Below are 72,089 nucleotides of genomic sequence, written 5' to 3' on the forward strand. Positions count from 1 at the left end.
TTGCAATTATATAAAAGTATGTTACACAAATAAGATTTTAAAAATTACCATTAAATTTATGTGAAAAAACTGCCAAAGTAACTATTATCTTTGAACTCTTTCACTGTATCCATCAGTGTCAAGTTTAGCTACAAAATAACTAACTCATTTTCAATATGGAAATCTATTTCTAATTATGATATTTTGCAACTTTCAAAACATACGTTACTATCATCTTGTAAGTTTATTATAGAACAAAATTAAATCACGTAAGAGTTGCCTGAATAAACAAATTTGGAAGCTGTAATTCAGCTGCTGCAGAGTGTAGGCAACAAATGTAGAATTGTATGCACACATTCCAAATGATGCCCTATTCGTCAGAAAACATGCACATTTCTAAATGCTTTTCTAAAAAATCTATGAATTTGCATAAAATTAGAAAGCATTGATTCGAAACTCATTATTTCACAATTGATATTTTTACAGGAAAATTATATTGAGCTGTTCATTTGCAACAAACCAACTAAACATTAGCATATTCCAGTCTTCATCAATGTGTTAATGGGTCAGCTTATAAATATCCAATTACTTTAGGCATGATGGCATTGAACTGGCGTGGACAAAGTCACAAGTCACACGACACCAGGTTATTGTCCAACAGGTTTATTTGAAATCACAAGTTTTTGAGCACAGCCCCTTCATCAGATGAAGCGAAACAGAAGAGCACACTGACACAGAATTTATAGGCAGAGAGATCAAAAAATCGTACAACTGGTGTGAGTGGAGTGAAGAATAATAAGTCTCTGCAGGTGACCAAGAGTGTTCGATGGTGTGGGTAAAGTGTCAACAGCTGAATAACAAGAGGTTACCTATAATCCGATTACATGAGAAAGAGAGATAATTACAAAAAAAATTTAAATAATGTGGTGCTGGAGACAAACTAGATGATTGGAATAACATGATAGGTATAAGAATCACATGCCGAAGGTCTAACCAAAGTATCAAGTAATCCAAACTGTACAAACTACTTAAGGTAGAGAGATCATAACAATTTTTCAAGGTGATGGTGTCAAAACTGGAGAGTAAGGAAGGTTTTAAGATACAGAACAGTGTGGTGGGGTCACCTGTAGCACGACATGATCTCAAGATCACAGTTGAGACTGTCTTCATGGGTACAGAAATTAGCTATCAGTTTCTGCTCGGTAATTCTGCATTGTTGTGTATCTTGAAGTCCGCCTTGGACAATGCTTACCCAAAGTTCGGAGGCTGAACGTTCTTGACCGCTGGAGTGTTCCCTGACTGGGAGAGAACATTCCTGTCTGGCAATCGTTGTGCAGTGTCCATTCATCCATTGTCGTACTCATGAAGATGGCCTCAAACATGATCTTGGGTTCATGTCGTACTGCATGTGAACAAAGTAGTCTTTTGTTGATTATGGCGGGGGGTCATGATCACAGTTACCTAATATAGGCAATCAACAATTTGTAAGCAATTTTAAGATAATTTATTGAGTTTGCTAAGAAGCACTTTAGATATGATACATTTTTAATGAGACACCCGTGACAATTGGGGATGGTAAACCACTACCAGAGTATAAACAGGTTGTTGGTTTATTAAGGCTGTGAAGGCAGCATCCTGCTGTCTTGCCAACATGGTAGTAAACTCTTCCCTGGGTCATCCTCCTCCTGTTGTGTTCGATCTGAGGAAGACAGGTCCCTGAAGATAACTGCTGCCCGTGAGGACTGGTGATGAGAACCACCCAGTGCCCGTGAACACCTGTTGATAGATCCTACTTCTAGGGGCAAGTTGCTTACACTGTCATTAAATTGTCTGAATCCTTTTGGCCAATGACCATGGGGCAGATACTGATGACTTTTGTATTCTTCTGCATCTCCAATTAAAAGTTAGTTTTCTTTCCTTCTAAGAACAAAAACTTATTTCTCTAGACACTATATTCATAATAGGGTAGTGTGGCACCTGTTAAATCTTTTGTTTATACTTGCATCAGGCTGGTTAATACTGTAACACGGTTAAATGAAATCTCATGCTACACAGATAATATTAAATATGGAATAATAAAAGTACTCAGTTCTAAAGGGGGCCCCAATTTCCAACAATATTAGGAAATTAAAGTCTATTATATATGAAGTAAGAATAGGATCTTTTTCTGTTATGTGCTACTCATAATTAAATAATCACCATAGAGTCATAGACTCATACAGCACAGAAACAGACCCTTCAGTCCAATTCATCCATGCTGACCAGGTTTCCCAAACTAAGCTCGACCCATTGACCTACATTTAGTCCATATCATCTAAACCTTTCCTATCCATGTACTTGTCCAAATGTCTTAAATATTGTAAATGTACCTGCATCTACCACTCCTCTAGCAGTTCATTCCACATATGAACCACCTTCTGTGTGAAAAAGTTGCCCCACAGATTCCTTTTAAAGATTTCTCCTCTCACCTTAAAATTATGGCATCTAATTTTGAACTCCCCTACCTTAGGGAAAAGACACCTTACCTATGCCCCTCATAATTTTATATACCTCTCTAAGGTCACCCCTCAAACCCCTACACTCCAGTGAAGAAAGTCCCAGCCTATGAAGCCTCTCCTGATAACTCAAACCCTCCAGTCCCAGTAACATCTTTGTCTTTTCTGCACTCTCTACAATTTAATAATACCCTTCCTGCAGCAGGGCAACCAGCACTGCTCACAGTACTCCAAAAGTGGCCTAATAGATGTCCTGTACAACCGCAACATGACATCTCAACTCCTATACTCAATGGTCTGAGCAATAAAGGCAAGCATGCCAAATGCCTTCTTTACCACTCTGTCCACATTTGACACAATTTCAAGGAACTATGCAACTGAACCCTTAGGTCTTTCTGTTTGAAAACACTCCCCAGGGCCCCACCATTAACCGTGTAAGTCCTGTCCTGGTTTGCCTTACCAAAATGCATTTATTTAAATTAAACTCCATCTGCCATTCCTTGGCCCATTGGTCTAATTGATCAAGAACCCTTTGTACTGTTAGATAACCTTCTTCACTGTCTACTACACCACCAATTCAGCAAACTTACTAATCATGTTTTCTATATTTTCGTCCAAAGTCATTTCTTTTAATGACAAACAAAAGTGGGCCCAGCACCAATCCCTATGGAACACCACTATCACTCACGGGCCTCCAGTACAAATATCAACCCTCCGCCACCACCTTCTGTCTCATATTGTCAAGCCAGTTTAATACTCGTAGTTGGCTGAGATGTGTGGAGCACCCACTGGATGTGGGATTGTTAGTAGGAGAAAGCTGGAAAGAGAAACCCTGCATGGAATTTAGTGGCAGGGATCTAGTGTGAGTCCCACATCATCTTTCTACAGGAAGCCTGAAGCTGTTCCAAGGTAATTAGGTAGTAAACTGTACAGCATTGGGCTTCGATTGAATTAATTCTGCAGGAGGGTGAAAATCCTGACCCAGAGCTACTGACGAAACAAAGGCCCGTAGTTCTGCAGAATTGTCAGTAACACAGGGAGATATTGGGGTATTACTTTTGGGCCTACCCAGAATATCAGCAAAGGATCCCGTTGGGGTTCAGATATAGATCTTCCAGAGACTTGTAAGTAGGATGGGATGGCGTTCCTAGGCCAGCTATGAGATGGCAAAGGTGTTAACTACAAAGCCATCCGTGGGACTCTACTTCCCAATGTCAGGTCTCTCGATTGGGTTCAAAGTGTTTTAGAATGACAGATACTGCTCCACCCCTAGAAGCCTGCAATGAAACCCAGTATAGTTTTGTGGGTAACGCCTCCAGATGATGAGTCCTCTGCTCCCAGTGGCAATTCAATGAGTCCTTTAAATAGCCCTTAAGTGGTACAAGTTGGGTTCCAAGCAGCAGGGTCTGGTTGGTTTAGATGACTGGATGACAGATATGTGATCTGCGTTAAAAGCTACATCATAGATTTCAATTCTTGGTCCAGCCAAAGTAGTCTCAAGACCTCTCTCCACCCCCAGCCAATAATAAAAACATCACAGCACTTAGCCATGATTTGGGAATAGTTACTAAGGGCCTGACTTGTTCAAAGAAGTATTCCTGTTCTTTTAGATTTTTGCTACCAGGACAAGATTTTGTTCAGTGTCTGATTTGAATTTAATTGGAAAACATTGCCTGTACTATAAGTCAAATTGAGATTTTCTATTACTGCTGGCAGTACGGTTGGGAGCCTGTATTTAATATCCATACAGAACATGCACTAGCAGTAATTTCCCATTATTCCCATCAGTGGTAATTTGTAATAACATGATCTCATACAGCGCAATCCAAACATAAATTCCTAAGAGTCCTGAGCAGTTCTATTGAGATATCCTTAGCCAGGCTAACCTGATATTCCTATATCTGATTACAAAGTTCCGGTATTTTGTGACCAGCTGCATCACATATATCTAGCTGCGTCTGACAGATTCATTCACTGGCTTGTCGCTACTGTGCTCGGTGGTGCCCAGTTTGGGTTCTGCCAGGGCCACTTAATTCCTGGCCCAATTACAGCCTTGGTTCAAACATGGACAAAAGAGCTGAATTCCAGAGGTGAGATGAGAATGACAGCCCTTGACATCAAGACCACATTTCAACCAAGTGTGACATCAAGGAGCCCTAGCAAAACTGGAATCAATGGGTATCAGGGCGCAAACTCTCTACTCGGTGGAGTCATAGCTGGCACATAGGAAGATGGTTGTAATTGTTGAAGGTCAGTCATGTCAGCTCCGGAACAGCTCTGTAGGAGTTGCTCAGAGTAGTGACCTACGCCCAACAATCTTCACCTGTTTCATCAATGACCTTCCCTCCATCACAAGGTCAGAGTGGGGATGTTAGCCGATGATTGCACAATGTTCAGCGCCATGTATGATTCCTCAAATACTGAAGCAGTCCATGTTCAAATGCAACAAAATTTGGGCAATATTCAGGCTTGAGCTGACAAGTGGCAAGTTACATTTGTGCCACAACTAACTGCCAAGCAATGACAATCCCCAATAATAGAAATGATGTTGCCATCACTGAATCCCCATTATCAACATCCTGGGGGTTACTATTGACCAGAAACTCAACTAGATTCACCACATAAACACAATAGCTGCACAAACAGTTCAAAGGCTAGGAATACAGCAGCAAGTGACTCACTTCCTGACTCCCCACAGCCCCTACAAGGCACAAATCAGGAGTGTGATGGAATGCTCCCCACTTGCCTGGATGAGTACAGATCCACCAACACTCGAGAAGCTTGACACCATCCAGGACAAAGCAGCCCATTTGATTGGGCAGCACACACACATCCACTCCTCCATCACCAATGCTCAGTAGCAGCAGTGTGTACTATCTACAAGATGCACTGCAGACTTTCACCAAAGCTCCTTAGCACATTCTAAATCCATGACCACTTCCATCTAGAAGGACAAAGGCAGCAGATACATGGGAAACCAACAACTGCAAGTTCCCATCCAACCATGCACCACCCTGCCTTGGAAATATATCACCATTCCTTCACTGTCACTAGCTCAAAATGCTGGAATTGCCTCTCTAACGGCATTGTATGTCTATCTACATACAGTTCAAGAAAATAGCTCTCCACCACCTTTCAGGGGCAGCTAGAGATGGACAATAAATGCTGGCCAGCCAACAATGCTCACATCTCACAGGTGAATAAGAGAATTCTGAATATTCTGTATTCTCCAGGACCAACTTCCTATTAATGCTGGTTTTCTTTGTTGCTTCTATTTAATACATAACATTAAGAGTAACATTTTAAAATGCTGATCTTTATTTTCAAATCTCTCTCAGGTCTCTCTTTTGTGCATTCCTAATTTTAATTGGTTCACTATTGTGATTGTACATTCAGTTGCTCAAGTCCTAAGCTCTAGAATTCCCACCCTAAATCCATTTTTTTTAAGAATCTTTAGTTTTGGTAATTTATCCTAATATCTCCTTAGGTCGTTCAGTGTCTTATTTTGTAGCAAAATTTTGTGACATACCTCGGGATGCTTAATTCCATAAAAGGTGCTATAATGGTGGAAGTTACTGTTGTAGCACCTGTGCTACTCATAAAAAGGAGTTCCATAGTTTTCGTAGGACTGAAATTGGACCCCTTTAAGTCCCGAACGGTGTATTTTTCTATAAGTTAAAAAATTAATACCACTTTATTCATTGTGCTAATGCTACCAGTTTTAAAGTACTTAGCCAAAATAATCGATACTCTTCCTTTTGTGCAGTTAAAAAAAATCATAGGCCTGATATTTTCTGTGCAAGTAAACCTCGATCCACTATTCATCTCAAACAACTTTCTGCACACGTCCAGTATTCGAGGAGGTATGCAACTACAAACGCAACGTTGTGTAAAGGTCCAGGGAGTCTCCAGCAGGTGCAAGAAAGGTGTCCGAGATGTTACGAAAAGTGAGGCAGAAAACAATCCTTCTTTCTTCTTCAGAGATAACAAGGTGTAGAGCTGGATGAACAGAGCAGGTCAAGCAGCATCAGAGGAGCAGGAAAGCTGACGTTTCGGATCTGGACCCTTCTTCAGGACCCTGCTCCTCTGATGCTGCTTGACCTGCTGTGTTCATCCAGCTCTACACCTTGTTATCTCAGATTCTCCAGCATCGGCAGTTCCTACTATCTCTGAATCTTTTTTCTTCTTCGGTCTCCCAGTAGTATATTAATTGCTTTTGTAAATTGTGCATGATCTATTTTGTATTTTGTTTATTTTGTGCTGTGTAAATAAGAAAGGTGCATTGGTGGCTGAAAATCCTGGATTGTGAAGACACTCCGGATATTATCCTGATGGATTTAAATTGAAAAGTTTGCTTTGATGCAAGTCGTTTTGATTCAAGTAGTGGTTTCCAGGATGGTATCAATGGGGTTTTCCTGGAGTTGGGTAATGTCAGTATTCGTTATAAATATGAACAGACTGTGTTCAAAACATGAGAGAGTTTTCGATATATATGAAATTGTATTCCAGTTTAACGATCAACATCTTCAGGAAAGGACATCTGTTTTGCATAAATATCACTATCGGGTTCTGGCCACTGTTGACAGATGAGGACTGGAAAACACACTAATACAAACTAATGCACATTTATTAACTACTTACACTATTTACAGAGGTTTGGTTCTGCTGGGCTCCATTACAGTCTTTTCTCAGGTAGGTCTAAGTTCCACTGACGGTGCATGCTAGCTATGAACACAACAGCTTTCAATCCCTTATGCTATAGGGTATGTGGCTGGAGTTTAGGAGCAAAACAAATTGCTGAAATTAAAAGTTTATTTATTTTTCTTATACACTTAGATAGTGACATCCAATACCTACAAACTCCTGCAAAAGCAAAATACTTCCGTTGTAGAAACATGAAATAGCTAAAAAGCTGGGAATGGTAGAGTGGCAGCAACTGTGGCGAGAAACGCTGTAGGCTGACGGCTGTCCATCAGAGGATATATGAAAAGTCCATCCACCTTAAACTTTAACTTTGTTTCTCTCTCCCTTTAAAACAAAACCTTTGTCCTGTTTCTATTCAACAGATTAATTTATTTTCGTGGAGCTGCAAATTCACTGCAGGAATTTCAACAGGAATTTCATTTTTATCTCCCATTGTACGTGTTAAAAACAAAACTTCTAAAATACTGGTTTACAGAAAATCATTTTACACTTAAATCCTTCTCAATTTTATTTAGAAACTATGAAGGTATTTTACTTTTGACATGCTTGTCCCGTGTATTGACTGATCTTGCAGCCCAATCCTTTGCCTCTGCAAATACGACCACAAGTTCCTTGCTGCTCATTATTCTACATGAAACAATTTGATCGCAGGAATAAATGCACAAATAATGACTCCCTGCTCAATCCGCATTTTATTATGTAGTGTGACTTGTATCTAAGCTGCAGCGAACGCTTGTACAGGGGGCTGTAGCTCTGTCAGCGTCAAAGGACAATTTCACTCGCGCCCGTCGCCAGCTCCCGGAGGTTGCGGCGCATGTCCGATCCCGCGCGGGTGGGGATGGGGCCACCCACCGACCGTCTCATAGTGAACAAATGAGGACGAATGAAAAATTGAACCAGGTCGACCCTCCCTCTCCCGCGAACTTGCTGCAAACCCGATCTGCGCCCCCCGTCAGTGTCGTAAAATATTGTCAAACGGTATTCAGTGACGGATTGTACCTTTATTAAAGCTGCTTCCGCAAGTTTGGGCAGAGCCTCGTTAGCGCAGTAGGTAGCGCGTCAGTCTCATAATCTGAAGGTCGTGAGTTCGATCCTCACACGGGGCACAATTCATTATTGTTTTAAAATATTGGTTTACAGATCTCTACGAAACTTTTAGTAATTTTATAATGAAGGTTTTAACGGGCTCTTCATTTTTGACCAGCAGTGAAGACGATCTCTGTTACACAATATTATAAAGATACCATCTCCTGTATTAGTGCTTCTAATATAGAGCCTATAATGTAGAGCCTAATTAATGACATTGACTGCCCGTGTTCCACTTCCTGTACTTCTGCATTCACAAAGTCATGTTTATCCCAAAACCAGAATACCATTCTGCTTGTCTTCACCCACCAAAGCCTCTGTATTTACATAATCATTCTCTGTGATTTCTGCCACTTCCAGCATTCTGCCACCACTGCAGGAGAATGGAGGAGATACTAAACAAGTATTTTGCATCGAGAGTTAGTAAGAACTGCCGATGCTGGAATCTGAGATAACGAAGTGTGGAGCTGGATGAAGAAAGCAGGCCAAACAGCATCAGAGGAATAGGAAAGCTGACGTTTCCGGTCTGGACCCTTCTTCAGAAAAGTATTTTGCATCAGTGTTTACCGTGGAGAAGGATACGGAAGATAGATAAAGTGGTGATATAAAAAGCAACATCTTGAAAAATTTCGATATTACAGAGGAAGAGGTGCTGGATGTCTTAAAGCACATAATGGTGGATAAATGCCCTAGACCTGATCAGGTGTACCCTAGAACTCTGTGGGAATCTAGGGAAGTGATTACTGGGCCCATTGCTGAGATATTTGTATCATTCATAGCCACGTGTGAGGTGCCATAAGTCTGGAGATTGGCTAACAGGTGCCACTATTTAAGAAAGGTGGTAAGGAAGCCAGGGAACTGTAGCCCGGTGAGCCTAACATTGGTGGTGGGCAAGTTGTTGGAGGGAATCCTGAGGGACAGGATTTACATGTATTTGGAAAGACAAGGACTGATAAGGGATAGGCAACATGGCTTTGTGCATGAGAATCGTGTCTTACTAACTTGATTGAGTTTTTTGAAGAAGTAAAGAAGAGGATTGATGAGGGTAGAGTGGTGGATGTGATCTATATGGACTTCAGTAATGTATTCTACAAGGTTCCTCATGGTGGACTGGTTAGCAAGGTTAGATCACATGGAATACAGGGAGAGATAGCCATTTAGATACAGAACTGGCTCAAAGATAGAACATAGGTGGTGGTGGAGGAAAGTTGTTTTTCAGACTGGAGGCCTGTGACCAGCGGTGTGCCACATGGATCGATGCTGGGTCCACTGCTTTTCACCATTTATACAAATGATTTGGATGTGAACATAGGAGGTATGGTTGGTAAGTTTGCAGATGACACCAAAATTTGAGGTGTGGTGGACAGCAAAGAAGGTTACATCAGAGTGCAATGGGGCCTTGACCAGATGGGCCAATGGGCAAAGGAGTGGCAGGTAGAGTTTAATTTAGATAAATGTGAGGTGCTGCATTTTGGGAAGGCAAATCAGGGCAGGATTTATGTACTTAATAGTATGGCCCTGGGGAGCGTTGCTGAACAAAGAGACCTTGGAGTGCAGGTTTATAGTTCCTTGAAAGTGGAGTTGCAGGTAGATAGGATAGTGAAGAAGGCATTTGGTATGCTTGCTTTTATTGGTCAGTGCATTGAGGAATTGGGAGGTTATGTTGTGGCTGTACAGGACATTGGTTAGGCCACTTTTGGAATACTGTGTGCAGTTCCGGTCTCCCTGCTATAGGAAGGATGTTGTGAAACGTGAAAGGGCTCACAAAAGCTTTACAAGGGTGTTGCCAAAGTTGGAGACTATGAGCTATAGGGAGAGTCTTAATAGGCTAGGGCTATTTTTCCTGGAGCAGCAGAGGCTGAGGGGGAACCTTACAGAGGTTTATAAGATCATGAGGGGCACTGATAGGTTGAATAGCCAAGGTCTTTTACCAAAGGTGGGGAAGCCCAAAACTAGAGGGCATAGGTTTAAGGTGAGAGGGGAAAGATTTAAAAGGGACCTAAGTGGCAACTTTTTCACGCAGAGGGTGGTGCATGTATGGAATGAGCTTCCAGAGGAAGTGGTGGAGGCTGGTATAATTACAACATTTAAAAGGCATCTGGATGGTTATATGAATAGGAAGGATTTAGAGGATATAGGCCAAATGCAGACAAATTGGACTAGATTAATTTAGGATATCTGGTTGGCATGGACGAGTGGACCGAAGGGTCCTTTTCCAATCTGTACAGCTCTATGACTGTAAATACATCTTTGCCTCACCATACTCTTCAGTAATCTAATAAATATTGCATCCTCCATCACACCCTGTCTACTGATCAACCACACCAAATCTAAATTTTTTCTGAAGAAGAGTCCCAACCCAAAATGTCAGCTTTCCTGCTCCTCTGATGCTGCCTGGCCTGCTGTGTTCCTCCAGCTCCACACTGTGCCATCTGAATCACAATGTCTGTTAGAGAAGGAAATCCACCATCCTTACCTGGTCTGGCATCCTGTAATTCTAGACCAGAGCAATGCCTTCTAAGTGTATCAAAATTGCTACCAACTCTAAAGTGAAGAATGAAACCAGATCGTCCTCTCAGCATTGACCTAGGCGCTGGAAATGACACCACATCTTCAGTCCTGTTGATCTTACAAAGTCCTCCTGACTAAAACCTGAGGGCTTGTGTCAAAATTGGAAGAGCTGTCTCACAGACAAGTCAATCAACAGCCCGACATAGTCGTACTCACAGAATCTTACAGACAATTCTCCTGATACTACTACCACCATTCCTGGGGATGTTCTGTCCCACATTAGCACAGACTCACCAGAGGTGACAGCATGGGTATGCTTTTGGGATGGAATTACGCTGGATGTTCTCATCATTAACTTTCGATCTCATGAAATCTCCTGGCATCGGGGCAAACATGGACAAGGAAACCTCACGCTGGTTACCACGTACCACCTCCACATTTAGATACCCTCCATCATGTTGTGTGGTACTACCACTGTGATTGATGAGGCATACTTCAGTTAGATCTAGAAATTCAAAACTGGGCAAATATAAAGTGCTGTGGGCTATTAGCAAAAACAAAAGTGTATTCAAGCACAATCTGTAACCTCATAGCTTGCATATTCCCCAATCTACAATTATCATCAAGCTGGGACATCAGTCAATGAAGTGTGCAGGAGACCATGCCAGGAGCAGCACCAGGCATACTTATAAATGAGGTATCAAGCTGATGAAATTACAACCTATGTATATTTGCATGGCAAACAGCAGAAGCAACATGTGATAGACAGGATTAAGTAATCCCGTAACCAATGGACGAGATCTTATCTCAGCCAAGAAATTTTTGAACGTGAAATGTTAACTCTGTTCTCTCTCCACAGATGCTGCCAGGCCTGTTCAGTATCTCCAGCATTTTCTGTTTTTATTTAAGAGCAGAAGCAGACATTATTGTTAGGCAGAGCTGTTGTTAAATGTGCAGCTAAAGGTAGCTGAAATATATAGCATGTGTGTAGTGAGAGCTCAGGGACATCATGCATTTGAGTTAAGATCAGGGTTAGAAGAGTTATAAAAACTATGTTTAGTAATGACTTACGGAATTCAGGGTAGCTGTGAGGTCTCTAATAGCTCAATACAGCTGAGTAAGGGAGGTTAAAAAGCCCAGTAGTAGTATATGCTGGATACAACTGAGCAAGGTTGCTCGTCAGGGGAAAAAAAGATACCTGGGGGCAGTTTTAATTTGGTGAAGCTAACTGTTATTGAAATACCAGAGTTATGCTTGTGAATGAACAATGCAGTCCAGAGGACTATATACTTAGGAAAGGTTGGTGACTGACCAGAATGGGAGTAGTTGTTAAGGCATTCTATGACCAAAAAGCTCTCTTGAGACATTTTCAAGACCATATTACCAATGTGCCATCAGTGTCTGAGGCAATTGCTGAGAAATCCATGGGATCCATCTAAATGTTCACTATGGGATGTTCAGTCACAGAATATTCCACATATTTGCCACGTGTTAATTCTGGGTATTAGAATATAAGTCATACATTTATTGTAGATTTTATTATTGTTTCAAAATTGTATTATGAAGCTTACTGTTGTTTGTTCAAAAACATGGAACTTTGTCACTTTATTTTCTAAGTAAGTTCCCTAGATTTCACACTTTGTCAACTTTAAAAATAACTGTTCCTGATCTCTAAACAGACCACAACATCAATTTGGTGGTTCTGTCTGGGATCATAACAGAAGTAGAAAGATTCCTGTTGTTGATGCTATGAAGGAAGTGGATTACCCCGTGATTACTGCCACTTGCCACACATTTGTGGGAAAGTGATCTCACAGTCTGTACATCGGTACAATGTTAATTGATGATGCTTCTTTACAGTGCCATAGCCGTGATACCCAGAATGTTCGTAAATCCAGACCACTCAACCAGCAGCTCCGCTGCACACGCAGCACCCCCTCCAGTGACCTGACTCTCCCAGTTGCAGTGTGTCAGTTTCTCTTCCTTAGTTTACCTACATTAGGGAAGTCCAAGCATGTGAAGGATATCACTCAGCCAGTGGTTGGCAGCTGATGTACCAGAGATGGGAAATGTTACAAGGATCACATAACATTTGAGGTTGCAATTAGGGCATAAAAGCAGAAATTTCTTGACATGCATGGAGTGGTCAACAGCAAACTGCCAAATCCATGAGGCTAACTATAGAGCGGCACAGATCGTCCTGTGACTTAGGGCAGTTTGCAGCTCGTGGGTTCCTTAACAAAATTGCTGAGTTATTTACATTACTAATAACAATGTGCATGTTAAACACTCAGTTTTTGTGCCTACAACTTCTGTCTTTGTATCTCTTTAGATGGATTATCTTCAGATCTGTAAGGTACCTTGGGACATTTCACTACACACAAGTTGCAATGTAAAAACATTTATCTAAAACATTGTTTTATCATAGGACATTGAACAACTCTAACAAAGCTTAATACTATTCAGACCAAAGTAACATTACACTTACATTGTAGAAAGACAACTGGTGGTGATTTAACCTGAATCTCCAAATGCTTCAGCAAGGGCCGAGGCCTTCATGGTAAACTCAGCCAGTACAGGAATTCAACCTGTGCTGCTGGCATCATTCTACAGCTGTCCAGTTCACTGAGCTAAGCAGACATTTTCCATTTGCCCATCTACCACGTTAAATGTTCACAGCCTTCACACTGGCACAGAATACCTATAGTGGCTTCAACTGCTATCAAGTCAAGTCACCATAGTCTTTGCAGACCACAGGCTGCTCTCTCATTAGAGAGAGACGAAGAGTGGTGATTTAACTTGAGGGACACCATACCTCAGGCAAGGGAAGAGGTTTAGAAGGAGAGTCCTTCGTGGTAACCTCAGCCTGTGTGGGGATTGAACCCACACTGCTGGCATCACACTGCTTCACAAATTAACCGTCCACACATCTGACCAAAATCAACCCATGGTCCATCTATTAGACACAATAACTTCCCAAGGTTTTCTCAACAGCTCCCAAACTATCTAGGATCCAGAAAACAAGGTCAGCAGATGGATGGGAATACCACCAGCAGCAAGTTCCCCTCCATCTATGCACCATCCTTACTTGGAAATATATTGTCATTTCTCCTTTGTGGCTGGGTCAATCTTGGAACTCCATTCCAAACCCTGAGCCAAAAATCAGACCATTCTGACACAACTGTCAGGAAATTCAACGTTTCATAAACATATTTATTATAAGTTGGGGAAATATTTACTTCATCCTTGTAAGAAACTCATATAAACTTTGTAATTTGTAAGATTCTAAATTGATATTTGGTTCATACTTGGGATATAGAGATGTTTATCACAAAAGTGAGGGATAAAACCAACCCACAGCACTGTGCTTTTCTGCCAAATTGTCTAATTAAACTGTACAAAACCATTGTGTCTTAAATCAAACAGCAAGAACTTTGTGGAAGGAATGCAGTGTTTAAAAAGGGAATTAGGAATGAACAATAAATGCTGGCCTCACCAATGATGCCCATATCTCAGTACAATTAAAAAGGCAGAGAAATAAACCGGAACTGGTGGTATGTTTTGACGCCAGTGCCCTGCTATCAGCTGTCACTGAGACAGGTGCCACAAGAGCAGATTCTGGAGGGAACGGACAGTTGTAAACGCAGCACTCCCAGCTCCACTCTTCGGTAAGAAAGGACTGTCAGCGATTACTCAGAAACCTAGAGGAGACAACAAGTCTCCAAATACTGTAAGGTTTTACAAGAGATAGATTGGCTTGAAAGGTGAATAGTCCAACTGGAAAGTCGGAGAATGACTTCGTGTACTGATCCGTGCTTAGCATTGACGATCCTTTTATTGTCCTTCGGAGGTAGGTCTTCCACTCTGCCAAATAATTTTATTCAATTGAAAATTACGCTGTGTTCTCGTTGTTTGATATAAGATGTTGTGGATTTGTACAGTTTAATTAGACAATTTGGCAGAAAAGTGCCATGGTGTGGGCTGGTTTTATTTCTCATATTTAGTGTTAAGCCTCTCTACATCCTAAATATAAACAGAATATCAATTTACTATCTTACAAATTACAAAGTTTATATGAGGTTCTTACTATGATGCAATAAGTATTTCTCCGACTTTTGGTAAATCCGTTTATGAAAGGTTGAATTTCCCGACTGATGTGTCAGAATGTCTGATTTTTGGCCCAGGGTTTGGAATGACGAATGTTTATCTAAGGTCACTTTCTGGAGTGCGGCTGTCGTTCAGGAGTGTTGATGGATCAGTGTTACACCGCGGAAATAGCAGTTCAGTGATGGCACCAGCAATAATCGTGGAATGTGCCAGAGCTGCCTGCTACTCGGGTTTAGAACCTTTTCTTAAAGGAATGGGCTCAATTAGTCAACTCTTCGATTCACTGAAGTAGCCACATATTACCCAAACGTAGAAGAGCCAGCGTGAATTAATACAGGTTGTATAGAAGGTTTATGTATTCCTGTTTATTTAATTACGTTCAAGTCACTTTGTTCCTTATCCTTATTTGTAAACATGGCAGTTAGGATCGATGGTTTAACTTGGGAACTTCTTTGGATTTTGTACTTCAAACTTGGTAAGACCGCTGACAAAAAAGTTAGAATGTTTATTTTCAGCGTGTAATTGTAGTCGCAAATACCTTGGTGGATACGCTGCAGCTGTTTGAGGTTTTTCAAATATCTGACATGTGGGGTAATCTGTCGGTGTAATTCATCCTGCATGTGATGCTAAAAATATTCCAGCAAATGAAAATATACTACTTCTCGAAAAAAAGTTACAGAAAAAGGGTACTACAAAAGGATGTTACAATCATTTCCAGATTTGTTTTGAAAGCATGTGCGATGTTAACACTAAGCTGCAATAATTGCAAATTATTAGTTACCTTTTCAATCTGCTTTCTGCATTTACTTAAAATATAAACATTGTTTTCTATAAGGAAGCACGTTGTTATTAACCTGTATCGAGCAACTTGACAGTTCAGAATTAAATGTAATCAATAGCAGGTTGTTAGTGTTAGAACGCTTTCCGGTGAACGATAAAATCATTTATGCTTGTTTAAAAGACATCTTGTAAATATATTTAAAAGCCACTGTTTGAATAACATAATATTGAAATTATATCACGTTTCTAGACCCCAGTGAGAAATCTCACAGAAACGACATAACTGACTCCACAATTTCCAGATGATCATCGGCTAACGCTGCAGGGGAAAGTGGGGAACATTAGTTAAAGATGTTCAATTTGAATCTCAACTAATAATTGATCTAAATGACTGCAGTCACATATAATCGCCCTGCTAAAAATACTGAACTGTAGAATCTGAGCGGAAATCCATAATCTTCCGACTGCAGATTAGGCACTGAGGTCAATTGAAACTGAAACCCAAGTGCTACTTTGACACGAGAGCGATTGGGAAATATCAAAGCAGGATGCTCACCTACTGCTATACAGTTTAAGAGGACATCAACAAACATAATTGACCAAAAACTAGCGTCTCACTTAATTTGTTTTAAAAAATGGAATGCCGAATGAATAAGATACAGTAACCGGAGAAAATATGGAGAAAGAAAATGGTGCCAGAATAGCGATGTTAAATTTGCAACTTTTATTGGACTTTTTTTTGCTTGAAATGGTGCGGTTTCGAATAGGATTATAGATGTTCCATGATGGTAGAAACTTTACAAAACCTATTTTTATCTCATGTTTTCTCAGGACAGGTGCTGGGTTCTGAATATGAAACGCAGTTGGTGGCTAAGTTATTTCAAAACTATAACAAGGTGATTCGTCCAGTGGAGAGCCACGATCAATTAGTTAACGTCACAGTGGGCTTGCAGCTCATTCAGCTCATCAATGTGGTATGAACCAAACACATTTCTCTGTTTAAGGAAAAATGAGTCTCCATATTTACCAGATTCCCCTTGATCACATTCCACACAAACAATCCTCTTACTTAAGCAGTACTTAATTATTTTACCAGTTTTAAGTAGGTGAAAGGCACAACAAGATAGGAAGCAAAGACAGCAGAATGGATCTGAAACTAAGTTGCAATGATGTCATACACTTTTACAATGACATTGGGTTTCAGAGCTAAAGTTTACAAGCTATGGGATTTGTCTTCAACTGTCAGTGGCTGAAACTATGAAGGACTGAAAGACCTTGAAATTCCATTGGAGGCTCTTGATCTTTTGGCATAACTTAATTGGGTGACCTGTGGAACCACCAGAGATACAGAGTGTAACATTTGTACAACAATATATGTAAATTCTGAGGAAAATCTAGTGATATTTGACTCCAATATCTCTCTTTGAGACTTTTGTATTGGCAGTGCAGTATCAATGTATCAATTGTAATTCTATCATTCTGATGATGCAGTGGGCACCCCTGCTATTACATTGCTAATACGAATTGGACAAACTCTTCTTTAGTAGCGAAAATCGTGCCAGGAACATACCTAACATCATTAAGGATTTAAACTCCATGGAAATATGTCAAAGTTAGGGCACAGTTGGAGGGACAGGAATGGGTTCACCATTGTTACTAGTCCAAGAGGTAAAATTTAGTCCCATCAGCCCTGTATCACCTGAGACCCTGCCTTAGTTGTTACCTATTACTTAATTTACTCAATTTTATTGGAGAAGTATGAACCTAAAACCTGTTAGAGGCAGGGCATGAATGGAAGCATTGGGATAGGATGGGAGCTCACCTGTTGTGAAGAGCAGACTAAGGAACCAGAATGAGAGGTATCTTTCCCATTCTGTGGGACATCATGAGATCAGGGCAGAATATGGTGCCACCTTAGTAGCTGCACATCTCCGCAGTTACAGGTACTTGGAAGTCGCAAACAGCTACAAGCCTCTTCGTCCTTCTCTGTCTCCTTAATCCCAAGGGGTGATGGTCACTTGTTCTTAATTTTAATTCTTAGTTTCCTGTGGATCAGGTACTGCAAATTGGAGTGAATCTGCAAATGGTAAGCAAGAAGAAGATAATTACAAGCAAGAAAGGAGCAGGAGAGATATTGCTTCCTTCTACAGACAGTAAGAGTGATGATGAAGGAAAGGCTGACCACTCATAAATTCTCTGAATCTACATCCCACTTCATGCTGTTTTGCTAAAATTCATTTCAGCACATCCCTTGTGTCACTTGTTTCCTTAATGTCACTCTCCAGTTCAGTCAGGTAAAATGAATTAATGCATGGGAGGATCTGGCACTGGATAGCATGCACAACATGATAGAGCTGGACAGCTGGGCACTGAGGATTTGCCATTTTCTCAGCAGAAGTTGAGATAGAGAGCTGTCTGCTATTTCAGAATTGTAGAATTCAGAACATGATTGTACCCACCTGAAATAAATGATATTTGATCTGCTTTTTTGATTTTCTATAATTAACAGTCTCAAATTCATTGATTCAAATAGTTTCCACATCCTGAATTTGACACCAAATAAAATAATTTTCACATCAATATGAGACTTACCCAGCATTCTTCCACTTACTGGGAGAAATATCAAACAAAGGTGGGCCCACTGCTGTGAAATCCTACTCCAGCTCTGATGATTCAACTTAAACAGCAGGGCAATTCCAATGAGACTCACATTTCCAATAAAATACACAACAGATGGACATTCCAGTCTCAAGGAAGTGCTTCACTAGGTTAACTGGTGCTCTATAGTATCCTTGAGCTCCTGTGTGCCATATGGTTATGCTATGCTGTGATGTCCACAGGTAAGTCATCTATGAACAATGAAGATGGATCCCAGTTGCTTGGTAGGTAGGAGTTCCTGGAGGATATCATCAGGATGGCCACTACTGCAAAACTCTAATGGAGCTGTGAAATGCTCCATTTATACTTTTAATGAAGAAAACTTTTCCCTGATGTTGCTATAAGTGAAGAACATAAACCACAACTTCACTCCTGTTAGGTACCACACATCTTTGCAAACTGATCTCAGAACCTGTATGTAGATGTGATGAAATAGGATGGTATGGTCAAGTGCTACAGAATTGTAACTATAACATTAGGTGCTATGGAAGGAAGTTTATAGTTTAATAAATATTGTGAAAATGTGAACATTTCATGCTTGTAATAAATGTTATTGTATTTACAACATTGTGTGCAGAAGTAATATGTTTCAATTCACTTTTTAATTTTAATGGCTACAGAATGGTACATATGTCTAAAATTGACTTTATCAGCTCTATCCCTAGCCTTGACTGAAGTTCTACTATTGTTCCACTAGGATGAAGTAAATCAAATTGTGGAAACAAATGTGCGCCTGAGACAGGTAACAAAAATTGTTTTTATTTGCACAGATCTGTGATTTAATATTATTAGAACCTTGAATGTTTAACTAGTTTTGTATTCTCTCTAAAATGCAATTTTTTTTTAAAAAAAAGCTGTGTTTAAAAGCTGTAGTGTTCTTTTAAAGTAACATTTATAAAATGCTTCTTCTTTAGCAATGGGTTGATGTGAAGCTTCGATGGAAACCAGATGATTATGGTGGTGTTAAAAAGATCAGATTGCCTGCTTCTGACATTTGGCTCCCAGACATTGTCCTGTACAACAAGTAAGCAAGCAAGTAATAATTTAAAATTTATAGACTTATGTTAGAGACATGGCACCTTCAAAGTTTTGGTTATCTTGATAACCCATTACTAGCCTTTCTTTGACAGTGTGACCAATTTTGATTTCATCTCCTTGGGGACTAGGACCCACCCAATTTGAGGATTCATTGCGATTCCCTTTCACAAAGTTTGAGGGAAAGAAGGTCACACAATGCAGTGAGGGACAGGAAACTGTGGACAAAATAAGAGTGAAAAGAACATAGGACTGTAATGGACAAAGGACAGTGAGGGACAGGAGATTGTAAGGGACATAGAATGAGAAGGACTCAAGCCCATGAGGGAAATGTAACAGTGATATAGGTGGGCTGAGATGGAGGGGGCTGCTAAGTTGAGATAGAGGCATGAGAGGGAAAGGTAAATAGAAGAGATGGGAGGGTATGAGGGATGGATCTGAAAGGCTGAATTTAACCCTTTATTCCCTCTTAGACTAGACAAGACTCAGGTTCCTTTGTTTAAATGTTTATTCATGCATGCACAGGAGATGAACATATCCAAAATTGACAAACTGTTCAAATCTTTATTTAATAAAAGTCTTGTACCATTTTTACAGATAACAAGTTTCTAATTGACTATTCATACAGATAATAATTTCCAGTCAAAAGCTTACACATTTACTCACCCTGTCTCTACCCAATTGTGTTTGCATAGTTCAATGTTGAAATTTAGTACACATTGTATTATCCAATTATATTCAAACTAATACACGTGATCATATTATTCAGTCATATTATTATATGTTTACATCTCTAACTGTTAGTATGTACCTGTGGTTACAGAGAACTTACACTGCTTATTTCCACCCCCCACACCCATCAGGGAATTGTGAGGGATAGTTGAGTGTGAGACAGACAAGAGGGTGTGAGGAGGCACAGGAGGGTGTGAGGGATAAGGGTTTGAGAGGGTCAGGAGGATGTGAGGCACATGGGGATGACAGGGACAGGTGATCAGGACAGTGATGCGTGGGATAAAGTATACAGAAATGAATGACCATTGTAATAATTGAACTCTAATTCAAGCTAAAAGCTATCAGTATTTAAAAGAATTAATGTGGTCCTTAAGAGTTTAAGCTCTTTTTAAATATTTTCCAGTTGAGAAGCTAGAGTTTCCTGACTTTCACCAGTCTTTGGAGCACATCGTAGGAGCACATTTTGCTTCTGTGGTCAGGAACTTGCTGTCAGAACCGTGCTCCTGGGAGACCAAATCATCAGAACTTGTGAATTTTGCAAACACTGACTACTAATTAGATGGCAGGCAAGATAGGCCAAATAATTAGTGGTCACACATGTCAGATGTAGCTGGGACTGTTAGGGTGTGGGCCCTATCTAAATTCACTAAGTTTGGAAACAGGGCATCAGGAGGAGCAGAGGCCTAGCAGCTGGATCCCTCATGTCTCAGTTGCTGACCTTGATGTGCAACTAGAAGTTCTGAGGGAGAGCAGAGAAGTCTTCTTTCCAGACAGGGACAGGAGCAGGTCATCCAGCCAAACCAAACAGATGGGCCTGGAGAAGGCCTTTGCCAGTCAGCTGGAGTGCAGTGCAGTGCGGCAAGAGGTTTAATGATGTTCTTCTCTCTGACTGGGTGAGTGTAACTTGAGACTGTCACGATAAGTGAGGGTGCACAAGACTCCTGAAAATGGGAGGACCTCAACAAGGCTCACAGCCCCAGCACTGTTGAATGCCTGGCAGCATTGACACATGCAGCTTGTTAGAAATGAACTACTGACATTGGTCAAAGAGGCCAAGTATGCTTTATGGTAGGGCCCTGGGTAGTGTTGTCGAACAGGGACCTAAGGGTTCAGGTACAGAGTTCCCTGAAAGTTGCATAACAGGTAGACAGGGTGGTTAAGAAGGTATTTAGCACATTTGCCTTCATTACTCAGACCACTGAATATAGGAGTGGGGACATCATGTTGAGGTTGTACAGGACATTGGTGAGGCCACTTCTGTGTACAGTTCCAGATTGCCCTGCTGTAGAAAGGATATTATTTAATTGGAGAGGGCTCAGAAAAGATTTGCCAGGATGTTGACGGGACAAAAGGGTTTGAATTATAAGGAGAGGCTGGATAGGCTGGGACTTTTATTCACTGGATACTACAGGACTTGATGTTAGTTGTTATGCCTTCAAGCTCCTAACCTGTTCTATCCACCAACCTGTTCTATATGACAACAACATAGTGGATTGTGTTTAAGTATGAACCTTTTCAGTTCCTTACACCTTTAAATAACAGTGTACAGCACCATAGCTCAGATTTGAATGCATGGACGTGGGAGAGTTGTTAACATCATGGAGAGCCATATGGGGCAGTATTTTGAGTGGATAAAGGAGCAGCAATGTGTGTAAAATGCATGCAATGCCCTGTAACATGGATGGATCTGTTGTGCTGGTAGAGTTAATATGCATGGAGTGGATGCCCCAATTGGTGCCCCTCTGTAGCATTCTGGCGAGTACCTTCAATGCATTGAGGCAGTCGTGGAGAAAGATGAGGGAGCTTCCACTAATAGGATGCCATCATTGTCAAAAGCCTCTTTGGTCCTTCTGACTAAAGGGTCATTAAAGCCACAGGGCACTTATTGCCAGTGCAGCAACCTCTGCAGGCGCCCCTACTGGTGCCACCATGATATAGATGTCTGCTACCCACCAGATCCATCTCAGTTGCAAACAGGTACAAACTACCAAACTGACTCCATCTTGTACAAGACAAAGAAGCACCAAGTAGAGGTGGCTGAGACCTGAGACCACGTCAAGCTGAGCACTGAGTGGGACTCTGGGGTTTACTTCAGTTGTAAATAGCCACTTTGTTACTTTCTGACCACTCTATAAATACTGACACATGACTCAGATGAATGAATTTCCATCCTTTATTGTGAAATTCATGAAGAAGTTTGAAGTGGTGAAACAAAGTTCTTTAAAAGGAGGTCAGTGGAACCATTGTATACATCTGCACCACGGTAGTCAGAGTGAATCTTCTTCAGCCTGTATCAATGGAAATGTTCTTTTAGGCTGTTCAAATTGAGTTCTGAATCACATAGCCCTTCTGGGTCAGAAGGGATCGGCTAAAGTTGCCTGGTGAGGTGTTGCCTAATATTGACAGTATCCTGACAAGATCTTTCAGTCCTGCACTTTCCTGCAGGACCTTTCTGCTCTGCAGCTTAATTTTGCTCCTTTATCTTCTCATCAACTTCCTCCTTGTCTTCCTTCAATGAGCTGTATTATTCCATGGCCAAGGCATCTTGAAGGACCACACCTCCTGAGACAGCCATGTAGTGGAGAGTGCATTAGGCCACTACAATATGTGAGACCCTTTGCAGCAGACCACTAATAATTGATTCAGGCACTGGGGCACAACTTCAGAAGCCTAATAGCTTGCTTGATGGTTGTACTTCTGAGCAGGTGGTTTGTGACATTTCTGTGACTTTGTCATTTAAAAGGAGTTATTAGCTACTTCATCAAGGGGTATTCCCTGTCTTCTAGAACCCATCCAGAGGGTTTGGAGGAGAGTAGAATGAAGAGCTGCAACATCTGGGACTGGCTCAGGAGAAAGCTGCTACGGCAGCTGGTCGAATGTTGAGTACTAACATGCAGGAAGTTCTCGTTGTGGTCACAGATTCCTGCATCTTGAGGAAGTGGAAGTCCTTACTGTTGTTGAATCTTATTGGCTACTGACTCACTGGCATGATGACTGTATGGGTACAGTTAATGATGCTGTGTACCCGAAGGACCCAGCAATGGAAACAAACCCCACTCTACTTTATGTCTGTGTGGCTTCATAAGTTTGAAATTGTGTACATCATCAAGTTTCACAAATTGGGCATCAGTAACGTATGAGATTCTGTGATGTGCTGTCACTTGAGAGATGCCAACAAGATCATTGAAAAACACCGGAGATGAAGAAGTTTAAGCCACAATGATTTTCATCATTGCAGGGTCCAGCAAGCAGTTCTGAGAGGTATGAACTCTTCTGCGATGAGGACAAAAATCTGTGATATCAGCCTGGATAGGTGCAGTTTCCCGTGTAAGATTGTCAACACATCATATGCTACAAACATGCCGCCAATTAACTCATTTGCTCTCATATCGCTGCTGCTGAGGATCAAATCATAGAATTTTACGGTAGAGAAGGAGACCATTTGACCCTTGTGTCTATGCCAGTTCCTAAAAGAGCTACCCAGCTAGTCCTACACTTCAGCCCTCATTGTAGCCCTCTTAATTCTTCATTTTCAAATATATTATCCAGTTTTCTTTTGAAACATCCTATGGAATCGACCTCCACCACTCTCCCAGGCAGCACATTCCAAATCCTAACAAGACCCAGGGGAGTGTTGCTGAACAAAAAGACCTAGGGGTGCAGGTGGGCATAAGTTCCTTGAAAGTGGAGTCACAGTTAGACAGGGTGATGAAGAAGGCATTTGGCATACTCACCTTCATTGGTCAGAAAATTGAGTATAAGAGTTGGGACATCATGTTGTGGCTGTACAGAGCATTGATGAGGCCAGTTTTAGAATACTGCTTACAATTCTGATTGCCCTTCTATAGGAAAGATGTTCTTAAACTTGAGAGGGTGCAGAAGAGATTTTCAAGATATTGCCAGGACTGGAGGGTTTGGGTCATAGGGAGAGGGTGAAAAGACTGGGGCTATTTTCCCTGGAGCATCTGAGGCTGAGGGTTGACCTTATAGAGGTTTACAAAATCATGAGGGGCATTGATAGGGTGAATAGTCAAGGTCTTTTTCCTAGGGTGGGGAGCCCAAAACTAGAAGGCATAGGTTTAAGGTGAGAGGGGAAAGATTTAAAAAGGACCTAAGTGGTTTTTCACGCAGAGGGTGGTGCACATATGAAATAAGCTGCCAGAGGAAGTGGTGGAGACTTGTACAATTACAACATTTAAAAGCCATCTGGATGGATACATAAATAGGAAAGGTTTAGAGGGAAAAAGGGCCAAATGCTGGAAAATGGGAGCAGGTCAGCATGGTTGGACTGAAGAGTCTGTTTTCATGCTGTATGGTTGTATGACTCTATGACTCTGAGTAAAGGGGTTTCTCCTGATCTCACTCCTAAGCTCTCTTGTGGTCAATCTTGAAACTATGGCCCCTAGTTATTGACTTACCAACTAGTGGAGACAGAATATCCTTCTTTACTCTGTTAAAATTGTTCATAATTTTGAACACCTCAGTAAGATCACCTCTTAATCTTCTGTGCTCCAAGAAGAATAAGCTGAATCTCTCTCATCTTTCCTTGTATCAGGAATCCTTCTTTCTTCGTATCATTCTAGTAAATCTCCTTTGAAGTTTCTCCAGGGCTTTAACATTCCTCCTTAAATAAGGTGCCAAACACAATACTCCAAGTGTGGTTTGACCAATGGTTTGTAGAGGTATAGCATCAATTCCATGCTTTTACACCTTATGCCTCTATTAATAAACCCAGGGATCCTATAAATCTACTTAGCAACTGTTTCAATTTGCCTGGCAACCTTCAAAGAATCATGCACATGAACTCCGATGTCCCTCTGTTCCTATACTCCCCTCAAAGTTATGCAATTGAGCCTGTATTGTCTCTTCATGTTTCTTCTACCAAAATACATAAGCTCACATTTCTCTGCATTGAATTTCATCTGCCAGGCGTCTGCCCATTTGACCAAAGTCCCACTGAAGTTGCTCATCATCATCTTCACAATTCACTAGTCTCCTAGCTTTGTATCATCTGCACATTTAGAGATATAGAGATCCCAACAATGAACCCTGGGGAGCATCACTTTCAACTCATCTCCAATCTGAGAAATTCACATCTTTTAGCCAACTTCTAATCCATGCTGCCAAAGACCCATTAATCCCAAACATTTGTAATTTGCTAACTAACCTGCCATGTGGCACCAGATCGAATGCTTTTGAAAGTCCAAATATGCAACATCCACAGCACTACCCTCATCCACTGCCTGTGTCACCTTGTCAAAGAACTCAATTAAATTTGTCAGACATGACCTGCCCTTATTAAAGTCATGTTAATTGTTAGGTATTAACTTATTTTTCTCGAAGTAATTATTTATCTTATCCCGTATTATGGCCTCCATCAGTTTAGCCACTATTGATGTCAAGCTGACGGGTCTGTAGTTTCCTGGGTTATCCTTTGTCCCTTTCTTAAACAACAGGATGTTGATGCAGATCGAGGACCGTAATTCCAACATCAGTTGTTGCTATTGCTTTGCTCAACTGAACTCATCATAGTTGCTTGTGCTCAGCTCTCCCTCTAATGGCCCCATAATCCCTGGAGGGTTGCAACCCCCTCCATTGCCTGGCACATATAGACCATTCTGATACATTGACACACCCAACAGGACCTGCATATCACTGGCAGAAATGTTCCTTTCAGACATGGTTCCTCATATGGGCCAAATTTGTTGCCACTTTTTAGTACTTGAACAAAAAGTATCCCGAGCAAAATCACCAGCAGCAGGAACTTTGATGTGCAATCAGCAGGCCAGCTGTTCATATTAATTTTTACACCTGCCTGCTTCTGTACTTGCCCCATTGGGACCTAAATCTCCAATCCACCTTAATAACCTATCTTAGAGATTCTTGCAAAGTCAGAATTAGCTCACGTGGTAATTTATGTTCTTTGTGTTTGTTGTTGAATCATAGTAGGATTGTTTTGGAATTTAGCTAAGAATGAAATCATCTTTCAACACATCTAAGACTCTCTAAAGAAGCTGTTAACATGGATTGTAATGTTAATCTAAATGTTGCTTTTTACTAAAAACATGACACTTCTCAGTAATAATTGTATTTTGTTTTTCCACAGTGCAGATGGTGAATTTGCCATTGTTCATATGACGAAGGTGCTTTTGGAATATACAGGAAAAATAATCTGGAATCCTCCAGCAATTTTTAAAAGTTATTGTGAAATCATTGTAACACATTTCCCATTTGACCAGCAAAATTGCAGCATTAAACTGGGAATCTGGACATATGATGGAACGAGAGTTGCCATATTTCCGGTATGTTTAAATCTTCACCTAAAATGTTTTCTTTTACAGTTATATTTTGAAAAAGCAAAACATCTTCTTTACACACTGAACTTAATTTCTCATGGAGATTTTGAATTACAATCTTTTAAATGTACTGAATCATCCCGAGGTTCAAATTGGTTTGTCCAAGCAACCATCCTTTAGGCATTAACCTGTATAATCAATACATTCCACCATCCACCCTATATTATAAAGATGCCCAGCAGAAGTTGTTGGATAATTGTCTAGGCACAGTGAATATAGAGTATGTATAGAATACAGAAAACTTGCCTAGTTTTCTGTATTCTATACATACTCTACACTCACTGTGCCTAGACAATCTGACAAGGAAAAATGAATTCCCCTAATAGAAAATGCTAGATTTTTCCATCCATGGACAAAAAACTTGCCTAGTTTTCTGTCTATGTATGGAAAAATCTAGCACTTTCTGTTAGGGGAATTCATTATTCCACGTGAGATTTTCCCGTTATAACTCTACCCAAATAATCTAGTAGCTTTGGGCACAAGAATAGGAAAGCCTGCCATATATTACCATAATATATATTTAACACAGTCATAGCTTCCACAACAAGAAGAGCATGAAGAAAGAGTTTAGATTTAAGTACTCTACACAGTGGATGGTGAATGGATGTAAAAATTGCCAAGAGAGACATGAGTGCTGATCATACTGGGAAATTCAGGAGAGGACTGCAGAAATATCTGGAAGAAATTTGATAGAGTGTGGGGGTATCATGAATTCTTTTAATCCCTACACACTAGATTAGATATATAAACAGCACTGACTATATCCGTCTTTCGATTCATATTATCTATGTACTTAATCAACCATGAGAGAGACAGTACGGGAAAACCACCAAACACTTTTTTATTTTAAAGTATACTTTAAATATTTTAGACACAACTTCTGAATCATAAATTTGGATTTAAAAATATAACATTTATAATTCATCAGGGCAAATGTTTTTCTTCTACGGTTTTGGGGCACTCTCAAATCCCAGGCACAAAGGGAAGGAAAATCTTTTATTCATTCTTAAGATGAGGGAATCGCTGACTAGGCCAGCATTTATTCTTTCCCCAGACGGCAATTTAGAGTCAACTGCATTATTGTTGTTCTGGAGTCACATGTATCCAGACTAGGTAAGGATGGCAGATTTCCCTCCCTACAGGATATTAGTGAACTAGATGGGTTTTTGCAATAATTGACAATGGCTACATGGTAAACATTAGGCTAGCTTTTTATATTCCAGATATTTATTGAATTTAAATTTCACCATCTGCCATGGTGTGATTCGAACATGTGCCCCCAGAAAATTATCCCAGGCCTCTGAAACAAATGTCGAAAATGCTGGAGAAACTCAGCAGGTCTGGCAGCATCGGTGTAGAGAGACACAGTTAACATTTTGAGACCTGTGTGACTTACTGGAGAGTTGTTTGTGGGTGTGCATTTGGAGGTGGGAGCAGGAGCTGCAGTAGATAACTGGCTCTCCTGCTGAACTTTGTGCTTCAGTGCAAGAAGTTTGTTCATTTTAAAGAGTGTCCAAAAGAAATGTTTGGTATTTCTAGCACTCAGCCCCACTCCAGGAAGCCAACAAATACGTATAGGCCCAAAAATTGTATTCCCTTTCTTCATGGCTACATCCACACCCATTCATCTGGATTCAACCAGAAGGCTTCAAGGATACTGGTTAATAGATAATTACTGGTGTTACAAGCCGGTAAGACAGATGTATTCTCACTCTGCTTGCAGTTAAAAGAAAATTGGGTTTAGTTTCGGGGGTTGGAATAAACCCGAGTACAAAAGTTGATTCTTCTCCAGATCTGTAATGGTTTCAATGAAAATAATTGATTGGGAAAATTTCACAACTTCAATTATGTTGTGCAACTTCAAGTAGTGGAAAATATTGACTGTAATATAGTGCTGTGATTGAGATGTTTGTCAATTGATATTGTCATAATGCTGATTTAATGTCAGGCAAAGAACAGTTTCAAACTAAGCTTCTCTTTTATAGTTTCTCTCTGCCCAGTAGATGAATATCCATTTATACAGGCTGGTTGCAAATATATGAACCAAGGGATGAATATTTAACTGGTTTCTGGTATGGAGTGTGATCTGGAGAAATCTGAATCTGTGAAAACCAGAGGTTAAATTTTTGCCTTCTGTCACAAGAATTTACAAAGCCCATGCAGGACCCCTAGTGGTAACAAACTGAATTGTACTATAACATTAGAAACTTTGAATTTCATTTCTGCCATTCCTCCCAGCACCACCAACACTCTTGCCCTCATTTATTTGTGAGAAATAATTAAGGAAAAAAATGTGTCTTGTTTTGACAACACCAGTAGGTCAATGATATTTTCCCATGATTCAAAGGTGAAGCCTTCATGGAAGGACGATTATATAAACTCCAAGAATATTATAAATAATGCAAAAGATTGGATTCAGGTCAGAATTAGCAATAAAGCATTTGGGTAAAATTAACTGTCATTTGATACTTGCATGCTGTACTCTGCTTAATGCAAATTGAAACTTCAATAAAATTATGTCATCCATAGTAAAGAGCTTGAGTAATAGACCAGATCAGAGAAAGAAATTTACCTCAAATAACAACTTTATGCAATTTCCATGCAAGTTTGAAGTAAGAAACTTGTATGTTTATAGATCTTTTGAGCACTTTGAAACATGAAAATTAGCAAGTATTTAACAACAATTATAGACTTCAACTTGTTTGATGTAGCACAAGCATGTGAAAATGACTGGCAGGTCATCTGACACTAAAGCCTTTCCCATGGAGTAGTCAGAGATGGTAAGAACTGCCGAAACTGGTAATGGTGTTTTTAGCCTCAAGATCAGACAACCTCCCTAACCAGTAACAATATTGTCTCTCAGGAGAGCAGCTAAAAGCCCCCCAAGGTCAAATGAAAGAAAAATATAGAAATTTCTATGGTATTTTATCAGAGGCTTTTTGGTGATCCAAGTATACAATACCTGTTGAGATCCCCACATCGACCCACCTATTAATTTGCCAGAATAAGTGTTTAATATGAAGCACCTCCCGTTCCAGAAGTTCAATGTATCTGAATACTCCTTTTTATCCAGAAGGATATCACTTAGGATTCCATCGAGCACTTTATCTACAAATGATGTCAGACTAATGGACCTTCAATTCCTTGAGTCTGACTTAATCACCATTTTTGTAAATCAGAACTGCATAAACAAGGGAAAAATTATTTGTTAAAAGTATGGACAAAGAACTTTAAAAGTCTAATTTCTTACATATAAATTCAATTCTTGGTTTAGTGTAATAGATAATTACAATGCTATGGTTCTCATTCAGGAAAGTGATCGACCAGATTTGAGTGATTTCATGGAGAGTGGAGAGTGGGTAATGAAAGATTATCGTGGATGGAAACACTGGGTGTATTATACCTGCTGTCCAACTACTCCTTACCTGGATATCACCTATCACTTTATCATGCAGCGCCTACCACTTTATTTTGTTGTGAATGTCATCATTCCTTGTCTGCTCTTTTCCTTTTTAACTGGATTAGTATTTTACTTGCCAACTGATTCAGGTATGAAAAGAATTTAAATTTGTTTTGCAATTTGTCATTGCGGGAAGAAATTCATTCAGTTCTGTGAGAAATTTAAAATATGGAAGTAAACTAAAATCAGAGATTGTTCTGCCTATACCATTTTGTAGAATTGTAATGTCTACATACTTGCATTCTTTCTCCATGCCTTCTCTAACTTTTTCTCCTCAGCCAGGTTGGTTTCTCTAGTTTTCAAATCATTTTTTGAGATTTGTTCACGGGATGTGAGCGTCGCTGGCTAGGCTATTATTTATCATTTAATTTCCTTGAAGAGGGTGATGGTAAGCTGCCCTCTTAAGCCACTGCAGTCCCATGGGGTCTGTCTCTTAAACTCTTCCATCAATAGTTATGAAGCTTTAGATTTACTTTAGTAGTCCCCACATACACACACATATATATGTGATACTTCACTTCATATTCATTCAAAAATCCTAATTCAATACTTACGGCCTCCTGTATATTCACTCATATTCTTTTGTTTAACTATTACATTAGTCAATATCCTTCATTTATTGTACAATTATTTGCTTTATTGGTCTCATGGTACTTTGCATTCACCTCATATGTATTCCATCTTCATCTATTTTGCATTCACTCAGACATGTTCTCTATCTGTCCAGCTTATACTCATTCACACTCAATGCATTTTGTAATAATTTCTAAGACTCATTTATCACACACATTCTTTTGTACTTTGCTGTGACAGAATGCAACCTTACTATCACATTAACAATCAACAGTTAACAACTTACTATGTCGGTCACAGTGGTGGTGATTGGAGTGGGGACTCCTGTCTGCAATAGGCCCAGAGCAGGTCACTGAGATGGTTGCAGCAGCAGAGCTGGGGTCTCCCAGGGCATCGCTGTCATCATTGCTGTATCCAGAGCAGGGACTCCTTTACGAAACCTTGCGGAACCCTTGGAGCTAAGCTTTAGACCCAACTTGAACAGAAGATGAACTTTATTTAAGTCATTTCTTTTTATACTTTTTGTAACTCAAAATGGTGCCAGATTGTGACAGCGAAACACTTTTCACTGTATCTTCCTAGATATATGTGGCAATAGAATCATTCATTCATAAAATAATTTATTCATTCATGTTTTCCAATTATTAAATACTTAATACTGAAAACCAGAATAATACAAATGCTAAAAATCTAAAAACTGAAAAAATCTAAAAACTAAAAACCTTTTATCACAATTTTCTGTTTATGTTCAATAATTGCTGGCAGATTGCAGCTTAATATTTAAGACATTAGTTCAATCTGTCCACTGTCAGAGACAATAGCAGGATAGCTTACATGAAAATACCCTTTAGTCGTCAACGCTGTTATTACGAAATGTTTATGTGCCCGCTGAAACTTTGCATAATCATTGGTTTGAAGTACTCAGGTAATGCTTCTTGTGAGTGAAACAGATTTTAACATCCAGCAGAAATAAAACTCAATCAAAGAGGCTACTTCTGAACAGGGATGGGGGGGAAGCAGGAATAAACTTCTGCCTTTTAGAAATACGAATAAATATTATGCTACTCATTCAGAGATGATATTTTCCGTTTTTAGACCAGGGCTTAATTTTCATGCTCCTTCATTTCCAAGCTGTGAGCACGACACCAGCAGCCTGCTGGAACCTGCAAGTTTTGGGAAGGTGGCTAATCAGCAGTTGGAAACCTGGGGCTGTTGCAAATTTTGAAGAGGTTAATCATGGACCAGTGAGCTATTTCTCCTGCCTCCACAAAAATTTGCCGCACCAAAAGTTATAATTGAAGGACCCTTAGTTAAACTATTCATTGGCTATTAAAAATGGGAGGAGGGAGGACACATGAAATTTACGAATTATATCCTACACCAATTTGAACAACTATTTGGATGTGTAAGCAGCACTATGCGCACAACAGGCAAGTGCACTACTTGACCATTTACAGGTTCACCTGAAGTTTCTGTAAACAGTTATTGGGCATCAATGTGTTTCCTCACATTCGCCCTAATTTCCAACTGTTTGCTGTCTGTTTCTCAGCTGACAATAGGGCTTCCGACAGTTCAAAATTGTTTCTGATTTCATCTGGTAAATAAATGCATAATGATAAAGGTTCTCCTTATTAGTAGTTCATATATTTTTTGCAGCACTGACTTCTCATTTCTGTGCAGGTGAGAAGATGACTTTGAGTATTTCAGTTTTGCTGTCTCTGACAGTGTTCCTTCTGGTTATCGTTGAGCTAATCCCTTCAACTTCCAGTGCTGTGCCTTTAATTGGCAAATACATGCTCTTCACAATGATTTTTGTCATCAGTTCAATCATTATTACTGTCATCGTAATTAATACTCATCATCGCTCTCCAAGTACACATACAATGCCACAATGGGTTCGCAAGGTGAGATATCATCTGTTTTATTACTATTTGAGAAAAAAGTCAAGAGATCAAAAGCAACTTTCAAGGATGTCAGAAGACCAGATCAAATTCTGATCATTATGTAGAATTTCTCAACAGGAACAGGAATATCCTATTCATACAAATTGGAACTTCACCGATAGCCAGTCAACCAAATAAATAGCAGATGCAGAAAGATTTTGCAGCAACTTTACAACAGGATTAAGGTCCATTTGGTTTCAATCATGAACATTTCAACATTGAAGTCCAGTTCTGTGATCCTGGCCAACTCTGAGGCAGTGAGACTGACCTCACTGTTTCTGTCTATGTTTCCACCAAAGATCAGGGGAATGAGGCTTTTATATCAGTCAAATACTTGTATTAACAATGGTGTGTTGGAGAAATGGAGCAAATGCTTCTTTCATTTGATGCTTATATCCCTGATAGTATCCTGTATCTAACACCTTGGTAGGTTTAAACACTTGTAACTTCAACTTTCAGACTGGAATAGCAGATAGCTTCTTTAGACAAGCTGCCTGGCTTTGTGTCTGTGCTATACAGCAAGGCAAGACAAAAATACTGTGGGCCTTTTAAGTTCTGAATTGAAGACAAAGTGCAAAAAAGCAAGGTAAGACAGAGATCTTCTGAGCGCACAGGTAGGTATAAAATGAGTGAAGATTAATACAGCCAACAAGGAGCCTTGAGATGTACCCTTGTCCAATTCATGAGATGGGTGCCTGTCCAGTGTGCAAAGTGCTGATGCACTTCAAAATGAAGCATTGAAGTGCAAAGCTGTAATTTGAGTTGGAGATGTTCCACAAGGATATAAAGAGGTTGGTACATGTTCCAACCTCTGTGTATAGGAGGTGCAAGGGCAAAAATGTCCAAGATATAGGCTCAAGGAGCAAGCAGCGAACTGGATTCGCAGGTGATAGTAGGAACTGCAGATGCTGGAGAATCCGAGACAACAAGGTGCAGGGCTGGATGAACACAGCAGGCCAAGCAGCATCATAGGAGCAGAGAGGCTGACGTTTCGGGCCTAGACCCTTCATCAGAAAAGGGGGAGGGGAAGGGGGTTTTGAAATAAATAGGGAGAGAGTGGGAGGTGGATAGAAGAGGGATAGAGGAGAGGATAGGTGGAGAGGAAACAAACAGGTCGAAGAGGCGGGGATGGAGCCAGGAAAGGTGAGTGTAGGTAGGGGGTTAGGAAGGGGATAGGTCAGTCCAGGGAGGACGGACAGGTCAAGGGGGCGGGATGAGGTTGGTCAGTAGGAGATGGAGGTGCGGCTTGAGGTGGGAGGAGGGGATAGGTGGGAGGAAGAACAGGTTAGGGAGGCAGGGACGAGCTGGACTGGTTTTGGGATGCGGTGGGGGGAGGGGAGATTTTGAAACTTGTGAAATCCACATTGATACCATTGGGCTGCAGGGTTCCCAAGCGGAATATGAGTTGCTGTTCCTGCAACCTTCGGGTGGCATCGTTGTGGCACTGCAGGAGGCCCAGGATGGACATGTCATCTGAGGAATTGGAGGGGGAGTTGAAATGGTTCGCGACTGGGAGGTGCAGTTGTTTGTTGCGAACCGAGCGTAGGTGTTCTGCAAAGCGGTCCCCGAGTCTCCGCTTGGTTTCCCCGATGTAGAGGAAGCCACACCGGGTACAGCGGATGCAGTATACCACATTGGCAGATGTGCAGGTGAACATCTGCTTGATGTGGAAAGTCTTCTTGGGGCCTGGGATGGGGGTGAGGGAGGAGGTATGGGGGCAGGTGTAGCACTTCCTGCGGTTGCAGGGAAAAGTGCCGGGTGTGGTGGAGCTGGAGGGGAGTGTGGAGCGGACAAGGGAGTCACGGAGAGAGTTGTCCCTCCGGAAAGCAGATAAGGGTGGGGAGGGAAAGATGTCTTTGGTGGTGGGGTCGGATTGCAGATGGCGGAAGTGTCGGAGGATGATGCGTTGGATCCGGAGGTTGGTGGGGTGGTACGTGAGGACGAGGGGGATTCTTTTTTGGTTTTTATTGCGTGGACGGGGTGTGAGGGATGAGGTGCGGGAGATGTGGGAGACACGGTTGAGGGCGTTCTCGACCACCGAGGAGGGGAAGTTACGGTCCTTGAAAAACGAGGACAACTGAGATGTACGGGAGTGGAATGCCTCATCCTGGGAGCAGATGCGGCGGAGGCGAAGGAATTGGGAATAGGGGATAGCATTTTTGCAGGAAGGTGGGTGGGAGGAGGAGTATTCTAGGTAGCTGTGGGAGTCGGTGGGCTTGAAATGAATATCGGTTTCTAGGTGGTTGCCCGATATGGAGACAGAGAGGTCCAGGAAGGGGAGAGAGGTGTTAGAGATGGTCCAGGTAAACTTAAGGTTGGGGTGGAAGGTGTTAGTGAAGTGTACTTACTCTGACTTTCATGTTGTGAGTTGTCGCCAGCAATGTGGGAAGATAGAAATATGCATTTCAGTGAGATGACAGTATGAATTAATAATACATGCAAATAGACTTCTCACCACTTGATAGCAAGATTCTTGTCTTGCTGTTCAAAACTAAGTTGTGAAGTCAGACTTTTCAGTCTTGACGTGAGAATCACATTTCTGCCAATGTCATCGTATTTTCTGTCACTTGACATTGCCCACATCTGTTTCCACTCACAGTCTTTGGTGAGTCTCATTTTTCTCCAGTTATTTCTCATGTCACAATTTCTAACATTTGTTACCAATTCAATTGCCTTTCCTGGACACGGATTTAAACTGAATCAGATTGTTCGTAACTTCCAAAGTCTGCTGCTCTATTTCTGTTGAGCTTACAGCTCTATATCCTGTCTGTCATGATGACCATCCATATGTACGTCCAAACCACTGTTTCAGTTTTATTGGATGCAAGGTGCGATTTAAATACAAGATGTTGTTGGCCATACTCACTGGCATTTGTTGCTGGTCCTCCAAGTTTAAAATTCTCGTATCATGTTTAAATTCCTTTCTATTACTATCAGTCCTTTCCTTTGAAACACCCACTGCCTACACCTTCCCCCAAATCCATCATTCCTCTTCATGCTAATATTTGTGTATTTCTACTTCCTTCACCCTCTGGCCATGCTTCCAGTCACCTAGGTCCCATGTTCTGAAATTGTGTGTTTACACCCTTCACCTCTGCGTCTTCCTCTCCTCCCTAGAAACTCTTCTTAAACCTTACTTCATCAACTGATCTTTAGGTCTTTCCTGCTAATACATTCTTTAATGGCTTGCTATCCATTTTCTTTATCAGATAACCCAGTCTTTCATAGATTTTCTGGCTTTTAGAGGTTATTTGTAGCTGTTATCGTAAAATTAGATGAAATATTGTGAAGTTCCAAATGCTGATTTCATTAATTATCAAGATATGTATTTTCTGGCATGCCACTTTTTTATTTGTAACTGTTTTGCAGGTGTTTATTGACACCATACCCAATATAATGTTTTTTTCAACAATGAAACGAGTAAAAAAGGAAAAACAAGAGAAAAGCATATTCCCCGAGGACATTGATATCTCTGACATTTCTGGAAAACAAGCAGCAGGAAACATTACTTTCCAAACTCCTTTAACAAAAAACCCAGATGTCAAAAGTGCCATTGAGGGAATCAAATATATTGCAGAGCACATGAAATCTGATCAGGAATCAAACAATGTGAGCATTTTATATACTTTATTTCCATTTTAGTTTATATTAATAAATAATTGAATAACCCTTTTCCAGTTCTAAGATTTTGTAATATACCAAAAATAATTCTGAATTTTGCCCTAATTAGATTTCCACATTGTATTGGCACTGACATGACTAATGCAAGTCACAAATGAAATCCTGTGAGGCAGTGACAATGGTGCAGTGTATCTCCTGTTTTTTTCATGATCTGTCTGCAATCTATTGACATCATCATCCACATGGAATGCTTCTTCTTCATTGTCCAACTGCCAATACCTTATTTTATTGTAATCTTCCAATCACAGCCATAGAGTTTCCCCTGATAGATTTCTTTGTGTTCAATGATGACCTCTGGAGTTTCCCAGTGATCTGTTCTTAGACCCATTCTATTTCTCATTTACATGCTGCTCCTTGATGACACCAGTGAAAACATCATGCCAGGTTCCACATGCATCCCGAAAGCACCCCGAACTCTACCTCACCTCGACGCTGTCACCTCTTTTAACTCCTCCACTACATCTAATCTGTCAGGCTGCCTGTATGAATTCAAATACTGCATGAGCACAAATTTCCTACAATTAATAAGTGGAAAAAAACAAAGTAATATAATGGCCCACAGCTACACATCACCATTATATACGTACCTCTTGCATCCCTTTGTCTGACCACAGTTTCAGAATAAACCTGAATGTCCACAACCTCAACATCTATTTGATCCTAAGCTGAATTTCACCCCCTACACCCTCTTCATTACTGACTCCACCAAGTTCACTTCTAGAATATTGCCTCTCTCTCTGCTTCAGCCATCTGCTGCTGTAACCTTCATCTCCACATTTGCTTTCTCCAAACTCAATTATTCTAATCCTCTCATGGCCAACCGCCCATCTTCCATAAACTTCAGTTCCTCCAAAATTATATTAAGTTGCACAAAGTACTATGTATTCATCATGCCTGCGCTCATTAAACTTCATTGATTCCCAATCCCCAAGGAGTTGGGTTTAAAAATTCCCATCTTTATATTCAAATCCCTCCATGATGTCACTGCTCCCTGTCTCTGTGATTTCGTGCAGCACTGCAGCATTGCAAGAAATCTGTGCTCCCTAATTTTGGTTTGTTGTACATCCCAGCTTTCTTGACCCCAGCTTGCCATGCCCTAGACCAGTGTAAACCTTAAGCACTGAAATTCTGTCCCTAAAACCTGTCCTAATGTCTCCTCCCCTGGATCAGTGCTTTATTTTTCTGCTAATACTCCTGTGAAAGGCTTTGACATGTCTAACACGGTCAAAGCATAAATGCATGTCATTGCTGTTTATATCCCTTACCTGATCAACACAGTAATTCTAAAGAAATGAAATGAAAATAAAATCTAATGATAAAATCAACTAAAATGCTTTTTTTTATTTTGTTCAATGGAATTCAAAATTTCCATCTTGTGCTAAGAGCACTGGAAATTTGGCAAAGAAATTAGCTCTTGAAGATCTTACTACAGCTGCAGATGAATAATAGTAACAACAATACTTATTTACCTTTAATTTCAATACTAGGCTGCAGACGAATGGAAGTATGTTGCAATGGTGATTGATCACATTCTGCTGGCTGTCTTCATGGTGGTTTGTATTATCGGTACTCTTAGTGTCTTTGCTGGTCGTCTTATTGAACTCAATCAGGAGGGCTGAATCTTCATAATATACAGTCAATATGTTACTGATAAAGGGAATGGTTGTTGTTCTATAGAAAAGATGATTAGTTCTAATGTTGTAATTGTAGTCTGTCGTTCAAGATACATAGTTTACATTGTATTACATGTAAGGAATTTAAACCATATTAGTAAAAAAAGTTAGTTCAAGAGCAGCTGAAAAATGAAAACAACAAATTATAGATAAACAAAATATGTAAAGAATTAGATTTGAAGTCATTTGTAATTTGATAGAGAAACACAATTATGAGGAACATTGAACATTATAGACTGAGATTATGTCAAGCATGTGTTTATTATCTAATAGATCGTGTAACTTAATGATTGGTAACATTGTTCTACTGTATAATTTTATGTTTTCTTTACAAAGTTATTAATAAATACTTACTGGATTCAAAGAACATTTTGTATTTATGGTTCAATTTATTGTAGATCTAGTTGAATAATTGAAGATCAATTTCATTTTGTCAGACTGATTGTAAAAAGGAATTGAAAATATATTTTTAAAAGGTCATTAAGTGCATGACCCTACCAGAGTATTATCTTAATATCTCCCCAGAAATCTTAACAACCATAACCCTAATTTACTAAAACTTCCATTGATGTTGTCAGATTTTGTTATGAACCGGAATAGTTACCCAAATGTACATGTAAATAAGGTTTTTTTTGGAAAAAGGATTGAGTAAAGCACTATTACAGACTATTCCTCTTTTAGCGACTACAAAAAGAATTAGGTAGATGTTTAAAAAGTGCACGGGGAGAAATTTTAACACAAACTAAACAGGATCAGGTCCACTTTCACTTTAATGACACACCCAATTTTACTTGTCATTTGAATGGGTAGGCCTGATCCTGGGTGGGATATGTCTCAGTTTGAACTGGACTGATTGATATCTATTTAATATCCAGTAAGTTCAATCTATCATAACTTTGATGACATCCAGAAATTTGTTTTACATTTTTCAAGGGAAAACTCCTAACAACTAAAATCCTGGAGTTCAGGCTTCGCTGTTGAAAGAGACTTGGGTTAAATTTAAAAACCGAAAGAACTGCTGATGCTGTAAATCAGGAACAAAAACAGAAGTTGCTGGAAAAGCTCAGCAGGTCTGGCTGCATCTGTGAAGAAAAAATCAGAGTTAATGTTTCAGGTCCAGTGACTGTTCCTCAGACGCGAAACGTTAACTGTAATCTTTTCTTCACAGATGCTGTCAGACCTGCTGAGCTTTTCCAGCAACTTCTGTTTTTGTTTTTGGGTCAAATTTAAATCTCCAAAGCTGGGCAGCTGTTGGTGCAAGTGGACGGTTAAGAAAGCAAAACCATTTTTTAATTGCAAAAATGTACTGTATTCATAAAATATCTTTATCTACTTTCAGAGGTACTAAAGTAGTTCAGTACAGTCTTTGCATATCAAGAAAAACCAGCACTGGAATTCGACATTCCCTGCAGTTGCAAAACCAAAAAGCATTTCTTATTCAATCAGGACACTCTTTACATACATTAAGGGTCTGATAACTGAATGGACCCCCATTGTACTTTGGCAGAAAGACCTTAGACGGTGATCTTTCCCCAGTGTACCTTGGCAGCAGCTGCCCCAAGCTTTAGTGTGTTCCTCAGCACATAGTCCTGGACCTTGGAATATGCCTGTTTGCAATACTTGATCAAGGTCAACACTTTACATTGGAAGACCAACAAGTTTTTGGGCAGACCAAGGAGGGTCTTTCATCGAGTTGATGGGCCTCCAGGGGCAGCCGGAGTCTTGGTATGCGTCCCAGAGTACAGACCGTAGACCATTGAATCCTGTGTTATGGAGCTGCTCGGAACGTACCTCGACAAAAATCATCGCATCTCTCTCCAGACTTTCTTTGCAAAGATACATTCCATTCCAGAAGGGGACGTGTGACAGGCCCTTTGCCAGCACATCCGCTTTGAGGGCATGTCAGGACTCCAACAGGAACCCACTAAGTTCCACATTTACCATGTGTATGCTTGTTAGTGCACAGAAAGCCCCTTTGAGATAGATGAGCCTGTGATTAACGTATGTTAAATGGTAATTAACTGCAGCTTTAACCTTGAATCCTGGCTTTGATTGCCAGTACATGGCCCAAATTGTCTGAAATTCACTAGGCTTTAAAAGACAGGGATTGATGGGGTGGAGAAATAAATGAATGAATGATTTTGCTGTCGTGTGTATTCTACAGTGAGAAAAACAGTAAAATACAGTGAAAAGCTTTTCCACTGTTGCCATGATCTGGCACCATTTTGAATAGATTAAGAATAAGAAAAAAAAAAGATATAATTTAAAGAGAGCCTGTCAGTCCTGAGGCAGCTCAACATCAATGATGCCCGTGCTGCCATGCCTACTTCACTACCTTGCTGCCATCTACACTGGACCCAACCAATGTTGAAGTTGCCACTCTTCAGGCACCATCTTTCACAGCTGATTGTCTTCCACCACCACCTCACTGCCACCTGCACCGGACCCACCAACGTCACAGTTGCATCTCTCACCACTAGACTATTGGGAAGTCTGAGATTGTTATAAATACTGCAAAATGACAGGTCCTTCTCAGCCTAGAATAAGACAGAATGTGTCTTGAGAGCTTAGGCTTAAAATGTACAAAGAAGACAGAGGTCTCTTTTCATACGATGATTATGGGCAAAATGTGAATGACATGGGTTATGACAAAATTTGTGACAGATTGGATGAGAAGTTCAATGGGGCCCATCTTGACATTGGGAGCATTTTGTTCCAGCCTTTATGCTTTTGACAAGCAGTGCAGCAAGTTTCAAGCTAAGCAGTGGTGAGTTTCCAAAGGAAGGGGGAGTATTGCTTAATATATATCTTGTTAATAGCCCAACATGATTCATTATTATTCAACATCCTACATTACCAAAGGTACCAAACAAGCTGGACATTGAGAAATCTTGATTTACAAGTCATGGTGGGTAACTGACAAATTCAGCTTGCTACTTGCTCCAAAGCCCTCCATGTTGGACACCAGGCACCAACATCTCCGGGCAGGCTTCATGGACACCAGCCAAGCCACCCGACCTCCACAGACACTAGCATCCACTATGTGGCAGGCTCTAAGAACTTTCATGGCACATCTCCAATCCACTTACAGCACTTCTTGTACTTCAGTGCTGCATCAGCAACTATAATTGTAATACTGCAGCAAGGACACTGTGCTCTCAAGAACATGCACCCAGCTCATGGACTGGATCAGGCTGTATCAGTGGATTCTTTGCTTGCTGTCATGGTGCACACTCACTGTGAGCCTACCTGGATGATCACAGCATCCCTTCCTCAATGTTTTGCACTATGTTCCCTCAACTAGAGATACCACGCTCATCTCACTTCTGCCTTGCCTTGGTGTTTAGTCCAGACAGATAGGTAGAAAGATTTTCATGGTTAGCAGCAGGCCTAAATCAAGTAAAGGGAGATAGCTTTTGATTAGGAACACTAGGATAGTAAGTCAAGGACAGGCGCTGATACCAGTCCATTGGTTTGGACGCAATCAGTCAACCTCTGAGAATGGTCAGTCAGGATGCTGTGAAAAGGTGAATATCTGTCAGCCCACCACCAGTCTTTGGTGTCTGTGCCCCATAGTTTTCCTTCTGGAACAAGAGCGAGGCGGATAGATGAAAGTGGGTGGCACAGCTGTTACAGTTGATGCAGGTGAGGAGATGTCCCGAGCGAGTGAGTGGGCAGTGCAGAGGGCATCCAGTCAGGGGCTGGTGAGGGTGGGATTGACTGAGGGAAGATGTTGTAGAGAATAGCAAGAGTGGAAGAGCACGAACCTCAGAGGGAGGTGGGTACCATAATAGAGTTAGAGAGTGAGTGTGAGGTATTGGAGAGAAGTTAGTAGCACTTACGCTGGTGGAATGGCAAAGGCAATGGATCTTCTTCTTGCAGTGCTGGGCATTCTTTCAGGTGACTGAAACTGCACTGACCAGGGTGGCAACCTCAGACCAGGCTGGCATGGCTGGTATTGTGGCCTCCACTACTGATTCTGGGAGAAGAGAAAATCCCATCTCTTGCACCGTGTCATGAAACAGGACCTCCAGGTCTCTGCTACAAAGTACAATAACAATTTGCCCATGTCTCCTTGTTTGGGGCAAATGTGAGGAACCATGCAGGCCAGCTCCAGATTGACAGTGCTTGTCTGGGTACACAATGGGCTTTAAAAGATGGCACAGGTGTAATGGATACCAAAGTATTCCAGGATATCCACTAAGTAGTGAATTGTTTCCAGAATGGTACGTGGTAAGATGGAGCCAGAATTGGACATGACAGAGACCATGGGGTAGTGTAGGTAGTTAATGAGGCAGTTGGTAACTTGTTAGGCCTTGTGGCATAAATCCCTCTAAAAATCCTCAACCCAACTTGGATTTAGCCAAAAGAAAGATAAGATTGAGCCTTATATGTCAGACCCTTGTATATTTGTGATTACCATGTATTTAGTAATAACGTTCAATGAATAGTGTTACTTTGTCTTTTCCATGACCAACCTGTAAAGAACACAAACACACAAATCGATTGTGTAGTTTGATGCTGCACTATAAAAAAGATGTGATACAAATGGGATCCCTGCCTAAAGTTGAGACAGTGGTGAAAGTCAGGAAACAGACCAGAGATTGCCTGGAGAATAATTCAAGAATTTTTTTTTCAAGAATTTTTCAGTACAGCTTTAAGGCCAGGTAGGAGCCAGAAAAGCCACAGCTGAACTGCTGTGAAGGGAATACCTCTAAAGAGAAATTGTTCCAGAGAAACCACCAGAACATTTTTATTACCAGTAGTAAGGAAACAAAGTCTTTTAAAAAGCAGCAAGAGCAGTAAAAGCTCACTAGCAGCTAAAGGGAGAAATCCAAATTGATTACATGAAAGAGACCAATTACTGAGCAACCAACACATTGTAATGTCTAATAGGAAGGACAAAGTGCTTTGTTTCCACCTGTAAAACCAGACTGAGGAACATTGTTAAAGTTTCCAAACTTGAGTTAACAAATTTCTGAACTAGTTACTTGATGACAAAGTTAACAACCAGTAAGTTAAGATAATTCTTCTGGTACAGGCTTAAAAAAACTCAGTTGAAGAAAGGCAAAAACAACAATCAAAATTGCTTAATCAGAGTCCAGCAGTGAAATTAGAGATACCTTTATTATTTTGACAGCTTGATTGGCAAATTCAAAGATTTATTGGGTAAATAACAGGGTTTATCAAGTTAATTAATTAAAATACAAAACTGAATGCAGAAAAAGAGCACAAATCTGATTATATGGTGTTAAATTCTGCACAAAAATATCTCAGACACAGAAAATATTGGTGCCAATGATGTCAAGGTAGCCATCTTTGATATAGTCAAAATATCATTGTTTCTATCCACCGATCCTTTGGAAATCCATCAGCCATCTTAGAAAAGGAATATCTTTATTCATCTCTATGAAGACAACATATTCATAAAGGAAACAGTGTTTAACACAATAGAAAACTTTAGCAGCTTTCTGTTTTAGTACTACAATAACAATATTTACAAACCAAAAATTCAACAACTTTAATCAACTAAGATTATGACAAGACAACAAAATAAATGTAGCACAGGGAGATCAAAATCCTAACAATATTTTTTTCCTAATCAAGAATCAACCATTGCAACAAAATTCATCTATACCAATCTTGCCAATAGAAAAATTAACTTTCCAGATTCATTTACACATTAGCAAATTTGCAGTTGTGGAAAATACAATTACTGGCTTCAGCATTGGACACCAAATCTAACACAGAAAATATTACCACACTTTTCTATTTCGTGGGAACTACATCTGTTACATGGACAACATATTAATGAGAAGCAAATTATGTTTGACAACTCCATAACAGCTTTTGATCAACATTTTACTTTAAGAACAAACAGGACTTCATGCTTCAATAGCAGATATCACTTTCTGGGAAAATCTGTAGATAGTACACACAGGTTAATGAAGCTATCTGAACCATGCAAATATGGAAACTTACAACAAAAACTCATTTGTTGCAGAATAGTCATTGAACTTCTCCAATTGAAAGAGGATCTAACTCTAGAATAAGCAGTCCAAATAGCAGTGGATATAGAATCTACAAACTGTTCTAGAAGCAATAAACAGCAAAAGTTCAAACAAATTTAGAACTTTCTCCAGAATGTGCTGACAACTGAAAGCACATTAAACTGTTTGACCAAAGCAGATAGACCTCTCTAACAATATACCACATGTGATATCAGCATGACATATTAAGCAATGTAATACTCCAGCATGTTGTCACAGATATGGTACCAAAACCCGACATCAGCAAACAATAAAAACAGGTTAGCCTTCTGCCAACAATGTACTCACATTAGCAAAAGAGGTCAATTTTCAAAACACATGCTACAGTCTGAAGAACATACAAGACACTAAATCAAAATCATTTTCAACCCAACACATACATTCATGCCTTGGAGTAGTACCTTGAAGAACATACCTTCAGAAGTTCAAACATTCTGGGTAATTCCCACTGAAATCTGAGTGTTGTGACTTCTGTAGGCTTCCAACAAGCAACTTGGGTATCTCCAATGACCTAGGGATATGAGGGGTCAATAATTTTCTGCAGGGCCATACTGACTGTAGCATGATCTCTAGGAATGGCTCAAAGAACCAGGGAGACTGCCTTCCTTCATTGCAATGCCCCAATCCAGTTGCCATCAATCATTTGACAGCTGTAAACTCCTTCCATTCTGCATCCCTCCCCACCATCCCACCCCCACGGTCTCTTTAAATATTGAAACTTTTAGAATCAAATACAGGTCATACTGCTTGCTCAGATTGGTTGAGAAACCCAAAAGCAAAACTCTTAAGATTCACTTCAAAAGCCTCAGAAAACCTGCTGCATAAACCTTTGTGATCCAACCTATTACTAGCCTTCCCTGCTGTGACTAAATCCAAAAGTAACAATTCAGCTTCTGCCCTGTGACTTCCAATTGCCTGCAGAATGTTTAGGGTGACTACTGCATTCAGAGAGGTGTGTTACACCTGTAAGGATACATCAATCTTCCAAACAAATCCTGTGGAAAGAAGAGAGAGAAGTTCAAAGCCCTACCAATCACAGCCAGGACCTGAAGGTGATTGTTTTATTTTCAATTGATTATATCTACTTGGGCAATGTCTGGAGACAGAAAGGACATAAATTCACATCAGACTCTAACTAATATGATTTCTAATGAGACCTCTCATGGTTGTAATGGGTATATTTCCAAAGTGGACCAGGAGTTCCAGCTGACATGACTTCTTAAAGTAGGAATGCTGGCAGAAGGAAAATGCTAGAATTGAACATCCGGGTAAAATCCAGGTAAAGTTTGGTTCCACCCTGTTTTGCAGTATCTTGAACATTGATTCCTAACATTTGTAGCTTGATTTAAATTGTAACTTTGAGCACTTAGTCTATCTGAACTCAACCAAAAAATAGATCTTCCTAGAGGGAGAGGTGAAGCAACTATCTTTCTTTTTTCTTGTTCACCATTATTACTTTCATTGTCACTCCGAGTGTTTGACAAGGTATTTGCCAAAACTTGCTTTCATGGCCATATCTCATTCCTCAGTAACTCCCTCTGGCTCAGACACACCCCCCATGTGGATTCTAACTGAAGTTTAATTCTTTGTGTTTTGAATCCACCCAGGATCACAGATATCTCCACGATGTACACCACTCCTCCAATGACAATGTATCTTTCCTTACCTACGGGGCCCAAACCTTTTTACAGTTTTCCAGCTCTGGTCTCAATATTGCCTTGTACAGTTTTAGTAAGACCTCCCTACATTTACACAAAATTCCCTTTGAAATAAAGCACAACATTCCATTTGCCTTCCATACTACCAGCTGAACATATATGCTAATTTTGCGTGAATTTTGCACAAGGACTCCAAAATCCCTCTGTAACTTTCTGCAGAATTTATCAATTTAAAAACACTCAGTTCTCCTATTCTTCCTGCCAAAGTGCAAATCCTCATGTCTTCTCATATTATATTCCATCAGTTAATTTTTTGCCTACTTGCTCAACTAGTTTATATCCCTCTAGGGTGGGGATGGGGGTCAGTTAGCTTAGTTGGTTGGATGGATGGCTGGTTTGTGATACAAAGCAACACCAACAACATGGATTCAATTCCCACACCAGGTGAGGTTACCTTGAAGGAATCTCTTTCTCAACCTCTCCCCTCAACTGAGTGTGGTTTCCATCAGGTTAAGCCACTACCAGTTATGTCTCTCTCTCTCTAATGACTGGCACTACAGTCTGAATGCATGATGCCTGATGAGCTTGATGACTTGAGTAAAGTGCAATCAGAGAGCGAGGCAAAATCGTGGAATGGCCTGTATGTTTTTGCGAATCCAGGCATGTATCCAGTCTCAGGAGGCCCACTTCCACCATGGAAAATAGTGCAGGGTGACCTGCCAGGAGGCAGCAACTGAAGCAACAATTGGTGTTACTCAGAAATCCCGGACATCTGGCCGACCTAGATCCCAAAGTAGGAGATTCACCATAAAGCCTGGATCCCTCGGAAGTTAGAAGTCAAAGAAAGTGTGAGACGCTCTTTTTGAGCAAATGCTGGATATCACCCCAGCCCTTACATTTTGCCCAGATTAGTGATGTAAAAAAGGGAATGCTGCCACTGATGTGGACTTGGACATTCTAGCCATCATAGTACAATTGACCCTGCTAACTCAGGCAACTGGTTGGCAAACAGTCACTGTGTGCTATGTGTATTTGTTGTGAGGGTAACTATCAACAGCAAAATGTATCATGGAGCTTCCAGTAGCATGTGACAATGGTGAGGGAGACTACTAGGCAAAGGAGCTCAAGCAATTGTGCTGGGAACTCCTGCAGCTGGTGGTAGTAGTGAGGGAGGGAAGCCAGGGCAATCGAATGCACCGTGGAAGGAGAAGACAAACAAAGGATTTCTCAACCCAAGGCCTCAATTTAGGTAAATTTCATGATTTCCTTGATTAACCTTAATTTTCCTTCATGTTTGTTATGATCTTATGTCGTGGAATAAAGAATCCCTGCTTCAAGATCCTTGCATCTTCCATGTGTTCAAATCTCATGTTACATTTTGTTAGTCATTTCTACAATCCAGTATAATGAGTAGTTCCAGAGACAAGGTTTGTAAACAAATTTGAGCCTGGTGAAATTAGAATGTTGTCTTTTCAAGAAAGGTAAATTATCAGCTTCACACAAGATAGTAACAAATTTCACCACAGCCAACTTGACCTGTTTGATTAAGTCCAAATCAAACATTTCAATTGAGACCCATCAAAACTTCAAACATTAAGACAAGCCAGCTTTCTTACAGCTGATCTTTAACTTCCGTAACACGTGCAAATACAGTGGAGGCAGTGTGGGGGTGTGGCACGAATATCATATTCCACTCCACGATTGAACAGCTTACATATAATTTTAGAACCTCAGGGGCATAATCTTCTCCTCCCTGTTGTGTGTGCAAGGGCGAGAAAGTTGGGAGAACACAGTAAGACTGAAAACAATCAGAATCTTGATACTGATAAAAAGATTTCCATTTTCCCCTTGAGCTGTAAATGCTGATTTTTGAACATTGCATTTGAATTTCATTAATAGTCAAACTTGTCATGTATCTGTGTTACTTTTCCTCTCCCTCCCCAAGAGCCTGGAAATGAAAATTGCTGACATGCAAGTCAGAGTGGGTCTCTGGCAGCTGTAGTTCACTGATGCTTATCTAGGCCTTCATCCAACCGTGTCTTCAGCACAATGTTTCTGCGAGCTCCACATGCACCACTTCCCTCAACCATCCTAGTCTGTTGTGCACATATAACACAGACCTCCTTGGGAAGACCTCCATGCCACCCTTTATTTGGGCATGACATGAGGCTTCACTGTGAAAGCTCAAGCATTCCTTCAAAAAAAACTGTTTTATCTTTCCGACAATCTTCACAGATTATCTGCTGACAGATTTCACATACAGTTGCCATGTAGTTCTTGTGACCTCAGTTCAAATGTGACAGAGTAGAAGGAGATAGTAATTACAAGGTGTCACCAAGAATTCCCTCCCTAATGGCATTGTGGGTCAATTTTCAGCATGTGGACTGCAGCGGTTCAAGGCGGCGGCTCACACCCATCTTCTGAAGGGCAACTACGGACAGGCAGTAAATGCTGGCCCAAACAGCGATGCCCACACCCCACAGGTAAATCAAATAAAAATGGTAGCGCTGCACAGCCTCCAGAGGCAGAAATGGGAAAGACAGATTCACCAAGGAGGTGGATGAAAATGATGAGACCTGTGCCGGCCTCATTGTCATTCTCCTCAAAATGTGGTTTGGTCCTTGTTTTAGTTGTCATCAGAAATTTCTGGATGCACACTTACGATGTAAACCTGTCACGCTGCAATGATACCAGCCGGGCAGTAGTAGCGCTGAATAGAGGGGTTCTGAGGAAGGGACGTTATCACTGATTTCTCTGCACAGATGCTGCCAGACCGGCTGAGCTTTTCCAGCAACTTCTGTTTTTGTTTCTGATCCGCGGTTCTCTGGGTTTTTATTTAGTTCTAATGGAAGAAGTAGTGAGAGTACTATTGGGAGGGCGAGTTTTGGAAAGTTGTCACCACAATACACGTTGGTGCTCCGGAATTTATATTAGAAAACACTTGCGGGGGGGGGGCATGCAAAAGTGAAGCTTGCTCGCGTTCCATCGACGTGCAGTAGCTCCTCACGAGAGCAGCTGCCGGCAAAGGCGTCGGATAAAGGTGGTGCTCGGGAATCTGAGTTTGGAAAGCTGCAGGCTGTATTGTTGCGAGTTTGTTTTTGTGCTTGGCGATCCGGCTGCTGGGAGCAGACTTGTCCTCGTGGCCGGCATTCCTGTGGTGGAGACACACTCGCGCCCCCACAGCACGGGCTGCTTTCCCCCGCCCCAGGCACAGCGAGAAAGTAGAAAGCGGCGCCGAGAAAAAGCTGCCAGCACCACACCTCCCCCACCCCACCCCACCCCTCCGGGGTCGAACTCGGCTGCACTTCAGGATTTCTCTTTTTTTGTTGTTGTTGTTGTTGCCCAGTTTTGAAGTTGTGTGCCCGAGCCAGCCAGCTGCAAACATTACATCACTGACAAGAGACCCGGATCCACTCCCAACTTTTGGGCAATGGCTCTGCTCAAGTTTTAGCCAGGAATGCCCGAGCCCCTCTCCCGCCGGCCGCAGAGGACAGACGGCTGAACTCAAGCTGACGGTGAGTCCGGGAGCGGCCGTGAACCGGGGGAGCTCTGCCCGCTGACACTCAGCTGGAAGTAGCCGAGAAGTTTCCGCCTCTTGTCAGATCCGTTCTAGGTGTGGCTTCTTACTGAGCGGCTGCGGAAGTCTCCCGTTACAGATGTCAGCGCGGCTCGCCGAACATCAACAGTTTATTTTCTCTCCAGTTGCGGGAGGTAGGAGGATTTTTTTTTTGAGAGTCTAGTTATATCGGGGGAGAAAGGGGGTGATATACATACATACATACATACACATACACACACAATAGACTGGGGCAATAGCTGTTTCCTGAGGCTTTAATTCTACATATGCTGATTGCATCATTTAATAACAGGCGGTAGTTACAGCGATGCAGTTGTCAAACTCAACAAATGTCTATTAGCTCAATTGTTTCTGAAGGGGAAATTCTACTCCTTTTTAGACGTTTGTTACTTTCGTATGTTGCCCGTTCTACTCTGTACATTGGGGAGTAAACATTTATTTCAATTTGGACGTTCCCAAATTGTAATTTTTGACTTTCAAATGCAGGCGTGGGCGCTGGACTGCTGGAGAACTTTGATGCGTCTCAACCACTTCAGTGCGACGTTTGAATCCGTCCTCTCTTCCTTCATGCACTACCCGCCCTCTCGCCCTTGCCAGCAGTACCGCTATCTTTCAGATGTCGCCCAGATTTCCCCCACCCCCAATATAACCATTAAACAAACGTACGTTAAACCCGCTGTCTTTGCGCTCAAGTTCAATGGTAATCTTTGCCAGGACACTGCCTATTCATTCTACAGAAGCACACTTCATTAAATGTATATGTGTGAACTGCATAAAACTTTGCACAGAATGAAACAACAAACGATGGTCAAAGTTGGAACGTTTCTTACACTCTGTAGAACACGGCTCAAAAAGACAAGCTTACTTGGAATGAATTCCATGTTTTGTTTCCTTAAATGTATGATAGATTAACCTTTAATACTCTCTAAATATAATTCAGTAAATTTGTAGTCTTCCTTACCTTGTGGTATTGAGGTACTAACATTAGAGTTTCAAGGTTAAATGAATGTCCTGACTACACCTATTTATTTGTAACAATAAACTTGCATGGCAAAAAACCTTTTGGATACAAAATTGGCTTGAATGTAGAAGACAAGGTTGTTTTTTGGACTGAAGGCCTGTGACCAGCAGTGTGCTGCAAAAATCTGGGTCTACTGCTTTTCATCTATATAAATGATTTGGGTGTGAATATAGGAGATATGGTTAGTAAGGTCACAGATGACACCAAAATTAGTGGTGTAGCGGAGAGTGAAGAAGGTCATCTTGGAGTACAATGGGACCTTGATCAGATAGACCAATGGGCTGAGGAATGGCAGATGGAGTTTCGTTTAGATCATGTGAGATGTTGCATTTCGGTAAGGCAAACCTGGGCAAGATTTATACAGTTAATGGGAGAGATGTAGGGCTGCAGGTGCTTAAGTTCTTTGAAAGTGGAGTCACAGGTAGACAGGGTGGTAAAGAAGGCATTTGGCACACTTGTCTTCATTGGTCAGAACACTGAATATAGCTTTTGGGATGTCATGTTGCAGCTGTACAGAACATTGGTGAGGCCACAATTAGAATACTGCCTTCATTTATGGTCTCCCAGCTATGAGAAAGATGTTAAACTTGAAAGGTGTCAGAAAAGATTTACAAGGATGTTGCTGGGATTGGAGAGTTTGAGTGAGAGGCTGAATAGGGCTGGGGCATTTTTCCCTGGAGTGTTGGAGGCTGAGAGGTGACCTTTTAGAGAGATTTTAAAAATCTAAGGGGCATGGATAGGTTCAATAGCCAAGGTCTTTTTCCCAGGGTAGGGGAGTCCAGTACTAGAGGACATAAGTTTAAGGTGAGAGGGGAAAGAGTTAAAAGGGACTGGAAGGGCAACATTTTCACGCAGAGGGTGGTGCTTATCTTGGATGAGCTGCCGAAGGAACTAGTGAAGGCTGGTGCAATTAGAACTTTTAAAGGCAGCTGAGTGGGTACGTATATAGAAAGGGTTTAGAGGGATATGGGCCAAATACTGGTGAATGAGACTAGATCAGTTTAGAATATATGGTAGGTATGGATGAGTTAGATTGAAGGATCTGTTTCCATGCTTTATAACTCTGACTCTATAAGTAAAATATTTTGCTGTCTTTACACACACAGTTCTCCTCTCCTTCTCCAGTGTCAAATCATTTTAGCTTTGATTTTTGCTTTATGTTGCTGTAATTTTTTTAAAGAGACTATACAAATAATAGTATCAGCTGGCTCTTGACTTTCAAGAAGGGAACCATATAAAAATCAGCCTGTAACTGATTCTGTTTTCCCAAATAAGCATTGAAGAAACATTTCCTTTTATTTTATTTGCATTAGATGATGCTTCATTGTTCATTGCATTACTTGTTTGTGTCCAGTCAAAGTAGTTTTTATAAAGTCTGATTTAATACTCGCACTTGAGGTATGGCAGCTGTTGGATGCACAATAAACCTCTTTTTCTGTTATGCAATAAGGTATCTTGGAGTGGTCTGTACTGTAACAATATGAGTTCAGTGTTATAAATTAGTTATCTTTATTGACTTTGTCAGACTGGATTCTAAAACTGATTGATATAAGAGACAGTTTTATGCACAGTCTGTACTACCTTGCGATGGATTAAAACAACACAAACTCAAGTTTTCTTAGGCATATGCTCTGCTGCATTGGAACCCAGATTTCAGGTCATTGAATCATACAGCATGGAAACAGACCCTTTGGTCCAACTCATCCATGCTGACCACATTCCCAAACTAAACTAGTCGCTCTTGCCTGCTTTTGGCCCATATTCCTCTAAACCTTTCCTATTAGTTTACATGTCCAAATGTCTTTTAAATGGTGTAACTGTACCTGCATTTACCACTTCCTCTGGCAGTTTATTCCACATATGACCCACCCTCTGTGTGGAAAAAGTAGAAGAGAAGCAAAGTTGCCCCTCAGGTCCCTTATTAAATCTTTCTCCTCTCACCTTTAAAAATATGTCTCCTAGTTTCGAATTCCTCCACCCTGTGGAAGAGTCCTTTGCTATTCCCCTTATCTATGCCCCTTATAATTTTACAAACATCTATAAGGTCACAACAAAATTAATGATAGCACCACTAACTCCAATCCAGCCAAACCCAAACCCAGCATCTGGCTCAGTGATACATTATAGAACAGGGGAATCAGGTGGCTGCATGGTGGGTTTGTGCTGCAGAAATGCCAGTAGTGTGGGTTCCTTTCCTGTACCAGATGAGGTAACAATGAAGGACACTCCTTCTCAACTTCTCCCCTTGCCTGAGGTGTGGTGACCCTCGGGTTAAACCACCACCAGGCATCTCTCTAATGACGAGAGCAGACCTATAGTCTGATAGGACCCTGGCAACTTTATCTTCTACTTACACTGCAGCACTTCAAGGACACAGCTCATCATCACTTGTGAAGAGCGGTAAGGGATGGGCAACAAATGCTAGCCCAGCCAGCAACACTAACATTCTGTGAAAGAATTGTTTAAAAAGTGTCTAGGCCATTAGAGAAACTTTCTGTCCCGATAGAAGACTCTGTTAACCATCTGATTTTTTCAATTTCCTTGAATTCATTTTTTAGGATGCTATTATAACACTCACAGAAAACTGCATGGGATAATTAGATGCTTGGAAAAGGGCAAGTTTTGCTTAGTTTGCAAACAACACTCAATAATGAAAGCTATGGTTCATTTTCAAAACAAGTACTAATTGAAGTTGGTCTCTTTGTTTAAGAAGTTAACTATGGCTTACAGTTGACATTCATGAGGTTAAATTGTGCGAAACATCATTTTTTCATACTGTCCTACCTGCTTATTGTTGACAATGCAATAATTTTAGCACCATTAAGTACTTTATTGAATAGTAGTAGAGAAAATACTGGAGTCCATTTTTACAAAAGTTTTAACAGCAAAGCATTTGGAAAACAGCGACAAGATTGGACAGAGTCAGTGTGGATTCAATAAGGGGAAATCATGCTTGACAGATCGACTGGAATTTTTCAAGGATGTAACTAGTGGAGTTGATAAGGGGAAGCATTTACTTGGACTTTCGGTAGGTTTTTGAAATCTCTCATAAGATTAGTATGTAAAATTGAACTAAATGGGATTAGGGCTAGTGTACTGACATGGATGGAGAACTGGCTTCAGACAGTGAACAAAATGGGAATAAATGTCTTCTTTTGAATAGACCTTCTTTGCTATCAACTATACATCCTAATTTTGTATCATCCTCAAACTTACTAATCATACCTTGTACATTCACATCCAGATCATTTATGTAAATAACAAATAACAAAGAGAAAAGACAGTTTTCCTCAAAATTCACAGATAACATCTTTCTTTCAATTTCTCAACTGGTGTTTCAGAATCTCCCCATATGTCCACCATCTCTCAGGATCTTGGGATTATTACAAAGATGACAGTCCAAAAGACAAAGCAACAATACAGCATCCTCCTTCCTGTTTACTTACAAAAAATGTAAGGTGATTGAAACAGGTAGTAATGAAATAAGGTCCTTAATGCTGCCAGAGACACACACACTTTGGAACATTTTTATTTATTCTTTCAAGCGATGTGGGCATCATTGGCTGGGCTATTATTTACCCACACTCCCACCACCCCTATCCCTGATTGCTCTTGAGAAAGTAGTAATGGGCTGCCAGCATGAATTGCTGCAATTCATGTGGTGTGAATACATACACAGCTATTAGGATGGGAGCTCTGTAAAGGATTGGTAATGTAGTTCCAATTCAGAATGGTGAGTAAACTTTGAGATGAACCTTCAAGTGATGGTGGTCCCATGCATTCTTCCCCATTTGCGTTTCTGTAAATTTGAGTTGATAATGTTACAAGAAGGGAAACGGGACTTCTGGGACCTGAATAAACAGGGCAACTAACGATATTTCCTTTAAATAATCTAACTGAAGCATTGGGAAATAACCTTATCCTTAAAGGTTGTGCTGTTAGAAGGTTCAATTGAAGAAGTGTCGATGAGTTGCTGTAAGGAGCTTCTAAATGGCACACAATGATGTGACTGTCGTTGTGTTACTGATGGAGGGAATGAATGTTTAAGATGGTGAATGAGGTGTCATCAAACAGACTACTTTGTCCTGGATGGTGTCGAGCTTGTTGAGTGTTTGGCCTGCACGTGTCTCACTAATTGGAAAGTGTTGCATCACATTTCTGACTTGAGCTTTGTAGATGCTGGACAGACCATAGGAAATTGAGAAGGATGTGCGAGTTAGAGAATATGAGTTTAATGTCATGTAAGCTGCAAGAAGATAACCAAATATTTTTAATTGGATAAATTAGTGGAAATGAAGGATGCAAGTACAATTACTTAACCAAGTTGGATCTCAGGACATTTTACTTTTCAAGGATCATGGAACATATTGAAATAACTTGGCCCATGGGATAAATGCTGAAAGACTGCACATGATCAAAATGGAGTCAACATCTTCCTGAAGGAGACTGAAATTACTGGGTATAAAAGGCAAGTGGGAAGTTAACATTAGGACTTATGGTCATAATAGTTTTAACTCAATTTTAATAACATTCAAGGATAAGAGAAATGTATTAGAACCATAGAATCTTAGCGCACAGAGGAACGCCATTCAGCTCATTGTGCTTTTGTTGGCCGTTTTTAAACAGCTATCCAATTAGTCCAACTCCTTTTTTCCTCGTATCCCTGAGCATGTTTCAGTTTCAAGCATTTACCCAGTTCCCTTGTGAAAATTACTTGTGAATCTGCTTCGATCACTTTGAGTGTGGTGTGTTCCAGCTCATAACGTTTTACTGAGTAAAATTATGAACTATTCATTATGGCTTCTTATCCATTGTTCTAAGTCTCTGTATTTTATACCCATTTACTGTATCAAAACTCTTCACAATATTGAACCCTTCCATTAAATTTCCCCTCAACCTTCTCTTAGGAGAGCAGCCTCCACTTCCTTCTTGTTTCCACATAATTGAAACCCTTGCACCAGATACTGCTTCAGTAAACAATGTATATCATTTCTTATCTCTCTGTCATTGCTCTCTTGATATTATGTGGGGTCCAGAAGTTGACAATACACCGATTGATTTATAAGTGTTTGGCATAACTTCCTTGCATTTATGTTCTCCACCTCCATTTAGAAAATCAAACATTTTTATAAAAAGTGGAACAGCCTTACAACTTGTCCATTCACCTTCATAGTATTTATGTATGTGAACATCATGGTCTTTGATTTTTCCAGCATCCTTCCGAAATTCTTACAATTTGTTTTGCCTCAAATTGCCATTGTATTTTATTTTAAATCTGTTTTTGGTAGATCCAGGATATTACTTAGCTACCAGCAGATCTAGAGAATTGAGAGTCACGTTGCTTTATTTGCAACATGACTGAATGAGTCAAGCTCATTTAGATTTGCTGCTCTTTTTCTGATTGTCATTAATGTATGCTTGTGAGGTCATTTCAGATTAGTTCATTTTGCCAGTTCTGCCCCCAGTTTTGAAACAATCACTTCTTTGTAAGACTTGCACATTTAATTTCACACAACCTTTAGTAAAAATAGTTTTAATACTCTGCAACTTTCAACTATACTACACAAGTATGTCACTAAATGCATGGTTACTGTAGAATTATTTTAGGAGTATAGATATGATTATTGGGGAAAAGGAAGGCACGATTACTACAGTACATTTTTAAAGGCCAGCATTTACACTCATGTACTGTCTTTGGTGATTTGTCTTAATGTACAGCTTCTTTCACACACCGACATGACAGGCAGTTCTCCTGATGCCAGAAGTAGGCAAGTTAAATATTTATAAATTTCTCTCCCTTTTCTTTGAACCCACTTGTGTTGACACCAACTTATTTTCACAAGCATGTATAGTCCTGATCCCATCTCTATACATTATAATCAAATAATTATTATTTATGTTGACACACATATGTAGTGAGGCGAGAATGATTGATTGGCTTTAACATCAAAGCAGCATTTGACCAAGTAGAGTGTCAAAAAGCTCCAGCAAAACTGGAGTCAATGGGAATTGGGAGAATACTCTCCAGTCAAATACTTGGAGTCGTATGTGAGCCAAAGGAAGAAGACTTTACTTGTTGGAGGTCAATTATGTTTTCTAGGACATCACTGCAGAATTTGCTTGGGATAGATATTTTGTAATCAACCAGTAGAGGGATGTTATTACACACCTCTGGAGCAGGTAGATCTTGAACCTGGGTTTCCTGAGTCTCATGAGCCCTAATTCATCAAGGTAGTATCCTAGACCCAAACATCTTCAGCTGCTTATCAAAGACCTTCCTGCCATCATAATGTCAAATGTGGGATGTTCACCATTTGCCATTCCACACTTACTAACGTGGCCCATGTCCATATGCAGCAAGGCCAGGACAACATTCAGGCTTGGGCTGATAAGTGACTAGCATCACACAAATGCTAGGCAACGACTATAACAAGGGGAATTAGGATCAGGAATAAGTGCTGGCCATGCCAGCAATGCTCAAATCCCATGGAAGAATCTTTTTAAAAAGAGTCTAACCATCTCTGCTTAACATTCGATAAGATTACTTTTGCAGAATCTCTGACTATCTGTATCTTGGAGATTTACTATTGACAAGAAACTAAACTGAATCAGCCATATAAATACAATGGTTACAAGGACAGGTCAGGGTTTAGGAATTCTGTGGCAAGTAACTCACCTTCTGTCTCCCCAGAGCCTGACCAAGGCACAAGTCAGGAGTATGACCGAATGCTTTCACTTGCTGAGGTGGGCATAATCCAAACAGTTGAGAAATGTGGCATCATTCAGACCATGCAGTCTGCTGGATTGGCACCCCATTCACCATCTTAAACATTCACTCCCTCTACCAGCGATGCAGTGGCAGCATTGTGTACCATCTACAAGCTCACTGCAAAAACTCACCAAGGCTTCTTCAACTGTACCTTCCAAACCCACAATATCCACACCTTTAAGGACAAGGTTATTTCCCAGTGCTTCAGTTAGATTGTTTGAGGAGATATCCTGTTAGTTGCCATGTCTGAGGTTCCAGAAGCCCTGTTACTCTTCTTTCGATTTTGTTGGCTCACATTAACAGCAACTTAAGTGGGGAAAGATGTTTTAAGCAGAAAGATACAGGAATAAATATAACTATATATACAGCAAAATCTGCCCTGCTATTTGTCATTTTGCTGCACTTGTAGTGAAAGGCTTGTACATTTTAAGAATCAATTTTATTTAATATCAATAGGAAATTTTAATCAGAAAGTAAACAGCAGGTTTTTTTTAAATTGTTATGCAAGCTGGACAATTTATTCAGCATTGTGTATTTACCCCAATATCAGCATCACAAGAAAAATAAGACAATCGGTAAAATGAATAGAATGGCAGGTGGAATGTGTCAGATTTAAAGTCATTTATAATAGCAAAACAAAGGCACAATGTGCATAGCTGTATGAATACTTTGTAACTGATCATAGCTGATGTTGAGAACACTAGCTGATATAACTCTCTGCACTTAACATTGTTCTACATCAACTAAAGATGTTAATCGAAGCAAATTGAATGCTGAAATTAAATTAGTGATGTAAAAGCTGGAGAGTATAATGTTGAAACTGGATAGTGCTTTATTCAGACTGCATCTGCTGCAGTATATCCAGTAAGTCACTCAAATACAAAACACAAAGTCAAATTCTCTATAGGCATGCAAATAAATCAATTGCGACAGATCCTCTGTTTGAGAAGACTGAGCTTTTTGAGTCGAAACAAAGGGAAAAATTTTTCCCTTACCACATGTGGTGAGAAAGGGAAATAATTTGAAGAGTTGTTCCTGAGATAGTCACCCTCTTCTCGTCACCTAAGTACAGATGGTCCATTGGGAACTTTTCACATCTTGCCAACAATTGAGGCTCTTAAGTTAATTAATTAACCCACTTAAGGGCCTAAACTCTCCACTTCGCAGTGTTGTGGAGTGTTTTAAACCAAAACTCAACACAGTCTTTTCATTCAAACATTAAGCATTCTTTATTTTGTGCTGTGGGAAGACAATCTCAACTGGCAACCAAGAAGACTTCTTCAACGATACAGTTTCAAGTACTTAATATACTATTCTGCAATTTTTAGTATTGCGTACAATGGGACTGACCTCATTAACAATGGACAATTCAGGACATTACAGCAATGACACAGGATAAGCACTATCAGGTAATCTAATTGAGAAATAGAAGTCATTGTCACACCAAAATAGCTCTGGACAATATCCACTCACCCCTGTCATAGATGGAGCTATAATTTTTTTATATACAAGACAGCTTGAGCCAGGGATATTTTGAATTGATGACATGTATTATTTCTAGTTGCAGAAGTAATGCCATTCTGAGTGTCTGTCCAGAGCAGACAAAGCAACAAGCCTTTAGGATATCATGTTGAGAAGTATAAGTGATATTACTTTGTATTTGGTATCCAGGGCAACATGCATGATGTACTGGGGAGGGGAGGCTTCAATTGCCCCAATCTTGACCCCCTGAGAAGTGGAACAAAATGAGCATTTACCTCTTGACTGAAAGCGGCAGGAGAGCTTGATAAGGTGCTTAAGAAGATACATGGGATGCTTTCCTTTACTAGCAGAAGTGTACATTTTTGAGCTGGGAGGTTACACTTTAAATGTGTAAAAACATTAGATCACAACTGGAGTACTGCATGCAAATCTGATAATGGTATTCCAGGAAGGATGCGATCACACTCAAAAGAAACAGAAGAGATTGACTTGATGTTGCTTGGATGGAAAATTTTAGTTGTTGGGAAAGATTAAACAGACTGAGGTGGTTTTCTTTGGATTAGAGGAAATTGAGTAGAAATGTAGATTTTTTACACTTGAGGTGAATTGAATAATGAGGGGTCTATAAGAAGGACCAACTTCTCTTAGAGAGAGGTCAATAACCAGTGTGAATATATTTAAAAATTAGTAGAATCTTTATTAGTGGGAAATTAGGGAAAGATCATATCAGCCTTAGGGTAATATTCACTGTCTGAAAGAGGCATGGAGGAAGAAACTTTCATTGCATTAAGCAAATATTTGAAAGTTACAGCAAGTCCACATCCAAGACTATAGTTCAGCAACTGGAAAATTACGTTAGGTTGGATAGCTCTTTCTCATTATGCACAGACACAATGAGCAGAATGGCTTCTGTTGTATAAAGTCCAATTCTGTTCATATAAGAGAAAATTAAGTGCTGCGCTAGGGCTGAAATTTCTTGCTTTGGATTGACTTGTACTTGTTTGATCTTTATTGCTTTGTTACTTTGATTTTCTGTGCTCATGATATTTTTCAAATTAAACTCCTAGTCCAGGTTGGTCAAGAAAAAGTCCAACGTTGCTGTTATATTGTGCACAAGAATTACAATGTAATGATTATTATTCTATTTTCACTTACAATCAGGAAATCCTCATATCAGAAAAATTAAGATCAGCAACTATTGGTCGGAATTGACGTCATTAGTTTGACAAAATTGTTTTCACTCTGTTTTCTGACTTAGAAGATTATGGTTTCAGGTCCAAATTGAAATGTATGTGCACAATCAGTGAGGTGCTAAAAAGAATGAAGCATTTGTAAATTATGCTTGTTACAATTTTTGGCTTGCATATATTTCCTATTCTAGACACAAAAAGCCACTCCAATAAATAAACCCTCCTGTCTGTGAACTTGTTCTTGCACGCACAATATCTGATAAATTGGCATTGTACAAAACACTCTTGTGACTGTGTATTTTCCTTACTAATCTTCAGATAACACAAAAATAGGTATTTACAAGCCATGCAGTGAGAAATAATTTATGAATTATATTTCGTTAAAGTGATCAATTGCATTGTAGGTGGTTCAAATCCATAAGGAATTGCATTTTACACTTCAGACTGATTCAATAAAATAACTTAAAGCAACATGGATACTGTGACAATTCTTCAGTCTCACTGTTCCCAAAACAACTGATGTGGACCCAAAAAGCAAAGGGGTTTAGTCTTGCTAAGTTGTGATTCTGAATTTGGATTTTGTATTGTAACCATGTGCAACTATTGGCCAAGATATATCGCTACCCGAACATCAGTTGTATCAGCATTTTTTTTTTTTTGTTTTTTTGTTTTGGATTTCAATGATTTCTATGCATATGGTTTTGATTAACAAGGACAAATTCCAGAATTTTGTTTTAGGTAAAGTTTATATTGAGTACTTTTCTAAAATATTGAATTTATGAAAGGAAACCGACATTGTTTACACAATTGTAATGATAGTCTTAGGTTCCATAAACTGAAGAAAACACATTGTCAGCTCAATGTGTTGACCCTGTGCTTTGCGGGAAGGCCTATATTTTCTTTTGGAAAAAGTCCCTTTTAATTTGAAAGTGAAATATTCTAAAAAAGATGCAAGTGGATTTCCCAGCAAGCATTGCTTATCCCAAGAAATGCCCATGTGATCTGGGGTTGCTACAGGGATAAAAATTGAAAGGCAAAGGGTAAATATAAAGTTAATCGGCATTCAAATTGCAACAGGTCTGAAAATGAACCATTCTGAAGAAAGAAGACTTAGATAATGGAGCACAGACTGAGTCTGTTTGATTTGCTTTATTTATTGTCACGTGTACTTAAGTTTTGTTTATGAGCAATACAGGCAGATCATAGCAAGCAAGGACATCATAGGGTGAAGAGGCATACAGGTTATGTTGTACAGGGCTAGGCAAGATCAACATTAGCAAGATCAGCATTATTTGAAGTTAGAGTGTCCATTCATCAGCCTAATAATGGCAGGGATGAACCTGTTCCTGAACAAGCTCTGTATCTTCTGCCTGAGGGAAGAGGTTGTAGGAGAGCATTACCAGGATCGGATGGGTCTTTGATGTTGTCAGCCTTTCCATGGCAGTGAGCCATGTAACTGAAGTCCATGGATGGAAAGTTGGCTTCGGTGATGGCCTGGGCTGTGCACACAACCTTCTGCAGTTTCTGGGCAGAGCAGTTGCCATGCCAGGCTGTTATGTACCCGGATAGAATGCTTTCAATAGTGCATCTGTAAAAGTTGGTGAGGGTCCTTTTATGGACATGCCAAATTTCCTGACCCTCCTGAGGAAGAAGAGGCATTATTGGTGCCTTCTTAACCATCAAGTCCAGGACAGGTTGTCCGTTATCGTCACACCTTGCAACTTGACACTCTACACCCTCTCAACCTCAGCTCCATTGATGTAGACTGGGGCATGTTCTCTTCCTTTCCTTCTGAAGTTAATGATCAGTTCTTTAGTTTTGCCAATGTTGAGAGAAAGTTTGTTCTCATTGTACCACGTCACTAAGTCATCTGTCTCCTTTCTGTATCTGACTCGCTGTTAGATATCTGCCCTACCATGGTAATGTCATCAGCAAACTTATAGATGGTGTTAGTTCAGAATTTGGTAACACAGTCGTGGAGGGTGCATTCATGGGGTCTCCAGTGTTTAGTGTTGTTGTGGTGGAGGTACAGTTACCTATCCTGACTGGTTGTGGTCTGGGTCAGAAAGCTGAGGATCCAGTTGCAGAGGGCGGAGCCAAGACCAAGGTCTAAGTTTTGAGATCAGTCTGGAGGGGATAATGGTGTTGACTACAGTTCCAACTTCAATGAGCCGGAGTCTGATGTAGGTGTCCTTGTTGTTCAGATGTTGCTGGGATAAGTGCAGGGCTCAGGAAATGGCGTCCACTGTGAACCTGTTACGTCAGTAGACAGATTATAGGAGATTGGGGCAGGCTGGAAGACTAGGGTTGATGTGGGCTATGACCAGCCTGTCAAAGCACTTCATGATTATGAAGATCAGAGCCACTGGGTAGTAGTTATTAAGACAAATTGCATGTGCTTTCTTAGGTACAGAGATGTTGGTGGTCCTCGAAGTAGGTGGGGACTTGTGTTACAGTATGTGTTGTGTAGTTGGAAATGACAAAAGTGTGAAAGACACGGAGAGAGCATGTGGCATGGACAGAATGTACTGCTGTTTCAGTTTTGTCAGAGCCAACCAGTCTATATAAGGCTGCAAAGAAGATAGTCTCTGAAAACTCTGTGTGGTATCAACATTATTGAGAGTCTAGCTTTGGGATTCTGCAGGGAGTGTTTTTCCAAAAGTGACTTGAGGGCCATATTCATTAAGTGGAAAGTGAGAATGCCTTAACCAGCGGTTAAGTTGGAAAGACTGAGGTTGCACATTTCTTTCAGTAGTGATTCAGTGCATGTACCCACATGAGGCAAATGTTTGCATCCATTTATTTCAGATGATACTTACGAATTGAATTAGCTTTATTGTCACATTCGCTCGAATGAGTGCAGTGAAAAGTTTGCAATGTCACTGTTTATGGCACTATCTTAGGTACAGGATTCTAGATACAGATCCGTAAGTATTTGTTATAGGATTGAAAGAATAATATATAACAGTCCAGCATAAGAATTAAAAAGTCCTTTTTGCTTGAAGTGCCACTTGGCAAGTAATGTTTCAAGTCTATTGATTTAGCTTTTATTGTTATAGTGAAGTTTAAAAAGAAAAATCAGTGATTTTTTTCTATTGATGCCATGGAGCTAACTTCTAAAAATTAAAACAAGCCGTTTCTGTGAGGATCATAGAAAGAAAATGTGTCTTTCTTCATGTTAATTTTTCAAAGTTGTACCTGTTGAGCTTTGAGCAAACTATTTTACCTTTTATAAATGGGAATTTCTAATACAGAAATGTAGAAGATAGGAGTAAGAGGAGGCCATTTGGTCCTTTGAGCCTGCTCCGCCATTCTTCACGATCATGACTGATAGTCCGACTGAGTAGCCTAATCTTGCTTTCTCTCTATAACCTTTGATCCCATTCGCCCGAAGTGCTATATCAAGCTGCCTCTTGAATACATTCAATGTTTTGACATCAACTACTTCCTCTAGTAATGAATTCCACAGGCTCACCATTCTTTGGGTGAAGAAATGGCTCCTTATCTCCATCCTAAATCGTCTACCCCAAATCCTCAGCCTGTGACCCCTGGTTCTGGACACACACACATCATTGGGAACAACCTCCCTGCATCTACCCTGTCCAGTCCTGTTAGAATTTTATAAGTCTCTGAGATCCCCACTCATTCTTCTGAACTCTATTAAAAAAAATCCCAACCTAGTCAAGCTCTCGTCATATGTCAGACCCGCCATCCCCCAAATCTGCCTGGTAAAGCTTCGCTGCACTCCCTTGAGAGCAAGAGCATCCTTCCTCCGAAAAGGAGACCAAAATTGCACACAACACTCCAGGTGTGGTCTCACCAAGGCCGTGTGCAACTGCAGCAGCATATCCCTGCTCCTGTACTCAAAACCTCTCTCAATAAAGGCCAACATACCATTTGCCTTCTTTACTGCCTGCTGTACCTGCAGGCTTACCTTCAGCAACTGATGCACAAGGACACCCAGGCCCCACTGCACAATCCTCTCTCCCAATTTACAGCCACTTAGGCGGTAATCTGCCACCTTGATTTTTCTTTCAAAGTGAATAACCTCACATTTATCCAAATTATACTGCATCTGCCACTGACTTGCCTACTCATCCAACCTGTCGAGATCATGCTGAAGGATCTCTGTATCTTTGTCACAGTTCACCCTCCCACCCAGCTTCGTATCTGCAAACTTGGAGATGTTACATTTTGTTTCCTCATCCAAATCATTAATATATATTGTGAATATCTGGGATCCCAGCACCGATTCCTGTGGCACCCACTAGTTACTGCCTGCCAATTTGAAAAGGACCCATTAATTCCTACTCTTTGTTTCCTCTCTGACAACCGGTTTCCTATCTATCTCAATACACATCCCCCCAATCCCTTGTGCTTTAATCTTGCACATTAATCTTATGTGGGACTTTGTCAGATGCTTTCTGAAAGTCCAAATACTACATTGACTGGCTCCCCCTAGTCAACTCTACTGGTTACATCTTCATAGAATTCCAATAGATTTCTCAAGTATGATTTTCCCTTCATAAATCCATGCTGACTCTGTCAGATCCTGCCACTGCTTTCTAAATGCTCTGATATAAAATCTTTGACAATGGATTCAAGAAATTTCCCCACTACCGAAGTTAGGCTCACCAGTCTATAATTCCCTGTTTTCTCTCTACCTCCCTTTTTGAATACTGGAGTGATCCTCCAATCTGCAGGGACTGTTCCAGTGTCTATAGGATGCTGGAAGATGACGACTAATGCATCCATTTCTAGAGCTACTTCCTTAAGTACTCTGGGACATAGATTATCTGGCCCTGGGGATTTATTGGCCTTCAATCCCAACAATTTTCCCAGCACCATTTCTCTACTAATATTGATCTCCCTCAGTTCTTCCCTCTCACTAAATCTTGCATCCTCCAACAATTCTGGTATCTGATTTGTGTCCTCTTCTGTGAAGACAGAACCAAAGTATGTATTCAATTCCTCAGCCATTTCTTCATCTGCTATTATACATTCCCCTATTTCTTTTTGTAGGGGACCTACATTTGTCTTACCAGTACTTTCTCTTCACGTACCTATAGCAACTGTTAGCATCGGTCTTTATCTTCCTGCGAGATGGCCTGCTCTCGAGTTGCATCCTCCACATATTGATCAAGGAAACCATCCCGTATACACTCCAGGGATTCTTCCTCTCCAGCATTGTGGCTAATTTGATTTGCCCAATTTATGTGCAGATTAAGATCACCCATGAACACAGATATTCCCTTATCACATGCATCTCTAATTTCCTGTTTAATGCCATTCTCAACATCACCACTGCAGTTTGGGGGTCTATATATGACACTTACTAATGTTTTTTGCCCCTTAGTATTTCTCAAGTCTACCCATACAGACTGCACGTTGTCAGAGCTAATATCCTTTCTCACTATTGTGTTAATTTCCTGTTTTAACCAGCAAAGCTGCTCTACCATCTTTTTCGTTTTTGCCTGTCCTTCCTTAATACTGAATACCCTAGGAAGTTCAGTCCCCATCCCTGGTCACCCTGCAGTCATGCCTCCGTAATCCTAATTATATTGTACCCGTTTACATCTGTCTGCACAATTGGTTCATCCACTTTATTGCAGATGCCCTGTTTGAATCTTGTCCTTGGTTTCTGAGCCTATCACTTTTTTTTATTCCCTTTTCTAGCTTTTGTTTTGTCCTTGCTGCCTTCTTCTCTGACTCTTTTTATATAGGTTCTCATCCCCCTGGCATGTTAGTTTAAACCCTCCCCAACCGGTCTAGCAAACACTGCCCCTAGGACATCAGTCCAAGTCCTGCCCAGGTGTAACCCATCCAATTTTTACAAGGTCCCAACTCCCGGTCCCACTGCCCCAGGAATCTGAAACCCTCCTCCAACACCACCTTTGCAGCCACATATTCATCTGATGTATCCTGTCACTTCTCTGACTGACTAGCACTGACACCAGTAGTCATACTGAGATCACTACCTTTTGAGATCCAATTTCTTAACTTTCTTCCTAGATCCCTGTATTCTGCCATTAGGACCTCATCCTCTTTTTTTAAACCTATATCATTTGTCCCAATGTACCACATTCACCCTCCCCACCTTCAGAATTTCCTGTACCCGCTCTAAGACATTCTTAACCCTAGCACCAAGGAGGCCACATATCATCCTGGAGTCTTGTTTGTGGTGACAAAAACGCCTGTATATTCCCTTTACAGTTGAATCTGCTATGACTATTGCGCTGGTACACCTTTTTACCATCTTCGACCTGTTTGTTTCGTCTCCACCTATCCTCTTCTCTATCCGCCTCCCACTCTCCCTATTTATTTCAGAACCCCCTTCCCCTCCCCCTTTTCTGATGAAGGGTCTAGGCCCGAAACGTCAGCCTCTCTGCTCCTATGATGCTGCTTGGCCTGCTGTGTTCATCCAGCCCTGCACCTTGTTGTCTCGGATTCATCAGCATCTGCAGTTCCTACTATCTCCGGCTTTCAAGCATGTTTGCTTATAATATCAGTTTTCAGAACACTTCAAAGCATTACTAAACTTGCCAACAAGTTGTTGGTCTCTGCATTTTGAATAGTGGAAAAAAAGATGAAGGGGGCATGATATAATGGAAAGAGTATGGAAGTGGAACAGGGGAATGGGTGGCCATGAGGGGTTGGGTGACTGGCGTGAGGACCAAAGAGCTTAACTGTTATGACGACAACTGAACTGATGTCCCAGTAAACAGATGCAGGGCTACTAGCCTGTTGTCCTCGCAATCTACCAGCCACCTCTGCTATCTTTGGGCCTGTCTTCGGAGGAACTGGTTCATTTCCAGTTTATTTCTGTCTCCCTGACAAGAATTCCTGACTCTTGACATTCGCACCTTTGAAAATCCAGCCCAGTGACTTAACTCCCCCTGGACCACTGATGCATGTCATTTTAGAAATAATGCTACGTGAACCAGGTCCTCCCACTAAGTATTTAACCCCATTATTAAGTTGCATGGTACAAAACTCTGATTATTGAAACATACTGTATTTTTGATTATTAAAAACCAAAAGAACCGAGAATGCTGTAAATCCGAAACAAAAACAAAAATTGCTGGAAAGGCTCAGCAGAACTGGCATCATCTGAGGAGACAGGTCGGTGTCAACTATCATGCATCCAGTAACCATTCTTCTGAACTGATGGTAGCTAAGAAAAGTTGTTTTCTATGCAGAAGATAGGGTGAGTGGAAGGTGGTAGAGTCCAAACAGAGAACAGAGTAGTTGGACAGACAAAGAAGTGGATAACAGTCAGATGAGATGAATGAATAGCTCAGTAAATGTCTCCAGCTCAGACCTAGCCTATGTGGGTTCCAGTTCAAGTTTTATCCTCTTGTGTTTTGAATCGCCCAGGATCGTTGTTATCTCCGTGATGTTCAACAGCTGTTCTCACCACGTCCTGACATCCACACTCAGTGCGGTGTGTCGTCTTATGCACACAGTTGACCTCTCTCTCCAACATCACTGTTTCACACAACCTCAGGACTGCACCACTCCCCAGTTCCACTTCATCCTCCAGCTCGTTCGATGTACTAACAAGAAACTTTTCTTCCTTTCCTTTCAAGCATCAAGGAGCACAAAATGCAACAATTCGGAGATGCCCACAGCCTTCTGGAACCTTCCTTGCCTCCTCTTCTCTCTGACTCCATCCCCTCTCCCAACCACTACCTTTTGTTGCATATTTTCTACCCCTTCTGACCTTCCACACTCTGCTAAATGTTCTGCGCTCGGCAAAGATCTCAGTTTTATCCCTCTGTGTCTATTCTGCAGGCGTGACATGACGATGAGCTCTTCTTCAATTGCCTCTGTGCTCATTTGTTTGGACAAGAGTCCTCTTCCTGTCCCACAGACCCCTTCACCCACCTCCAACACTCTCCCTCCACTGGACCCCTCCCTCAGGCCTTTTTACCTGAACTTGACCTGTTCAACGAGAACTGACATTGGTCACCGCAATTTCTCTGCCCACTTCACCCATTCCAACCTATTCTCCCTGGAATTGACTGCACTCCATGCTCTCCGATCCAACCCTGACTTTGTAATTAAGCCTGCTGACCAGAGTGGTGCTGGTGTTGTCTGGTGCACTGATTTCTACATTTCAGAGTCCAAGCACCAGCTCTGTTACCTCCTATCTCCCCCTGGACCATGACTCACTATGGAATATCAGGCTATTGTGTCCACTACGGTTACTAACCTCATTTCGTCTGGTGATCTCCCCTTTACTGCCTCCTAGCTCATAGTCTCCCAACTCTGCACGGCTCGCTTCTACCTCCTTCCCCAAAGTCCTCAAGCAGGACTGCCCAGCAGACCCATTGTTTCTGCCTGCTCCAGGCCCACAGAACTCATCTCTTCCTACCTCGACTCCCATCTTTTTATTTCTTCCCTTATCCAGTCCCTTCCCACTTACATCTGCGATTCCTCTGATGTAAAATTTCAAGTTTGTGGGCTCAAGCCACCTCCTCTTTACCATGGATGTACAATCTCTTTACACATCCATTCCCCCAACAAGATAGTCTCAGGAAGTTCTGCTTCTTCCTGGGAAAAAGGCCTGAGCTGTCCCCATCCACCACTACCCTCCTCCGTCTGGCCGAGCTCATCCTCACCCTGAACAACTTCTCTTAAAATGCTTCTCGCTTTTTTTCAGGTCAAAGGGGTGGCATGGGGCCCCAGTCATGCCTGTGTCTTTGTGGGATACATGGAACATTCCTGCTTCAAACCCCCACCCGCAACTCTTTCTTTGTAATATTGATGATATGATTGATGCTTCCCTCTCTCGGAATTGGAAAAGTTTATCTATTTCACTTCAAATTTCCACCCCGCTCTCACCTTCACCTGGACCATCTTTGACTCCTACCTTCCCTTCCTTGATATCTGTATTTCTGTTTCTGGGGATAGGCTGGCCACCAATGTACACTATGAACCAACTGACTCCCACAGTTACTTGACTATACATCCTCACACCCTGCGTCTTGTGAAAACTCAATTTTACTCTCCCAGTTCCTCCGTCTCTGTTGCGTCTGTCCTTATGAGGCCAACTTCGACAAGGGGTCTCCGAATTGTCCACCTTCCTCAACCCAGGCCACCAGTGTTGCCAGGGCCCTCAGCTGGATCCGACCCATCTTCCACACTTGGCTTTCACCCTCTCTTCCCTCCCACAACAGTAATAGGGTCTCCCTTGTCCTTGGAGGATCATTAGCTGCCATTTCCATCACCTCCAGGGGGATGCCATCACCACACACACATTTCCCATGCCTCACTTGTCAACCCTCTGCAGGCTTCATTCCTTCCAGCCATACCTGGTCCACTCCCACCCCACCCCACCCCACCCCACACAAATCCTAATGGCCCTTTCCCCTGTCACAACAGAAGGTGTAACACCTGTCTGTATACTTCCTACATCCTCAGTATCCAAGGGCCCAAACATGCCTTCAAGGTGAAACAGTGCATTACCTGTACTTCACTCAAGCTAGTCTACTGCATTCGCTGCTCACAATGTGGTCTCCTCTACATTGGGGAAGCGAAGGGTAGATTGGGTGACCACTTTGCAGAACATCTACATTCTGCCCACAAAAAAGACCATGAGCTTCCAATTGCCTGCCACTTTAACACAATACCCTGCCCCTTGGCCAACATCTCTGTCTTGGGCTTAGTTCCAGCGAAGCTCAGCACAAGCTGGAAGAACAGCATCTTATTTTCTGCTTGGGAACCGTGTTGCCCTCCAGACTCCATATCGATTTCAATAATTTTAGGGCCTGAACTCTCCCATGTCCTCGCCCCCTACCCCACACACCAGGCCTTGTTTTCATAGTTTTCACCCTCCTAGCCAGATTGTTATCCACTCCTTTTGTCTGTCCATCTGTTCTACTTTCTCTTTGGGCTCTATCCCCACCTAGCATTTACTCCTTACCCCCATCCTCCCACCCTATCTTCTGCATGTAAACTGACATTTTCTTAGCTACCATCAGTTCTGAGGAAGGGTCACTGGACTTCAAACTTTAACGCTGATTTCTGTTTGCAGATGCTGCCAGACCTGCTGAACTTTTTCAGCAACTTCTGTTGTTGTTTGTAATATGTTGTTTCAAAATAATGTATCTATCTTTAATTACATTAAGCAGTCATTTTGGTGCTGGAATTTTCCAGAAAATTCTGAACTAATAAGTTGCACAAATAAGCGGGTGACCTTACTTCTGTAAAAGTTAAGATAAAATTAGTAAGTCTTATAAGCAGGCTTCAACACCAGCTTTATGTTTAGACGGCTTGCGGCACAGACCTGAACAATGCAACAAGGAGTGGAGCTGTGCTTTTTTTTTCTAAATCTGAGAAACTAATACTGTACTATGAATTAGATTTAAATTAGAATCATTATTTCTAAAGTATATATGTGTGAAGCTTTAATTAAATGTGCTAAAATCTTGGTTGAGGCTTGTTGTAATCACATGATAGACTGTTTAACAAACAGGGAACTACAGACTAGTAAGTCAAACATCTGTGGTAGGGAAGCTTTGGAAAACATTCTGAGGGACAGAATTAATCTCCACTTGGAGAGGTGAGGATCAATCAAGGATAGTCAGCATGGCTTTGTGAGGGGGTGATCAGTTCTAACAAATTTGATTGAATTTTTGAGGAGTTGAATATGCACGTCGATGAGGGTAGTATATTTAATTGTGACTTCAGTAAGGCTTTTGACAAAGTCTCACATGGCAAACTGGTCGAGAAGCTACAAACCTGGGGATCCTGGACAAGTTGGATCCAGAACTGTCTTAGAGGCAGGAAGTAGAGTGTGATGGTTGAAGTGTGTTTTTGTGACTGGAAGCCCGTGCCCAGTGGCATACCACAGGGTTTGGTGCTGGGATATTTGCTGTTTGTTTGTTGTGTGCATTAATGATCCAGACGGGTAGTCATGATTAATGAATTCGCAGCTGACATAAAATTGATTGTGTGTTAAATAACGAGGAGGAAAGCCTTGGACTACAGGATGGTAGAGCTTGGCTCTTCGGATGGGCTGAATAGTAGCAAATTAAATTTAATCCCAAAAAGTGTGATGTGATGCATTTTGGGAGGACTAACCAGGCAAGGGAGTACAGATTGAATGGTAAGACCTTAGCAAGTACAGAGGATGGTAGGAACCTTGGTGTTCATGTCTATCATTCCTTGAAAGCAGCAGGATAGGTAGATAAGATGATTAACAAGGTGGGGGGTACTTGTTTTTATTCATCAAGCTGTGGAATACAAGAGAAAGAAGCTTAATAAGGGAGCTGTATATAACATTTAGGCCATATCTTTATTCATTCATGGGATGAGGGCATCGCTGGCCAGGCAGCATTTATTGCCCATCCCTAAAGGACATAAGTGAACCAGATGGGTTCTTCCGACAATTGACAATGAATTCACAGTCATCATTAGATTCTTAATTCCACATATTTATTGAATTCAAATTCCACCATCTGCTGTGGCGGGATTTGAACATTATCTGGGTCTCTGAATTAACAGTCCAGCGATAATACCACCAGGCCATTGCCTCACCTGGTGGAGTAGTGTGTGTAGTTTAAGCCACTACACTATAGGAAGGATGTGATCGCACTAGAGAGGCGGAGGAGATTCACCAGGATGTTGCCTAGGCTGGAGCAGTTCAGCTGTCAAGACAGACTAGAAAGGTCACAACTAAATTCCTTTTATTCCAGAGAAGGCTGGAGGGGTTGGTCTGAGGTTACAAAGCTCTGAAGGGCATATACAGCAGAGATAGGGAGAAACCTTTTCCCCCACTAAGTAAACAGGAGGCACAGCTTAAAGATAAGGAACAGAATGTTCAGAGAAAATTTGAAGAAAAACTTTTTCACATGGGTGTTTGTCACTTCTTGAAAGGATGGTAGAGGTGGGAATCCTCAAGATATTTAAGGACTAATTAGGCGAACACTTGAAACACCATTGCATACAAGACTATCAGAGAAATGTTAGAAAATGGGATTAGTTTAGATGAATGCTTGACCAGCATGGATGCGACGGGCCAAAGAGCTTCTTTCCATGCTATTTTAAAAAAAACCTCTGTGATTGTATGACATAGTCAATAATCCATGTATGGAGGGACAAAGTCTATTTAACACAAAGCAGAATCTTGATATTCCCTGTTAACTGTACACCTAATGCACATTTGCAACATTCCTGAACATGTCTTTAGTCTTGTTGCAAAGGGTGAGAGGGTGGGAACAGTAATTTCAATTAGAGGAAACATGAATATCTGAGCACTTACTGCTTTGCAAAGCAGTAATGCCACAAGATGGACAAGTAAATATGTGGAATCCTACATCTGATATGTATATAACATTACTAACATGGTTCAGTCCATGTTTTTGTCTCAGAAATCAGTAACTCTTGCTGCAAAATAAATGGGTGAATAAATATTGGGAATGCATGAGGTCATGAATTTCTAAAGGACTTTTTAATATAGAAAAAAAATTTAATATAGAAAAATTTCACAACAATCAAAATCAACACTGACCCAATAGAAATATTAAGAGGAGTACATAGAACATAGAATAGTACAGTACAAT

The 72,089-nt window shown here is 40.8% G+C and overlaps 2 protein-coding genes and 1 non-coding gene across 3 annotated transcripts; all 3 read left to right on the top strand.

Moving 5' to 3' along the window:
* Window positions 1-8,211: 8,211 nt before the first annotated feature.
* On the top strand, window positions 8,212-8,284 carry trnam-cau. The gene has a single exon. It is a non-coding gene; the product is annotated as a tRNA-Met (tRNA).
* A 5,994-nt stretch (window positions 8,285-14,278) lies between these two features.
* Window positions 14,279-38,040, top strand: chrna1 (cholinergic receptor, nicotinic, alpha 1 (muscle)). The gene is made up of 9 exons (XM_020528982.2): window positions 14,279-14,625; window positions 16,494-16,636; window positions 19,018-19,062; window positions 19,235-19,344; window positions 26,194-26,389; window positions 29,755-29,992; window positions 32,157-32,380; window positions 35,789-36,028; window positions 37,588-38,040. Exons 1-9 carry the CDS (start codon window positions 14,568-14,570, stop codon window positions 37,717-37,719), a joined length of 1,386 nt encoding a protein of 461 aa, XP_020384571.1. The 5' UTR covers window positions 14,279-14,567; the 3' UTR covers window positions 37,720-38,040.
* An 8,013-nt stretch (window positions 38,041-46,053) lies between these two features.
* On the top strand, window positions 46,054-50,149 carry LOC125483522. Its single transcript, XM_048599207.1, has 3 exons — window positions 46,054-46,141; window positions 48,542-48,996; window positions 49,545-50,149. The coding sequence occupies exons 1-3, from the start codon at window positions 46,054-46,056 to the stop codon at window positions 49,809-49,811; spliced, it is 810 nt and encodes a 269-aa protein (XP_048455164.1). The 3' UTR covers window positions 49,812-50,149.
* The last annotated feature ends 21,940 nt before the right edge of the window (window positions 50,150-72,089 follow it).

The sequence above is a fragment of the Rhincodon typus genome, chromosome 7, assembly GCF_021869965.1.
Source record: "Rhincodon typus isolate 14 chromosome 7, sRhiTyp1.1, whole genome shotgun sequence".
Lineage (NCBI taxonomy): Eukaryota > Metazoa > Chordata > Chondrichthyes > Orectolobiformes > Rhincodontidae > Rhincodon > Rhincodon typus.

What these genes read in the sequence shown, in the direction of transcription:
- chrna1 (XM_020528982.2), top strand. Translation starts at nt 14,568, where the DNA reads ATGACTTCGTGTACTGATCCGTGCTTAGCATTGACGATCCTTTTATTG. An exon ending in GACATTGTCCTGTACAACAA is followed by an intron (nt 19,345 to 26,193) that starts GTAAGCAAGCAA and finishes GTTTTTCCACAG; the next exon opens with TGCAGATGGTGAATTTGCCA. An exon ending in TTACTTGCCAACTGATTCAG is followed by an intron (nt 29,993 to 32,156) that starts GTATGAAAAGAA and finishes ATTTCTGTGCAG; the next exon opens with GTGAGAAGATGACTTTGAGT.
- LOC125483522 (XM_048599207.1), top strand. Translation starts at nt 46,054, where the DNA reads ATGCCTGATGAGCTTGATGACTTGAGTAAAGTGCAATCAGAGAGCGAG. An exon ending in GTATGTTTTTGCGAATCCAG is followed by an intron (nt 46,142 to 48,541) that starts GCATGTATCCAG and finishes CGGGAATCTGAG; the next exon opens with TTTGGAAAGCTGCAGGCTGT. An exon ending in CGGCTGAACTCAAGCTGACG is followed by an intron (nt 48,997 to 49,544) that starts GTGAGTCCGGGA and finishes TTTCAAATGCAG; the next exon opens with GCGTGGGCGCTGGACTGCTG.